The sequence below is a fragment of the Cibotium barometz genome, chromosome 35 (assembly GCF_041138505.1).
Source record: "Cibotium barometz isolate CiBa-2024 chromosome 35, ASM4113850v1, whole genome shotgun sequence".
Classification (NCBI taxonomy): Eukaryota; Viridiplantae; Streptophyta; class Polypodiopsida; order Cyatheales; family Cibotiaceae; genus Cibotium; species Cibotium barometz.
Genome location: NC_141080.1, coordinates 27951071 through 28023159, shown reverse-complemented (window position 1 = coordinate 28023159; position 72089 = coordinate 27951071). Strand labels below are relative to the sequence as shown.

At 40.4% G+C, this 72089-nt stretch overlaps 3 protein-coding genes across 7 annotated transcripts in view; 2 read left to right on the top strand and 1 right to left on the bottom strand.

The window, feature by feature from the left end:
* Positions 1–35998: 35998 nt before the first annotated feature.
* Positions 35999–38576, top strand: LOC147618296 (ubiquitin-NEDD8-like protein RUB2). Its single transcript, XM_086774765.1, has 3 exons — positions 35999–36156; positions 36849–37108; positions 38261–38576. The coding sequence occupies exons 1-3, from the start codon at positions 36064–36066 to the stop codon at positions 38376–38378; spliced, it is 471 nt and encodes a 156-aa protein (XP_086630891.1). The 5' UTR covers positions 35999–36063; the 3' UTR covers positions 38379–38576.
* Positions 38577–54796: 16220 nt separating this feature from the next.
* On the top strand, positions 54797–57056 carry LOC147618295 (small ribosomal subunit protein eS12-like). Of its 5 annotated transcripts, none has more exons than XM_086774762.1 (5): positions 54797–54953; positions 55611–55905; positions 55994–56059; positions 56326–56394; positions 56832–57056. In XM_086774762.1, exons 1-4 carry the CDS (start codon positions 54943–54945, stop codon positions 56383–56385), a joined length of 432 nt encoding a protein of 143 aa, XP_086630888.1. In that variant the 5' UTR covers positions 54797–54942; the 3' UTR covers positions 56386–56394; positions 56832–57056. The 5 variants fall into 5 exon arrangements, with proteins under 5 accessions (XP_086630888.1, XP_086630890.1, XP_086630889.1 ...); XM_086774764.1 differs by having other exon boundaries at positions 56729–57056; XM_086774763.1 differs by having other exon boundaries at positions 56725–57056.
* Positions 57057–70729: 13673 nt separating this feature from the next.
* LOC147618294 (transcription factor TGA2.1-like) overlaps positions 70730–72089 on the bottom strand; it is a 3421-nt gene continuing 2061 nt past the window's right edge. Inside the window, exon 3 of the mRNA XM_086774759.1 lies at positions 70730–71640. Within this exon, the coding sequence (XP_086630885.1) occupies positions 71092–71640 (549 nt within the window). The 3' untranslated portion in view covers positions 70730–71091. The remainder of the gene's footprint in view (positions 71641–72089) is intronic.

The window sequence follows — 72089 nt, the reverse complement described above, 5'->3', positions numbered from 1 at the left end:
ATACATTGTTGCCTCTTTTCAGTGGTGCACAGTCAAGTGCAATACCTCATGAGGCAGTTTTTCAGCCTATGCAGGTTTTAAATGATGGCACAGATCAGCCTATATCTGATGCAGATGTGCATGATGCACTTGAGGATGAGAGACAAGAGATTGAGGGCTCTAGGAATATGCCTAGATGGCTGGTGCAGACTTTGCGTGACAGCAAGTTGGATGCCCCTTTGTCTAGTCGCACTCGTTCTGGCTCTCATGGTGCCTCTTATGCGTCAGATTGTTATGCATTGGCTGTTTCTAGTATGTGCGATGAAAGTGAGCCTGTTTCATTTGATGAGGCACAAAGTTCAGAAAATTGGATGGCTGCTATGCAAGCAGAATACGATGCTATTATGAAGAATGGTACATGGTCTTTATGTGACTTGCCCCCTGGCAAGAAGGCCATTGGCACTAAGTGGGTATACAAATTGAAGCGTAAGCCTGATGGCACAGTGGATCGCCATAAGGCTAGGCTTGTTGCAAAAGGTTATGCTCAAGAGAAGGGCATTGATTTTGATGAGACTTTTGCTCCCACATGTCGTATGACCACTGTTCGTAGCATCTGTGCATTAGCAGCTCATAATGGTTGGAATGTACATCAGTTGGACATAAAGACTGCGTTCTTAAATGGAGATTTGCATGAGGAGGTGTATGTATCGCAGCCTCGTGGTTTTGTTCAAAGAGGGCAGGAAAACAAAGTGTGCAGGTTAAAAAAGGCTTTATATGGTTTAAAGCAAGCTCCACGAGCTTGGTATGAAAAAATACATGCATATTTGACTGCACATGGGTTTCAGAATAGTCCAACAGAAAGCACTTTGTATGTTAAACGTGTGGATGGTGTACATCTAATCATTGCTCTCTATGTCGATGACATGCTGCTCACAGGACCAAATGAGAGTCATATTGCTGATTTTAAGGCTGATTTGAATGCCTCTTTTGAGATGTCAGATTTGGGGCATTTGCATCATTATTTGGGGATACAATTTAAGCAGTGTGATGGAGGTATTGCTTTGTGTCAGACAAAGTATATTGAAACATTGTTGCGGAGATTTGGCCTTGAAGACTGCAAGCCTATTGCTACTCCAATGGAGACAGGTTTGAAGTTGAGTCTTCATGATGCTGGAGATCACTTTGATGTCACACTCTATCAGACAGCTGTTGGTTGCCTCATTTATGTATGCATTACAAGGCCAGACATTCAGTTTGCAGTCTCACAGGTGAGCAGATTTATGCATAGCCCAGGCATTAAGCATTGGCAGGCAGTGAAGCGTATCTTTCGCTATTTGAGTGGTACTCGGCATCTTGGGTTGTTTTATCCCAAGGGGGGATCATTGCCGCCAGATTTACATGCTTTTTCAGATTCTGACTGGGCTGGTTGTTATGACACACGCGTGTCCACGAGTGGTTTTTGCTTCATGCTTGGAAGCTCATGCATATCATGGTTGAGCAAGAAGCAGCCTACTGTGGCCACTTCTAGTTGTGAAGCTGAGTACAGGGCAGCTTTCACAGCTACGGTTGAGTGTGTGTGGCTCAGACGCCTTATGGCTGATTTGGGTGTTGGGCAGCCATCTGCCACCACCATCTTCACTGACAGTCAGAGCGCATTGCCAGTTGCGCGGAACCCAGTGTTCCATGCTCGTACGAAGCACATTGAGGTGCACTACCATTATGTCAGGGAGAGACTCTCTGCAGGAGAGATCAGTTTGGCTTATGTGCCAACACAGGATAACCTTGCAGACCTTTTCACAAAGGCTCTGCCTCGTGAGAAGTTCGAAGCTTTTCGCAAAGCTTTGGGCTTACTCCCTTTTGTGGATTCGTCCACATAGCTAGACACTTCCCTATACATGAGTGCTAGCTCTTGTTCACCGCATCACTCCAGGGGGGATTTGTTACCATATTATAGTAGTGATGTGTGTGAACACACTTAGGACCGCCGGGGCACTTTTTCCCTCACTAGGAGGTTTTTTCCCCCGTGCATTGTATATACGCCCATTATCTTCTAGGGCTGGTTATCTTTCATTTTTGGCACTCATAATACACTACTGTGTTGTGCTCAAGCTTCCTCATCTTCTTGAAGTTGTGTGTGCATTCCTGCAACCCTAATTCCAACAGTTCCTTAGCTCACATCTACATTTAATGGCTCATTTCGTCCTAAAGCTCCTCGATTGAGGAAGATCTCTTTCCTTCTTAATAGAAGAGCACTCTATTGAATGTTGGTGATTTGTTGGGACCAAATGCTAGGTGGATTTTATTGATCCATGTGGTTAATCCCTACCATAAGTGCCATTGGACTTCATAAGGGTCATCGGACTATCTCCTAAACCCTAATAGACTCCAATGGCATATTAGGGCCATGCATCCCCTACTTGCAACATTCTACAATGTAGTATTACTTGGCCTCTTAGTTGAATAGTCGAATTGGACTATATAAGCATCCGAGCTGATTGTAACAACTACTTATGGGGAGAACTTGCACACTAGGATCAACCATTCTTGAACACTAGTGTCCTCTTTAGCAATTAGGAATTCTTGTATACATCAAGTATAAGTTCATTTAATAGTAGCTGCATCCATTGCAAACTACGAGACATTGTAACTTTCTCAACATAATACAATTAAACTACATCTACCTATCTGTGTGTTCAAATCCTGTTGTACTTTGTTCTCTTCTAGCTCGATACATGTGTGTGTGTGTGTGTTGGACTTTGCATCCAACTAGCAATCCTCTTGTACTTCGTTCTCTTCTAGCTCGATACATGTGTGTGTGTGTGTGTGTGTGTGTGTGTGTTGGACTTTGCATCCAACTAGCAATCCTATATATGTGCTCTAGGAATTGATAGATTCATTTGGTCTAATGTTTGGCCTGAACCATCTCACCATATCAATATTGTGCCATCGATACTTTTGGTGATCTTGCTAGGGAAGTAACCGCTACTACAAGAGGATCATCTAACATCGTCGCTAAAGAAGAGTTGATATGGAACAAGAAGCTACAGCTTTACAACAATCATATGTAGCAATAGGAGGATAGAGAGGAAGCACTAGAGGAGCTTGAGCAATAGCTGTATCTAAAACAAGAACTAGTGCAAGATCAAGAACAGGCTCAAGAATAGGAATGAGATCAGGCATTGAACAAAGAAGAGTACCTAGGCTATTAGTCGCTTGCTATTTCAAGAAGTACAATCAAGACAGGAGTAGAAATTTTTTAAATGGCCAACAACTTCAGCATTAGACAAGTCCCAACCTACAAGGGGAAAATAAAAAAGGATCTAGACATCCATATTAAAAAGTTTAAATGTTAGTAGCCTAGAGGCTTAAAGTTGGAGGAGATAAAATGAGACTACTTTACAACTAACTTTAGAGATATATGGAGATGGAGTGGTTCACACAATTCCATGATGACCACTTTGACACCTATGAGGAACTCAAAGATGTGTTCTCAAAGAGGTTCACAAAAGTCAAGCCATCGGGGCAGCTAACAAACATGCACTAAAAGAGAACAACATGAGTGTCAAATCCTATGCGGCAAAGTTCAAGTCCCTCAAGCCCATCTATAGGATGGTCATGCGGACTCCTCATGTTGTGGGGATACCATCAGGTCAGCACTCAATTATCAAAAATTTATTTTCCCATCAGCACTCTACCAATTGTATAGCGATGACTATATGGATTCCTCATGCTTGGGGCAGTGTCCCATCAGCACTCTACCACTTGTATAGCGATGACCATATGGATTCCTCATGCTTGGGGCAGTGGCCCATCGGCGCTCTCTGTCAACGCTCTATTGTTTTTGCCAAACTAGTCCATTAGTGAAGGGGATCTAGCATCATCACTCCTTTGCATGAGCTTTGCCTCCTCACCACCCTAGACCATGAGTCATGACATCCCACCACTCACCCCCACGGCTTCGGATCGAGTACTACAACCTTTGCCAGTAGGGGGGAGGCCAGTCTGCCGGGACTTGCAGGGTTCATCAAGTTGAAAAGCAAAGCACGGTTAACAAGGAAGAGGTATCTTTAGAGAGACTCACTCGATTCGCCCCAAGAGACAAAGGACCAATCTTTTCAAAGAAGATGAGAAATAGGCCAAGAAGTCATCTCAGGAAGAGGAACACCCTTCTCAAAGAAGGTGAGAAACATGTTAAGAATTAATCTTGGGAAGAGGATTTATTGGAGGAAGTTGATGTGTCGAAAATTCCTAAATATTTCAAAAATTACAACATAGGAGAGCATACAACACATGGTGAGAAGGCCAAGAGCACCAAAGAGAAAAATTCAGTGCCATCCTATGAGGGTTATATTGAGGTGAAGTAAGTCAATCTTATGAAACCTAGATCTGTGTATATCAAAACAAATTTGAGTAGGCAAGAAGAAAAGGATCTCATCGATCACCTAAATGAGTTCTAGGGCATGCTTAGAAATACACGGACATGAAGGGAGTGCCTCCAAAGGTTTGTAAAGATATGATTCCCATCATGTCTAAGGCCAGACTAGTAAGACATCGATCAAGACATATGAACCCTAATTATACAAAAAGTGTGAGATAAAATTGATAAGATGATTAATGCCAAGTTTATTTTACAAAATTAAGCACAATGAATAGGTTTCACCTATTGTTGTAGTTCACGAAATTGAACACACTGAATCAGTTTCACCCTATTGCTGTTGTTAATTCATCTTCCATGTCCATATTGATGCTTTGCTTTTGCCATTGGGTGTGTGTTGGCACAACCTGGTGAACACAACATGGAATTTTCGATCAGATTTACTAGTAGACAACTCAATAATGCTAAAGTAGAATGCTGGAGGAGAAGTATACCACTACTAAAAGAGAAGGCCTTGTTATGGTTTACGTTATGAAAAAACTTAGGCACTATTTGTTGGCTAACAAATTCGTGTTCTTGTCGAGATCAAGCTCTTCTTTATTTGGTAAATAAACCAGCCTTGTACGAAAAGGCGGATCATTAGGTGGCTTTTGATTCTAACGTGCTATGCATATTTTTGAATAGAAGCTCTATCAATTACCTTTTCAAAAACTATAGACGTTGCACATAGTCATGCCATTTTCTTGAGATAAGCAGATTTCTATTATGTGTGCTTGTTGTGTTTTCATAATAACTATGATTGTTGGGATTTTTTGTCATGGTCATCTTGGGATAAACCCAGCTCAGGACTGATGCCAAAAGTTTGAAACATTATATTAGCTTGGTTTTACCACTTCTTATGAGAGAAAACCTTAAGGTTCCAAGTCTTGCTCCCACTCCTTCACTAGATAGGGTAGTTTTTCCCTAAGATATGGTAGTTTAATACCCTTTTCAAAAAATTTATAATGATGTGTACAAAGTTAGTTGGGTGAATATGGAGCTCAAAGGGAAAGGCAACAGCTCCCATTTCCAGGGAAGTTCCTTAGCTCACATCTACATTTAATGGCTCATTTCGTCCTAAAGCTCCTCGATTGAGGAAGATCTCTTTCCTTCTTAATAGAAGAGCACTCTATTGAATGTTGGTGATTTGTTGGGACCAAATGCTAGGTGGATTTTATTGATCCATGTGGTTAATCCCTACCATAAGTGCCATTGGACTTCATAAGGGTTATCGGACTATCTCCTAAACCCTAATAGACTCCAATGGCATATTAGGGCCATGCATCCCCTACTTGCAACATTCTACAATGTAGTATTACTTGGCCTCTTAGTTGAATAGTCGAATTGGACTATATAAGCATCCGAGCTGATTGTAACAACTACTTATGGGGAGAACTTGCACACTAGGATCAACCATTCTTGAACACTAGTGTCCTCTTAAGCAATTAGGAATTCTTGTATACATCAAGTATAAGTTCATTTAATAGTAGCTGCATCTATTGCAAACTACGAGACATTGTAACTTTCTCAACATAATACAATTAAACTACATCTACCTATCTGTGTGTTCAAATCCTGTTGTACTTTGTTCTCTTCTAGCTCGATACATGTGTGTGTGTGTGTGTTGGACTTTGCATCCAACTAGCAATCCTCTTGTACTTCGTTCTCTTCTAGCTCGATACATGTGTGTGTGTGTGTGTGTGTGTGTGTGTGTGTGTGTGTGTGTGTGTGTGTGTGTGTGTTGGACTTTGCATCCAACTAGCAATCCTATATATGTGCTCTAGGAATTGATAGATTCATTTGGTCTAATGTTTGGCCTGAACCATCTCACCGTATCAATATTGTGCCATCGATACTTTTGGTGATCTTGCTAGGGAAGTAACCGCTACTACAAGAGGATCATCTAACATCGTCGCTAAAGAAGAGTTGATATGGAACAAGAAGCTACAGCTCTACAACAATCATATGTAGCAATAGGAGGATAGAGAGGAAGCACTAGAGGAGCTTGAGCAATAGTTGTATCTAAGACAAGAACTAGTGCAAGATCAAGAACAGGCTCAAGAACAGGAATGAGATCAGGCATTGAACAAAGAAGAGTACCTAGGCTATTAGTCGCTTGCTATTTCAAGAAGTACAATCAAGACAGGAGTAGAAAATTTAAATGGCCAACAACTTCAGCATCAGACAAGTCCCAACCTACAAGGGGAAAATAAAAGAGGATCTAGACATCCATATTAAAAAGTTTAAATGTTAGTAGCCTAGAGGCTTAAAGTTGGAGGAGATAAAATGAGACTACTTTACAACTAACTTTAGAGATATATGGAGATGGAGTGGTTCACACAATTCCATGATGACCACTTTGACACCTATGAGGAACTCAAAGATGTGTTCTCAAAGAGGTTCACAAAAGTCAAGCCATCTTGGCAGCTAACAAACATGCACTAAAAGAGAACAACATGAGTGTCAAATCCTATGCGGCAAAGTTCAAGTCCCTCAAGCCCATCTATAGGATGGTCATGCGGACTCCTCATGTTGTGGGGATACCATCAGGTCAGCACTCAATTATCAAAAATTTATTTTCCCATCAGCACTCTACCAATTGTATAGCGATGACTATATGGATTCCTCATGCTTGGGGCAGTGTCCCATCAGCACTCTACCACTTGTATAGCGATGACCATATGGATTCCTCATGCTTGGGGCAGTGGCCCATCGGCGCTCTCTGTCAACGCTCTATTGTTTTTGCCAAACTAGTCCATTAGTGAAGGGGATCTAGCATCATCACTCCTTTGCATGAGCTTTGCCTCCTCACCACCCTAGACCATGAGTCATGACATCCCACCACTCACCCCCACGGCTTCGGATCGAGTACTACAACCTTTGCCAGTAGGGGGGAGGCCAGTCTGCCGGGACTTGCAGGGTTCATCAAGTTGAAAAGCAAAGCACGGTTAACAAGGAAGAGGTATCTTTAGAGAGACTCACTCGATTCGCCCCAAGAGACAAAGGACCAATCTTTTCAAAGAAGATGAGAAATAGGCCAAGAAGTCATCTCAGGAAGAGGAACACCCTTCTCAAAGAAGGTGAGAAACATGTTAAGAATTAATCTTGGGAAGAGGATTTATTGGAGGAAGTTGATGTGTCGAAAATTCCTAAATATTTCAAAAATTACAACATAGGAGAGCATACAACACATGGTGAGAAGGCCAAGAGCACCAAAGAGAAAAATTCAGTGCCATCCTATGAGGGTTATATTGAGGTGAAGTAAGTCAATCTTATGAAACCTAGATCTGTGTATATCAAAACAAATTTGAGTAGGCAAGAAGAAAAGGATCTCATCGATCACCTAAATGAGTTCTAGGGCATGCTTAGAAATACACGGACATGAAGGGAGTGCCTCCAAAGGTTTGTAAAGATATGATTCCCATCATGTCTAAGGCCAGACTAGTAAGACATCGATCAAGACATATGAACCCTAATTATACAAAAAGTGTGAGATAAAATTGATAAGATGATTAATGCCAAGTTTATTTTACAAAATTAAGCACAATGAATAGGTTTCACCTATTGTTGTAGTTCACGAAATTGAACACACTGAATCAGTTTCACCCTATTGCTGTTGTTAATTCATCTTCCATGTCCATATTGATGCTTTGCTTTTGCCATTGGGTGTGTGTTGGCACAACCTGGTGAACACAACATGGAATTTTCGATCAGATTTACTAGTAGACAACTCAATAATGCTAAAGTAGAATGCTGGAGGAGAAGTATACCACTACTAAGAGAGAAGGCCTTGTTATGGTTTACGTTATGAAAAAACTTAGGCACTATTTGTTGGCTAACAAATTCGTGTTCTTGTCGAGATCAAGCTCTTCTTTATTTGGTAAATAAACCAGCCTTGTACGAAAAGGCGGATCATTAGGTGGCTTTTGGTTCTAACGTGCTATGCATATTTTTGAATAGAAGCTCTATCAATTACCTTTTCAAAAACTATAGACGTTGCACACAGTCATGCCATTTTCTTGAGATAAGCAGATTTCTATTATGTGTGCTTGTTGTGTTTTCATAATAACTATGATTGTTGGGATTTTTTGTCATGGTCATCTTGGGATAAACCCAGCTCAGGACTGATGCCAAAAGTTTGAAACATTATATTAGCTTGGTTTTACCACTTCTTATGAGAGAAAACCTTAAGGTTCCAAGTCTTGCTCCCACTCCTTCACTAGATAGGGTAGCTTTTCCCTAACATATGGTAGTTTAATACCCTTTTCAAAAAATTTATAATGATGTGTACAAAGTTAGTTGGGTGAATATGGAGCTCAAAGGGAAAGGCACCAGCTCCCATTTCCAGGGAAGTTCTTAGCTCACATCTACATTTAATGGCTCATTTCGTCCTAAAGCTCCTCGATTGAGGAAGATCTCTTTCCTTCTTAATAGAAGAGCACTCTATTGAATGTTGGTGATTTGTTGGGACCAAATGCTAGGTGGATTTTATTGATCCATGTGGTTAATCCCTACCATAAGTGCCATTGGACTTCATAAGGGTCATCGGACTATCTCCTAAACCCTAATAGACTCCAATGGCATATTAGGGCCATACATCCCCTACTTGCAACATTCTACAATGTAGTATTACTTGGCCTCTTAGTTGAATAGTCGAATTGGACTATATAAGCATCCGAGCTGATTGTAACAACTACTTATGGGGAGAACTTGCACACTAGGATCAACCATTCTTGAACACTAGTGTCCTCTTAAGCAATTAGGAATTCTTGTATACATCAAGTATAAGTTCATTTAATAGTAGCTGCATCCATTGCAAACTACGAGACATTGTAACTTTCTCAACATAATACAATTAAACTACATCTACCTATCTGTGTGTTCAAATCTTGTTGTACTTTGTTCTCTTCTAGCTCGATACATGTGTGTGTGTGTGTGTTGGACTTTGCATCCAACTAGCAATCCTCTTGTACTTCGTTCTCTTCTAGCTCGATACATGTGTGTGTGTGTGTGTGTGTGTGTGTTGGACTTTGCATCCAACTAGCAATCCTATATATGTGCTCTAGGAATTGATAGATTCATTTGGTCTAATGTTTGGCCTGAACCATCTCACCATATCAATATTGTGCCATCGATACTTTTGGTGATCTTGCTAGGGAAGTAACCGCTACTACAAGAGGATCATCTAACATCGTCGCTAAAGAAGAGTTGATATGGAACAAGAAGCTACAGCTTTACAACAATCATATGTAGCAATAGGAGGATAGAGAGGAAGCACTAGAGGAGCTTGAGCAATAGCTGTATCTAAAACAAGAACTAGTGCAAGATCAAGAACAGGCTCAAGAACAGGAATGAGATCAGGCATTGAACAAAGAAGAGTAGCTAGGCTATTAGTCGCTTGCTATTTCAAGAAGTACAATCAAGACAGGAGTAGAAAATTTAAATGGCCAACAACTTCAGCATGAGATAAGTCCCAACCTACAAGGGGAAAATAAAAGAGGATCTAGACATCCATATTAAAAAGTTCAAGCAAGCATTGAATGTTAGTAGCCTAGAGGCTTAAAGTTGGAGGAGATAAAATGAGACTACTTTACAACTAACTTTAGAGATATATGGAGATGGAGTGGTTCACACAATTCCATGATGACCACTTTGACACCTATGAGGAACTCAAAGATGTGTTCTCAAAGAGGTTCACAAAAGTCAAGCCATCGGGGCAGCTAACAAACATGCACTAAAAGAGAACAACATGAGTGTCAAATCCTATGCGGCAAAGTTCAAGTCCCTCAAGCCCATCTATAGGATGGTCATGCGGACTCCTCATGTTGTGGGGATACCATCAGGTCAGCACTCAATTATCAAAAATTTATTTTCCCATCAGCACTCTACCAATTGTATAGCGATGACTATATGGATTCCTCATGCTTGGGGCAGTGTCCCATCAGCACTCTACCACTTGTATAGCGATGACCATATGGATTCCTCATGCTTGGGGCAGTGGCCCATCGGCGCTCTCTGTCAACGCTCTACTGTTTTTGCCAAACTAGTCCATTAGTGAAGGGGATCTAGCATCATCACTCCTTTGCATGAGCTTTGCCTCCTCACCACCCTAGACCATGAGTCATGACATCCCACCACTCACCCCCACGGCTTCGAATCGAGTACTACAACCTTTGCCAGTAGGGGGGAGGCCAGTCTGCCGGGACTTGCAGGGTTCATCAAGTTGAAAAGCAAAGCACGGTTAACAAGGAAGAGGTATCTTTAGAGAGACTCACTCGATTCGCCCCAAGAGACAAAGGACCAATCTTTTCAAAGAAGATGAGAAATAGGCCAAGAAGTCATCTCAGGAAGAGGAACACCCTTCTCAAAGAAGGTGAGAAACATGTTAAGAATTAATCTTGGGAAGAGGATTTATTGGAGGAAGTTGATGTGTCGAAAATTCCTAAATATTTCAAAAATTACAACATAGGAGAGCATACAACACATGGTGAGAAGGCCAAGAGCACCAAAGAGAAAAATTCAGTGCCATCCTATGAGGGTTATATTGAGGTGAAGTAAGTCAATCTTATGAAACCTAGATCTGTGTATATCAAAACAAATTTGAGTAGGCAAGAAGAAAAGGATCTCATCGATCACCTAAATGAGTTCTAGGGCATGCTTAGAAATACACGGACATGAAGGGAGTGCCTCCAAAGGTTTGTAAAGATATGATTCCCATCATGTCTAAGGCCAGACTAGTAAGACATCGATCAAGACATATGAACCCTAATTATACAAAAAGTGTGAGATAAAATTGATAAGATGATTAATGCCAAGTTTATTTTACAAAATTAAGCACAATGAATAGGTTTCACCTATTGTTGTAGTTCACGAAATTGAACACACTGAATCAGTTTCACCCTATTGCTGTTGTTAATTCATCTTCCATGTCCATATTGATGCTTTGCTTTTGCCATTGGGTGTGTGTTGGCACAACCTGGTGAACACAACATGGAATTTTCGATCAGATTTACTAGTAGACAACTCAATAATGCTAAAGTAGAATGCTGGAGGAGAAGTATACCACTACTAAGAGAGAAGGCCTTGTTATGGTTTACGTTATGAAAAAACTTAGGCACTATTTGTTGGCTAACAAATTCGTGTTCTTGTCGAGATCAAGCTCTTCTTTATTTGGTAAATAAACCAGCCTTGTACGAAAAGGCGGATCATTAGGTGGCTTTTGGTTCTAACGTGCTATGCATATTTTTGAATAGAAGCTCTATCAATTACCTTTTCAAAAACTATAGACGTTGCACACAGTCATGCCATTTTCTTGAGATAAGCAGATTTCTATTATGTGTGCTTGTTGTGTTTTCATAATAACTATGATTGTTGGGATTTTTTGTCATGGTCATCTTGGGATAAACCCAGCTCAGGACTGATGCCAAAAGTTTGAAACATTATATTAGCTTGGTTTTACCACTTCTTATGAGAGAAAACCTTAAGGTTCCAAGTCTTGCTCCCACTCCTTCACTAGATAGGGTAGCTTTTCCCTAAGATATGGTAGTTTAATACCCTTTTCAAAAAATTTATAATGATGTGTACAAAGTTAGTTGGGTGAATATGGAGCTCAAAGGGAAAGGCACCAGCTCCCATTTCCAGGGAAGTTCTTAGCTCACATCTACATTTAATGGCTCATTTCGTCCTAAAGCTCCTCGATTGAGGAAGATCTCTTTCCTTCTTAATAGAAGAGCACTCTATTGAATGTTGGTGATTTGTTGGGACCAAATGCTAGGTGGATTTTATTGATCCATGTGGTTAATCCCTACCATAAGTGCCAATGGACTTCATAAGGGTCATCGGACTATCTCCTAAACCCTAATAGACTCCAATGGCATATTAGGGCCATACATCCCCTACTTGCAACATTCTACAATGTAGTATTACTTGGCCTCTTAGTTGAATAGTCGAATTGGACTATATAAGCATCCGAGCTGATTGTAACAACTACTTATGGGGAGAACTTGCACACTAGGATCAACCATTCTTGAACACTAGTGTCCTCTTAAGCAATTAGGAATTCTTGTATACATCAAGTATAAGTTCATTTAATAGTAGCTGCATCCATTGCAAACTACGAGACATTGTAACTTTCTCAACATAATACAATTAAACTACATCTACCTATCTGTGTGTTCAAATCTTGTTGTACTTTGTTCTCTTCTAGCTCGATACATGTGTGTGTGTGTGTGTTGGACTTTGCATCCAACTAGCAATCCTCTTGTACTTCGTTCTCTTCTAGCTCGATACATGTGTGTGTGTGTGTGTGTGTGTGTGTTGGACTTTGCATCCAACTAGCAATCCTATATATGTGCTCTAGGAATTGATAGATTCATTTGGTCTAATGTTTGGCCTGAACCATCTCACCATATCAATATTGTGCCATCGATACTTTTGGTGATCTTGCTAGGGAAGTAACCGCTACTACAAGAGGATCATCTAACATCGTCGCTAAAGAAGAGTTGATATGGAACAAGAAGCTACAGCTTTACAACAATCATATGTAGCAATAGGAGGATAGAGAGGAAGCACTAGAGGAGCTTGAGCAATAGCTGTATCTAAAACAAGAACTAGTGCAAGATCAAGAACAGGCTCAAGAACAGGAATGAGATCAGGCATTGAACAAAGAAGAGTACCTAGGCTATTAGTCGCTTGCTATTTCAAGAAGTACAATCAAGACAGGAGTAGAAAATTTAAATGGCCAACAACTTCAGCATGAGACAAGTCCCAACCTACAAGGGGAAAATAAAAGAGGATCTAGACATCCATATTAAAAAGTTCAAGCAAGCATTGAATGTTAGTAGCCTAGAGGCTTAAAGTTGGAGGAGATAAAATGAGACTACTTTACAACTAACTTTAGAGATATATGGAGATGGAGTGGTTCACACAATTCCATGATGACCACTTTGACACCTATGAGGAACTCAAAGATGTGTTCTCAAAGAGGTTCACAAAAGTCAAGCCATCGGGGCAGCTAACAAACATGCACTAAAAGAGAACAACATGAGTGTCAAATCCTATGCGGCAAAGTTCAAGTCCCTCAAGCCCATCTATAGGATGGTCATGCGGACTCCTCATGTTGTGGGGATACCATCAGGTCAGCACTCAATTATCAAAAATTTATTTTCCCATCAGCACTCTACCAATTGTATAGCGATGACTATATGGATTCCTCATGCTTGGGGCAGTGTCCCATCAGCACTCTACCACTTGTATAGCGATGACCATATGGATTCCTCATGCTTGGGGCAGTGGCCCATCGGCGCTCTCTGTCAACGCTCTACTGTTTTTGCCAAACTAGTCCATTAGTGAAGGGGATCTAGCATCATCACTCCTTTGCATGAGCTTTGCCTCCTCACCACCCTAGACCATGAGTCATGACATCCCACCACTCACCCCCACGGCTTCGGATCGAGTACTACAACCTTTGCCAGTAGGGGGGAGGCCAGTCTGCCGGGACTTGCAGGGTTCATCAAGTTGAAAAGCAAAGCACGGTTAACAAGGAAGAGGTATCTTTAGAGAGACTCACTCGATTCGCCCCAAGAGACAAAGGACCAATCTTTTCAAAGAAGATGAGAAATAGGCCAAGAAGTCATCTCAGGAAGAGGAACACCCTTCTCAAAGAAGGTGAGAAACATGTTAAGAATTAATCTTGGGAAGAGGATTTATTGGAGGAAGTTGATGTGTCGAAAATTCCTAAATATTTCAAAAATTACAACATAGGAGAGCATACAACACATGGTGAGAAGGCCAAGAGCACCAAAGAGAAAAATTCAGTGCCATCCTATGAGGGTTATATTGAGGTGAAGTAAGTCAATCTTATGAAACCTAGATCTGTGTATATCAAAACAAATTTGAGTAGGCAAGAAGAAAAGGATCTCATCGATCACCTAAATGAGTTCTAGGGCATGCTTAGAAATACACGGACATGAAGGGAGTGCCTCCAAAGGTTTGTAAAGATATGATTCCCATCATGTCTAAGGCCAGACTAGTAAGACATCGATCAAGACATATGAACCCTAATTATACAAAAAGTGTGAGATAAAATTGATAAGATGATTAATGCCAAGTTTATTTTACAAAATTAAGCACAATGAATAGGTTTCACCTATTGTTGTAGTTCACGAAATTGAACACACTGAATCAGTTTCACCCTATTGCTGTTGTTAATTCATCTTCCATGTCCATATTGATGCTTTGCTTTTGCCATTGGGTGTGTGTTGGCACAACCTGGTGAACACAACATGGAATTTTCGATCAGATTTACTAGTAGACAACTCAATAATGCTAAAGTAGAATGCTGGAGGAGAAGTATACCACTACTAAGAGAGAAGGCCTTGTTATGGTTTACGTTATGAAAAAACTTAGGCACTATTTGTTGGCTAACAAATTCGTGTTCTTGTCGAGATCAAGCTCTTCTTTATTTGGTAAATAAACCAGCCTTGTACGAAAAGGCGGATCATTAGGTGGCTTTTGATTCTAACGTGCTATGCATATTTTTGAATAGAAGCTCTATCAATTACCTTTTCAAAAACTATAGACGTTGCACAAAGTCATGCCATTTTCTTGAGATAAGCAGATTTCTATTATGTGTGCTTGTTGTGTTTTCATAATAACTATGATTGTTGGGATTTTTTGTCATGGTCATCTTGGGATAAACCCAGCTCAGGACTGATGCCAAAAGTTTGAAACATTATATTAGCTTGGTTTTACCACTTCTTATGAGAGAAAACCTTAAGGTTCCAAGTCTTGCTCCCACTCCTTCACTAGATAGGGTAGCTTTTCCCTAAGATATGGTAGTTTAATACCCTTTTCAAAAAATTTATAATGATGTGTACAAAGTTAGTTGGGTGAATATGGAGCTCAAAGGGAAAGGCACCAGCTCCCATTTCCAGGGAAGTTCCTTAGCTCACATCTACATTTAATGGCTCATTTCGTCCTAAAGCTCCTCGATTGAGGAAGATCTCTTTCCTTCTTAATAGAAGAGCACTCTATTGAATGTTGGTGATTTGTTGGGACCAAATGCTAGGTGGATTTTATTGATCCATGTGGTTAATCCCTACCATAAGTGCCAATGGACTTCATAAGGGTCATCGGACTATCTCCTAAACCCTAATAGACTCCAATGGCATATTAGGGGCATGCATCCCCTACTTGCAACATTCTACAATGTAGTATTACTTGGCCTCTTAGTTGAATAGTCGAATTGGACTATATAAGCATCCGAGCTGATTGTAACAACTACTTATGGGGAGAACTTGCACACTAGGATCAACCATTCTTGAACACTAGTGTCCTCTTAAGCAATTAGGAATTCTTGTATACATCAAGTATAAGTTCATTTAATAGTAGCTGCATCCATTGCAAACTACGAGACATTGTAACTTTCTCAACATAATACAATTAAACTACATCTACCTATCTGTGTGTTCAAATCCTTTTGTACTTTGTTCTCTTCTAGCTCGATACATGTGTGTGTGTGTGTGTTGGACTTTGCATCCAACTAGCAATCCTCTTGTACTTCATTCTCTTCTAGCTCGATACATGTGTGTGTGTGTGTGTGTGTGTGTGTGTGTGTGTGTGTGTGTGTTGGACTTTGCATCCAACTAGCAATCCTATATATGTGCTCTAGGAATTGATAGATTCATTTGGTCTAATGTTTGGCCTGAACCATCTCACCGTATCAATATTGTGCCATCGATACTTTTGGTGATCTTGCTAGGGAAGTAACCGCTACTACAAGAGGATCATCTAACATCGTCGCTAAAGAAGAGTTGATATGGAACAAGAAGCTACAGCTTTACAACAATCATATGTAGCAATAGGAGGATAGAGAGGAAGCACTAGAGGAGCTTGAGCAATAGTTGTATCTAAAACAAGAACTAGTGCAAGATCAAGAACAGGCTCAAGAACAGGAATGAGATCAGGCATTGAACAAAGAAGAGTACCTAGGCTATTAGTCGCTTGCTATTTCAAGAAGTACAATCAAGACAGGAGTAGAAAATTTAAATGGCCAACAACTTCAGCATGAGACAAGTCCCAACCTACAAGGGGAAAATAAAAGAGGATCTAGACATCCATATTAAAAAGTTTGAATGTTAGTAGCCTAGAGGCTTAAAGTTGGAGGAGATAAAATGAGACTACTTTACAACTAACTTTAGAGATATATGGAGATGGAGTGGTTCACACAATTCCATGATGACCACTTTGACACCTATGAGGAACTCAAAGATGTGTTCTCAAAGAGGTTCACAAAAGTCAAGCCATCGGGGCAGCTAACAAACATGCACTAAAAGAGAACAACATGAGTGTCAAATCCTATGCGGCAAAGTTCAAGTCCCTCAAGCCCATCTATAGGATGGTCATGCGGACTCCTCATGTTGTGGGGATACCATCAGGTCAGCACTCAATTATCAAAAATTTATTTTCCCATCAGCACTCTACCAATTGTATAGCGATGACTATATGGATTCCTCATGCTTGGGGCAGTGTCCCATCAGCACTCTACCACTTGTATAGCGATGACCATATGGATTCCTCATGCTTGGGGCAGTGGCCCATCGGCGCTCTCTGTCAACGCTCTACTGTTTTTGCCAAACTAGTCCATTAGTGAAGGGGATCTAGCATCATCACTCCTTTGCATGAGCTTTGCCTCCTCACCACCCTAGACCATGAGTCATGACATCCCACCACTCACCCCCACGGCTTCGGATCGAGTACTACAACCTTTGCCAGTAGGGGGGAGGCCAGTCTGCCGGGACTTGCAGGGTTCATCAAGTTGAAAAGCAAAGCACGGTTAACAAGGAAGAGGTATCTTTAGAGAGACTCACTCGATTCGCCCCAAGAGACAAAGGACCAATCTTTTCAAAGAAGATGAGAAATAGGCCAAGAAGTCATCTCAGGAAGAGGAACACCCTTCTCAAAGAAGGTGAGAAACATGTTAAGAATTAATCTTGGGAAGAGGATTTATTGGAGGAAGTTGATGTGTCGAAAATTCCTAAATATTTCAAAAATTACAACATAGGAGAGCATACAACACATGGTGAGAAGGCCAAGAGCACCAAAGAGAAAAATTCAGTGCCATCCTATGAGGGTTATATTGAGGTGAAGTAAGTCAATCTTATGAAACCTAGATCTGTGTATATCAAAACAAATTTGAGTAGGCAAGAAGAAAAGGATCTCATCGATCACCTAAATGAGTTCTAGGGCATGCTTAGAAATACACGGACATGAAGGGAGTGCCTCCAAAGGTTTGTAAAGATATGATTCCCATCATGTCTAAGGCCAGACTAGTAAGACATCGATCAAGATATATGAACCCTAATTATACAAAAAGTGTGAGATAAAATTGATAAGATGATTAATGCCAAGTTTATTTTACAAAATTAAGCACAATGAATAGGTTTCACCTATTGTTGTAGTTCACGAAATTGAACACACTGAATCAGTTTCACCCTATTGCTGTTGTTAATTCATCTTCCATGTCCATATTGATGCTTTGCTTTTGCCATTGGGTGTGTGTTGGCACAACCTGGTGAACACAACATGGAATTTTCGATCAGATTTACTAGTAGACAACTCAATAATGCTAAAGTAGAATGCTGGAGGAGAAGTATACCACTACTAAGAGGGAAGGCCTTGTTATGGTTTACGTTATGAAAAAACTTAGGCACTATTTGTTGGCTAACAAATTCGTGTTCTTGTCGAGATCAAGCTCTTCTTTATTTGGTAAATAAACCAGCCTTGTACGAAAAGGCGAATCATTAGGTGGCTTTTGATTCTAACGTGCTATGCATATTTTTGAATAGAAGCTCTATCAATTACCTTTTCAAAAACTATAGACGTTGCACACAGTCATGCCATTTTCTTGAGATAAGCAGATTTCTATTATGTGTGCTTGTTGTGTTTTCATAATAACTATGATTGTTGGGATTTTTTGTCATGGTCATCTTGGGATAAACCCAGCTCAGGACTGATGCCAAAAGTTTGAAACATTATATTAGCTTGGTTTTACCACTTCTTATGAGAGAAAACCTTAAGGTTCCAAGTCTTGCTCCCACTCCTTCACTAGATAGGGTAGCTTTTCCCTAAGATATGGTAGTTTAATACCCTTTTCAAAAAATTTATAATGATGTGTACAAAGTTAGTTGGGTGAATATGGAGCTCAAAGGGAAAGGCACCAGCTCCCATTTCCAAGGAAGTTCCTTAGCTCACATCTACATTTAATGGCTCATTTCGTCCTAAAGCTCCTCGATTGAGGAAGATCTCTTTCCTTCTTAATAGAAGAGCACTCTATTGAATGTTGGTGATTTGTTGGGACCAAATGCTAGGTGGATTTTATTGATCCATGTGGTTAATCCCTACCATAAGTGCCATTGGACTTCATAAGGGTTATCGGACTATCTCCTAAACCCTAATAGACTCCAATGGCATATTAGGGCCATGCATCCCCTACTTGCAACATTCTACAATGTAGTATTACTTGGCCTCTTAGTTGAATAGTCGAATTGGACTATATAAGCATCCGAGCTGATTGTAACAACTACTTATGGGGAGAACTTGCACACTAGGATCAACCATTCTTGAACACTAGTGTCCTCTTAAGCAATTAGGAATTCTTGTATACATCAAGTATAAGTTCATTTAATAGTAGCTGCATCCATTGCAAACTACGAGACATTGTAACTTTCTCAACATAATACAATTAAACTACATCTACCTATCTGTGTGTTCAAATCCTGTTGTACTTTGTTCTCTTCTAGCTCGATACATGTGTGTGTGTGTGTGTGTTGGACTTTGCATCCAACTAGCAATCCTCTTGTACTTCGTTCTCTTCTAGCTCGATACATGTGTGTGTGTGTGTGTGTGTGTGTGTTGGACTTTGCATCCAACTAGCAATCCTATATATGTGCTCTAGGAATTGATAGATTCATTTGGTCTAATGTTTGGCCTGAACCATCTCACCATATCAATATTGTGCCATCGATACTTTTGGTGATCTTGCTAGGGAAGTAACCGCTACTACAAGAGGATCATCTAACATCGTCGCTAAAGAAGAGTTGATATGGAACAAGAAGCTACAGCTTTACAACAATCATATGTAGCAATAGGAGGATAGAGAGGAAGCACTAGAGGAGCTTGAGCAATAGCTGTATCTAAAACAAGAACTAGTGCAAGATCAAGAACAGGCTCAAGAACAGGAATGAGATCAGGCATTGAACAAAGAAGAGTACCTAGGCTATTAGTCGCTTGCTATTTCAAGAAGTACAATCAAGACAGGAGTAGAAAATTTAAATGGCCAACAACTTCAGCATCAGACAAGTCCCAACCTACAAGGGGAAAATAAAAGAGGATCTAGACATCCATATTAAAAAGTTTAAATGTTAGTAGCCTAGAGGCTTAAAGTTGGAGGAGATAAAATGAGACTACTTTACAACTAACTTTAGAGATATATGGAGATGGAGTGGTTCACACAATTCCATGATGACCACTTTGACACCTATGAGGAACTCAAAGATGTGTTCTCAAAGAGGTTCACAAAAGTCAAGCCATCGGGGCAGCTAACAAACATGCACTAAAAGAGAACAACATGAGTGTCAAATCCTATGCGGCAAAGTTCAAGTCCCTCAAGCCCATCTATAGGATGGTCATGCGGACTCCTCATGTTGTGGGGATACCATCAGGTCAGCACTCAATTATCAAAAATTTATTTTCCCATCAGCACTCTACCAATTGTATAGCGATGACTATATGGATTCCTCATGCTTGGGGCAGTGTCCCATCAGCACTCTACCACTTGTATAGCGATGACCATATGGATTCCTCATGCTTGGGGCAGTGGCCCATCGGCGCTCTCTGTCAACGCTCTATTGTTTTTGCCAAACTAGTCCATTAGTGAAGGGGATCTAGCATCATCACTCCTTTGCATGAGCTTTGCCTCCTCACCACCCTAGACCATGAGTCATGACATCCCACCACTCACCCCCACGGCTTCGGATCGAGTACTACAACCTTTGCCAGTAGGGGGGAGGCCAGTCTGCCGGGACTTGCAGGGTTCATCAAGTTGAAAAGCAAAGCACGGTTAACAAGGAAGAGGTATCTTTAGAGAGACTCACTCGATTCGCCCCAAGAGACAAAGGACCAATCTTTTCAAAGAAGATGAGAAATAGGCCAAGAAGTCATCTCAGGAAGAGGAACACCCTTCTCAAAGAAGGTGAGAAACATGTTAAGAATTAATCTTGGGAAGAGGATTTATTGGAGGAAGTTGATGTGTCGAAAATTCCTAAATATTTCAAAAATTACAACATAGGAGAGCATACAACACATGGTGAGAAGGCCAAGAGCACCAAAGAGAAAAATTCAGTGCCATCCTATGAGGGTTATATTGAGGTGAAGTAAGTCAATCTTATGAAACCTAGATCTGTGTATATCAAAACAAATTTGAGTAGGCAAGAAGAAAAGGATCTCATCGATCACCTAAATGAGTGTGCGCTTTTGCCGCACAGGTCGTAGCTGGGGACTTGTCGGACACCGTATGCGAGCCACGAATGGCTGCAAGCATACAACCAGGGAAGGAAGCTCAAACAGAATGCCAAAGGGTGTGTCACTCACCGCTCACCCGCCGCCTTGAAGGATTCCCGCGTCGCAGCCGTGAAGGAGGAGCCGCCGTCGCCGCTCTACCGCCTCTCCGCCGCCGCCGTGCCGCTACACAGTGCTCGATCGCTCTCTCACTCTCTCTCTCTCTCTCACACAAACGCAGGAGAAGGAAACCAAGAGATAAGGCAAGAGCACTCTTGTATTCACAACACATGAGAATGAGGATTTTAGGGTTACATTTGACTCTTATAGGTGACTTGGCCGTTCACACTTGGGCGCCCATACATGGCCGGCCGACCCTAACCCTTATCCTACTGATATCCAAGGTGTGCCTCTCATCGGCGATCACCCAATCCCTTTATCCTTAACATATGGTGCCGACAAGCCCGGCCCATGACTCAGAATATTTAAATTAATGACGTAAAACATAGTGCGTCCGCCATGGGTTAACATGCCCCCCTTCCTGATGTAGATTCCGTCCTCGGAAGCTATGGTATGGTAAGCTCGAGAGGGTTGTTGTGGTAGACCGTCTGCAAAATAGGGAAGTAGAGTGAAAGTATGCTAGAATTCAAAAGATATAAAGTGTAGAAATTCGAGCATGCTAGACCACAATGGATGATGAGAACTTAGTTTAAGGGTTACATGAATGAGCTAGTGTAGTAAATTAACAGGAGTTTAAAATTATTGAAAGTAAATCAAGAGTTAGCAAGGTGTCAAAGGTTAATCAAGGTTTATAACTGGCCTAAGTCAAGGAAAAGAACCAAGCTTAATAAATAAACAGATGACCACACTGTGTTTACTCTAAGAACAAGTTTATACCACGAGCCTTGGGACACAAGAAACATTAGAGGTACAGGAGCCTTTTGCCTTTATTTCTTCACGCACGTGACAATTTTTATACACAATGGCGACCTTCCTAAGGCAAAACTAACATCGATCCTGGTACCATGTTTAACACAAGGCATTATCCAGGAATCTATTAGCTCACTTTAGGCAAGGCTACCCCCTACCAACCAAGGCATCGGTCTGGAGTAGAATACTCCTCGCCTACCAAGTATCAATAAGGCGATAGGCCAACATTAAAGCACATCATAGACTTGTATTGCCATTTATTGTAGGCTTGTTTTTTTTTTTTTTATAAAGTTTCTTTTGATCTTCGCTCCTGAACTAAAATGTGTTCTTACATCCTTTGGACAAGGGGTAAAAGCTATGTTCTAGAGGTCAACACACACACAGCCAGGTGTTCAAACATTAAGATGGTTTGACCTTAGACCTAAGACAATCGTATTCCAAGGTTAACTAAAGACGTCATGTTGCCTAGGAATATTTCCAATAAAGTTAAGCTCATTAATGATTTACACTAGTATGCAAGCAACTTCAAAAACCAAGTAGTACATTGACAATTTCCATGTGGTCATGCCTTATAGTTTATGAAATTAATTGAACAGTAAAAACGAAAGAGAGTGGGTATGGAAGAATTACACCTGTTATTGGAGATCTCCTTGATTTGACGAGACAGCTTGCAATTTGATGTAGATATATTTTGATGAACGTTGCGGCAGTCTCAAGACTTGAAAGCGAACCCACCTCAAACCTTTTAACCTGTACAATCAACTAACAAGCACTATACCTCGAGAGGCACATCAGTGTGGAAAATTTCAAGACTCGTTTAAGGAATCTAAACTAGAAAAAACTTGAAAACACTAACCTACCTACCAGTCACCACACTACTACTGAGGATACGGTAAGAGGATGTTGTAGAGTCCTGGCTCTAGCCCTAAGGCTAAGCCTCTATCCGCATCATCCAAATAAATAAAATCAACCTCAGTAGTGCCATGAGTTTCATCCGTCCATTCATCATTGTCAGATATTTCCTTTTCATTTTCCCATCCACATAGACTCATCAAGAATGTAACCATGCAAGGATAGTCGTCTTGTGGAAAAGGAAAGCATTGGGCTATCGGGGATATGTCCTCTACAGAGTAGGGGTCAGTCATGGTCAATAGGCGAATTAGCCATTCTAATTCCTCAACATTTTCCTCATTGGCTAGTACATCTATATGATCCCATTCAGTTTCAATTACAGGATAGCACATGTGGAATATCTGAGAAAGGTACAGATGATACCTCTCACCAAAGGTAGGAGTGGATGAAGTGTATGATGATCGTGCATCTGCCATATCTGCAAACACAGATATAGCATCAGTAGGTTTGTGACAGGTCAATCTAGTTCTTGATTGTATACGGATATCTCTGCTCTTAACGTGCTCTTGCTCTTTTTACTATTTTTTTAATTTTGTTTTCTTTGTTTTGTTTATGTATGAAGCTATATATATACATCCCCTTGAATTTGGCAATTACATGGTCAGGGGAGAAGGTTAAGGAGGAAGCATTAGAATGTCGAGCGTGAGTACATGCTCCCCCTTTCCTTGGGTAGATCATATTATTTGCAATGATGTTGCAGCCTCTTGGAACCAATTTGTCCAGCGGGTCATAGGTTGTGATGTGGGCAGATAGCTTTTTATGACCCTTGTGGCCACATCCAATTGTAGAGATGGTAGTGTACGTTCCCACTGACGAATGGAGGAAGTGGTTTCCGACGATACTATTACAAGGGGAGACGTAGGCTCATCGGTTTTTTGTTGGGTGTTGGCAAGAGTAGGTGTAGAGCATGTAGAAACTTCTATATCAGCGTGTGCCTAGCATGAGGAGCTAGAAGCTTCATGTGGCTCCCCCCTTCCTGAGCTAGGTGGTAATGATCGATATCGTTTGGGAATCCAAACTAACTCTGGAAGAAGTGGTGTGGAGCACTCTGTTACCTTTCCCTTACCACGATCTTGAATTATCGTTGGGGTGGCAACAATTGGTTTGCAAGGTTTTACAAGTGATGTAGAGGGATTCAGCTTATGTTTAGGGACCCAAATCTGGTCATTTCCCTCGTAGTACCCTTGGGCTACTAATAATTTTTTTGGGATCCATCATGATGTTACATTGCCCTTTTTCGGGTGGGTAGCTGCTTTCCTTTTACGAGGCTTCTTGGTGGCTGAAGGAGATTGAGCAGGGGAAGTAGCTGTTAGCGAAGCTTTGGGGACCCATTTGTATGTACTCTTTGGCATAGTAAGCAAAGCTTTAGGGACCACCTTGCCTGTTTCCACTCTTGGCATTGAAGCGTTAGAGGGGTGGCCAACAATCGAAGATGGTTTTGCCACTGGACTTTGTGATTTTTCATTATCTAATATTTGAGTGGATGACTTAGGTGCGGGATTTTGAGCGGTCAGACCTAGTGTTGGTTCTTGCGTTGTGACTTGTCTGGTTGCCCAATCGATATTGCACTTGGTGGCCATCATCCATTTGCGCCCTAAGATTACAGTCCCTTCCATGGTACCAGCAGGCATAACCAAAAAGCTTTGAATTATGGTTCCCTTGTCATAAGCAACCGGAGTGTGCAGAATTCTTGAGACAGGGGTTTTCTTCTTGTTGATTCCTTGAACTTGGATAGAACTCTTGGTTAAAGGTGGTTTTCCCAGTTGACACCACACGCCATATGATAGCAAATTGTGTTGAGCTCCTGTATCCAATAATGCATTATACAGTACCTCCCCGTAAGGACTCTCTAACTCAATTGGGTATCTTAGAGGTGGGTCAGATTCCAGTGCATCCTCTTCTGCTTCCTCGAAAAATACTTGCGTAATTCCCAAGTTGGCTTCTCGTTGTCTCCTAGCACGCTGTTGACGTTCTTTGGCTTCGACTCTTGCTTGTATCTTTTTAAGCTCAGCCTGTTCTTTAGCTGCCTTCTTTTGATGGATTGCGTGTAACTCCTCCTGGCTCAGGGGGTCATAGTATCTTTTGAATTTACTTCCATTAAGGAATCCAATGGTTTCAACTCCGTCGAGAGTCTCCACTCTGATGGTACCTTGCGGTGTAATTTCACATACTCTATACGGTCCCTTACCAGCATATTTGAGCTTCTTCTTTTCGTTTCGCACTCCATACATCAAGACTTTATCCCCAACCTTGATGTCCTTGTCCTTTAGATGGCGATCAAACCATTTTTTCCTTCTATCCTTCTCCACAAGGGCATTGTATACAGCCAATTGTCTTTCTTCATTTAGCCGCTCAAGGATATACAGACGTTCTGCTAAGGGATTACCATCCCAACCCTCTTGAGTAGCAACACGAAGACTTGGAATGACAAATTCCCACGGCATGACTGCTTCTTGGCCATATACCATTTTGAATGGTGTGCAATTAATAGCCACTTTGTACGCAGTACGATAGGCCCATAAAGCTGTCGTGAGCTTTAGATCCCAATCCGTGCGATGAGCTTCAACTGTCTTTGTCAAAACAGAGATTAAGGTCTTGTTGGTACTCTCGGCTTGGCCATTCGCTTGCGGATAATAAGGAGTAGATTTATGATGGGATATCATGAAATTTGTTGTGAGCTCCTTAATCACTTCATTTATAAAATGCGTACCATTGTCGCTCACAAGTTCAAAAGGACAACCGAAGCGTGTGATTATATTTTCAAAGAGGAACTTGGCTGTTGTCCTTGCATCTGCCTTACGTGTCGCTTTCGCTTCAGCCCATTTGGTCATATAGTCAGTGGCCACAATAATATAGCGAGATTGTGTGTTTCGGGCCGCTGGACTAATTGGACCTACAAAGTCTAAACCCCACTTTTCAAATGGTTGGTTTACTTTGATCGGATGTAGGGGCATCTGGTCTTTCCTCTGGGGTTTCTTGTATCATTGGCATTCATCGCAACCCTTCACAAAGAGTGATGCATCTTGGAACATAGTGGGCCACCAATACCCTGATTGTAAGATCTTTCGCGCAGTTAAGTCTCCAGAGAAGTGACCACCGGCTACGCCCATATGTGCCTCTTGCAAAATGTATAGATACTCATCCTCTCGGGCACAACGCCTAAGAACGTCATCCTTTCCTCTTTTATAAAGAGTCCCGGCTATCAGGCAATAGGGTTCGCATTCTTTGATCAGCTTCCGAGCTAGATCTTTACGAAGCTCCTTGGGTGGAAAGCCATTAACCAAAAAGTTAACAATTTTCTCACTCCATTCAGGCATTGTCTCCACCATGAACAGGGAAGTGTCAGGTAAGTCATCATCAACCCCCGTAGGAGCCTCACCATTAGGTATGCAAGACAAATGATCAGCCATAACATGTTTCTTGCCAGGTCTCACAACAACCGTGAAATCAAACTCAAGGAGAATCAATAGCCATCGTGTGATTCTTCCTGTGGAGCATGGTTTGTTTACCAGATACAATAATGCTTGATGATCCACATAGAAAACAAACTTGGTGGCAAGGAGGTAATAACGAAATTTCCTTACTGCATATATCATTGCCAACCCTTCTCGCTCCGTAGTGGTGTAGTTCGTCTCAGCATCGTTCAACTGGCGACTGGCAAAGCTAATGGGGTAGTCTAGCTTATGTTCTCCAGGTTGAGTTAACACACACCCAATAGCAAAGTTTGATGCATCAATATGCACATGGAAGAGTAAATCCCAGTTAGGCATTCTCAAGATTGGAGCACTCGCCAAGGCCTTCTTTAATAGCTCATAGGCACGGTCACATTCTTCGGTCCAAATAAACTCGATGAGAAGCTTATACAATGGTCGAGCTATCTCGGCGAAGAAGAGAATAAACCTTCGATAATAACCAACGTGACCCATAAAGCGTTGGACTCCCTTGTAGTTGGTGGGTGGGGGTAATTCCAGAATGACCTTGATTTTACTCTCGTCCGTGGAAATCCCATTTTTGGACACTATATGCCCTAAGATAACTCCGTGTTTAACCCAGAATTGGCATTTGAAAGGATTCAATGAGATGCGATATAATCTACACCTTTCAAATATTTTTCGTAAACACAAGTGCTCATCCCAAGAGGAATGAACACAAAGATCGTCTAAGAAAGCTTCACAGAAGTCCCTTAGATATTCCTTAAAGGCCGTGTTTATCAATCGTTGGAATGTTGCAGGTGCATTGGTCAAACCAAAAGCCATGACGCGGAAGGCAAACACTCCAAACTCCGTGATAAATGCTGTTTTAGCTTGGTCCTCGACTGCAATTGTGATCTGATTGTAACCCGAGTACCCATCTAAAAAGCTATATGCCTCCTTGCCTGCCACTCTTTCAAGCACATGTTCAGAATATGGCAAGGGGTAATGATCCCTTCTGGTGGCTGCATTAACCTTTTTGAGATCAACGCACACTCTGAGTTTCCCATTTTTCTTTGGCACGATGACTATCGGAGAAACCCATTCTGAGTGCTCAATTGGGTATATGAATCCACATTTTACCAGCTTTTCAATTTCCTCTTGTACAATCTTTGCGTACTTAGGATTCATTGGGTAGGGACGTTGCTGGACTGGTTTAGCAGTGCTAATCATTGGAATCGTGTGTTGCACCACCGAGGGTGGAACACCCTTCATATCATGATATGTCCAAGCAAATATGTCCTTGAATTCTTTAAGAAGCTTCGTAAGTGCAGCTTCTTCCGCCTTGGTGAGGTCTTGAGCAATAAAGACTGGTTTAGACTCCTCACCCGGATCTGCTAAGTCTATCTCCTTAACTACCGCAGGGCCATCGTAGACACCGCTACTCCCATTGGTAGGCGTTCGTTGGGCTTTTGTGTAGACTACTTTACGTTCCCCTGTGGTGAATGATTTGAAATGCTCGGGTGCGGGGTGTAAGTCTACTGGTTCTTGTTGTGCCAGACTTTTTTCTTTCAATTCCGCTTCCTTTTGTTGTTGAGCCAACTCTTGGTTTTGCCGCCTTCTTGCAGTACGACTTAGTTTTGGCTTCTCTTCGATTTCTAATTGGGCGACGTCATGAGGTTGCGGAATACACCACATGACACTTTGGAGGTATTGTCCCCAATTATCCGCTATCTTTCGATGAGCGTCAATGGCTCCTACATAACTAAGCCATTCTGCAGTGGATCTTTCCTTGTTTATTGCAGTGCGTACATTAGCTCGATAGCGTTGGCGCTTATGTCTCGTTTTCTTTTTACCAAGTTTTTGATTTTTGTTTCTATCAGATTCGGACTCACTTGGTCGATCTTCACTTTCGGATGAACTGCAGGAGGCCAATGTCCCAGGCCTTGAGCACCTTGCTTCTACATTTGGGTGAATATTTGATTCATTTTCCCCATCAGGCTCAGGGTCAGTTTCTTCTTGAGATTCATACTCAGAGTTGCATTGGTCAGAGTCTTCGCTACTTTCAGTGTCGGTGGAGTTTGCCACTTTCTCGCCATCAGGGGTCAAGTGCATAACACCTATCATGTTTATTGGCACTAACGGTGGCATATCTTGCCCCTCAGGTGTTACCCAGCTTGTGCCTCTATTCCCCCATGTGTCTATGGTTGCCGCTAGGTGTACCCAATCCACGTTATCCGACTCAGTCATACCCGGTAGGACATCCATGTAAGGAGAATCTTTCCCATCATCAGTCTCTTTTTTGCATGTATAGCAATACCTTAATGGGGCGGAATGAACAGTGGTATCCGATCGATTATCGATGATAACCTTGCTTCCTAAAGGATGTGCACGACCATTCTCAAGATCAACTCGAATGACAAAGTCCTGGAATTGTAGGTAGACATGGTTTTTCGACCAGTCATGTACCATTTGTGCTTCCCTCATGAAAGGACGTCCTAAGATCATTTGATATGACATAGGATGCTTGGAGAAATCCATTACAATGAAGGTATGTTTTACCTTGTATCCCAGGACCTTGATCTTAAGGTCCCTTAACATTCCAATAGGTTTAGCTATAGTTCCATTTGCCATCTTAACCACTATGTTTGTGACTTCGAGGTGAGGCCTTCCCATAGATTCCCAACAGTTTTTAGTCACAATGCTCACTCCAGCACCACCATCAAGGATTCCCTTTAGAGTTAATCCCTTGGTAGTAATGGGGAGGGTTGCATTAGATTCGTCACCTTCAAAGTACTGTCCCAACTTGTTCACAGGTATTTCAACGACCGAGTCTTCATCTAGGTTGGGTTGTAGATCCCAATGTTCCCCTTCATCTTGAAGCATGTCGGGTCTATCCATATTTGCAAATTGTGGTAGCCCCGCCTTTAGTTCTCCATTGAGAAATGCCCGAAGAGCTAAGAATAGCTCAGGATCTCCGTATAATTTGGATATGATCGTGGTTCTGATCTCAGAGGACATGAAATCCATTAGCTTAGACACATTCAACGGTACTTTTCGAGACATCGCCCCTTGACTAGGGACTGGTGAAGATGGAATCACTTCCTCTTTGATGGGGTCAGGCATTCCCTCACTAAACATTCTTTCCAGCAAGAAGGGTGTTTACCCACTTCCGGATGTCCTATCCTCACTTTCTTCCCGAATGATACTAGGTATAGCTAACGGTTTATGGTTCCGGTGAGGCTGAACTTGCCTAGGAAACACTGTGTCTGGAATTTTGATTTTTCTCGAGTTGGGCTCCAGTTCCCTTTGTGTTTCTTCCACCAAACCCCTTAAGTGTTGCACTTGTTCAATCTCCTCAACTGGGTTTGGGTAAGTTCCAATCTTTTTCTTGAGGGTTTTTGGCCCACGTGGCTTGTCTTGGGGAGTCTCAGTCAGTTTGGGTGGTCGAGAGGGCATTAACTGACTTGGTTGTGAGGCCGAGGAAGTTTCCTTCTGTTTTCCCTTATTTTTGTACTCGCTTGATTCTCCTTCATTGAGCTCCCGAGTGGGTTCCTCCCTTAAGGTAGTGGCTTTGGTCCCCATGGTTTCTATTGAATCAGAATCATCTTCAGGATCATTCATATACACGGGGTCGTCTCCTGTCCCTATGTTGGTCTTTGAACTGGGCTTGGAGCTCGTGGCATTAAGCGATCTCTTTCGTCGTGTTTTCTTTTTCTTTGCCTGAGCGATTGATGCAGTATCCCTCTCTTCAAGAATGTAGTTTTGATTTTGAAGCATTGACCGTGTAACTACATTCGCGGGTACAATGGGTGTGGTTCCTCGTGCTTGGTTGGTGACCTCAACCAAATTCAATGGCATAATCTTGGGTACATTAGGATTATGTGGACATTGAGCGATCAAATGATCTATGCCACAACGATTACATGTAAGTACCGGCATTCCCGATGTGCTCCCTTGATTTGGTTGCATTTGAGTGGCGATCTTCTGTAGCCTATTAGGGCACTCCGCTACACGATGCGGTCCACCACACTCATAGCATTGAAGAGGTGGTCTCCTCGCCAAGGTATTAAGGTTTTGCCCTCTTGTGGCGAGAGCAGCCGCTTGATATACAGGCTTAACTTGCCCGAAATGATCCTCCATGTAGTACTGGGGAATCATTTCAAACGTATCAATCCCGTATGGAGCAGTAGGGTCTATCTCCTCTTCATAATCCCCACATGCACTATGTGACTCACAACCCATCTGGTTTATTGGGGTAATCCTTGGATGTGGAGGTTGTGGTCCTAGCACTGGCGGTGGTAACGGCACAGACTGGACTACATTCGGATTCCTTGGAACTATGTGCTGTGTGACGGTTGCTCGATAGGTTGTGCAGGCATTAGCGCGGGTACTTGAGGTGTGTTTGACCAAGCTAGTGGTGCGTGGTTTGCCAACATTCGCTTAAGTGTTAGGCAATCTTTAGATTGATGGCCATACTTACCACATGCATTGCAATTCCCATTGAATTTGACTCTAAATGTGGGACATTCACTCGTGCTATGTGGTCCTAAGCACACCGAACACCATTGTTGCTCTCTTCTTGGGTACATATGGCTATTCTGAGGAGCTCGATTACCCCTAAAGTATTCTTGGAGAGCCTTAGTAAGGTCGGTCACAGACATTTCAGATATCTTGGGCTCCTTGGCAATTGGTTTTACCGTCATTGGCTCGTGCCCAGATACTTGCGAACTAACGGATTTTGTTTCTGAAGACACCTTTTTACCTGCAATCATCAAGTTGTCTTCTAACTGGATTGCATTGGCAGTGACTGCTTCCCACGTTGTAAGACCTCTAATGACTAGGCCATTGTAAATGTCCTCGTGGCGCAATCCTCGGATGAATCTATCGAGGAGTTGGTTGTTATTGAAGCGTTCATCGGGAGTGCAGCGAGAATTTAGATGCTTCAATCGACTTATAAAGTCTCTCACTGACTCCCCTTCCTCGCGTTCAGCTTTTTGGAGTTGAGATGCTACCCCCCAAAGCACACCCTCGCGTATGTATTCTTTCAAGAACAATCTCTTGAGAGTGGGGTAGTGAGTGCGCTCTTCAACCCTTAAGGTTCGATACCAATCTCCGGCCTTCCCACTCAAGGTTAAGCCTAAGGCTTTACACTTGTGCAGCTCATTGTGCTCTTCCAAGGAATCACACACGTGTTCAAAGACTTCAATGTGCTTCCTAACATCCTCGTTACCGCTGAAGTTTTGAGTGAGCTTAGCCACTTGTACTGCCTTGCTTCTAGGTTCTCTCTCAGGCATACCCCGCATGTTTTCTGCAATGGATCGTCCGATCGTCTGAGCAAATGCTGCGAGATCACCTAAGTGAGCAGGCATAGTTGGTGGAGGCACTTCTGGGATAGCCTGGCTGATAGGAGTTGGCGTTGGTCTGAGTAAGTTGGCAAATGACGTAGGATATGATATGTGACTAGGCCTAGCTCCCCTTGGATAATGGTTATGATAAGGCGGTCGTGGAGCATATGCCATTGGCATACTAAGAGGCGTAGGAGCTACCTGAGCATGAGTAGCGATAGGTACATAGGGTCGATAGGCACTGGCACGCACTGTTGTAGGTACTGTTCCACTAGGTAGTGGTGTCGTACTAACTACAGCGGTAACAGGTGCACCTTCAGCTATGCTCATCATTGGGGTAGGCATTGCGGATTCCCTAATGGAAAGTTGAGCCAAGGTTGGAAAGCTAAAGTTACTACTCGTGGGCTCAACCTGCATTGAGACTCCAGGCGAAACAACATATGAAGGGTCTATGGGACTCACCGAGGGAGTCTCCAATTGTGATAGGGTTGGTTGTTTGGCCTTGCCCGTATCCAAAAACCTCATAGGGCCAGTGGAAACTAGGTCCACTCCCCTATTTTGCCTCTCAATTTGGATAATTCTATGAATAACCTCACATATCATGTGTTGTTGCTCCTCTAGATTAGTGGCGCTAGATGTAGATCGTAGGACTTCTAACCAACCTACATGGTATGTGTAACCCGTGTATAGGTCCGTTAGAGTCTCTGTGTGTAGATCATATTCCCAATTTTCATTGAGAAATATCCCATCTAGACTTGGTGTGCCAAACGGTTCTCTTGAAGTGGACGCAATGTCACTTCTTATGGATTGGCTTCTAGGGACCTCTACTTTAGGAAGAGCATCGGAATGTGGTAGCTCAGTAGGGCCCTCATTAAACGAAGTGGGTAGAATATCCACATGGACACTCTTTGGGAGGGTAGGGTCCACATAAGATGTGAATGGCGAATCTACTACCCCTCCTTCCTCATTTACTTCACTTGTCGCATGCTCAGAGCGTGTAGCTCTACTAAAGGTCTCTATTAAACGACTAAACATGCTAGATCCGGGCTGTGGGACCCACACTGGCATGTTTTGGCTTGTCTCCTCAGGGTTCTTGGTAGGGTGCCCTTCCATGGCTTCTGAGCCGGAGGATGAGTCACTATCCACTATTCGTGGATCTTGGGTTGCACTCCCTTGGGTTCCAGCCGAAGGCCAAGATGCCAACGTGGAGGGATGGTGTGAGCCTACGTAGACTGAAACGCTTTCTAGTGGTTCAGGCTCTAGCACCCGACCAGAACGTAGATACATGTGACGTGGGTACCCTACGTGCATTGGTAACTACCCTTGAAACTCACACAAGTGGTTTCTTAGGTGTTTCGCACCCCGTTTTTACTTGTTTTTGTGTTGTTTTTAACCCGTTTTTGACCCCCTTACTTACGGTCGAACTTGGACTAGGGCGTGTGATAGCTCGAAACGAGCGTATCGTTTAAAGGGTCCTAGTGTGCTTTACTGCACCGTGTTCGCCTATCTAGAGCTCCTGTAATCCTCAAAATAGTCCGTTTCCTTTGGGGGGAAAGGGCAAAAGCCTATTTGCTTGTGGAGGAAAGGGTGAGGGCTTTATCCCACATGCTCACTTTACTCCTTGGGGAGTGGGCTACATATAGGGCACAACTTCCCATAAGCTCTCACTTGAGAGAAAGCTATGGAGGCTCACTCTCCTATATATATATATCAAAAGACCGAGACCGAGGCCGGGGTCGCGGGGGTTCTTTCTTTTCAAATTTTTTTTTCAATTAGAAAATCTTTCCTCTCCACATGTTTGGTTCTTTCTTTGAAAATAAAATTTAATTTTTTCTTTTTTATTTTTTTATAATTTTTTTATTTTTTATTTTCTGTTTTTTTTTGTGAGAGAAGTTTTCTAGGGTTTCCTTAGGGTTCAGCCTTGGCCGCGGTGCAGTTCGCACACACAGCACAGATCTGGGGATTCAGAAATCCCTCTCACACGCAGAAACCAGATAACAGAACGTACGCCCACACGCGGAGCAAAAATATAACAAAAAAAACAGGAATACAGAAGACAAATTGCAGAAACAGAGATTGAAAACCACAGAAACACCTCAACAGCAACACAGACGCCTTTCCTACAGTGTAGATTAAACTTCACGCAGTAGCCGAGCTGCAAACTGGAGCTTGGTGCAGGGCAACTCCCCGGCAGCGACGCCAAAAATGTGCGCTTTTGCCGCACAGGTCGTAGCTGGGGACTTGCCGGACACCGTATGCGAGCCACGAATGGCTGCAAGCATACAACCAGGGAAGGAAGCTCAAACAGAATGCCAAAGGGTGTGTCACTCACCGCTCACCCGCCGCCTTGAAGGATTCCCGCGTCGCAGCCGTGAAGGAGGAGCCGCCGTCGCCGCTCTACCGCCTCTCCGCCGCCGCCGTGCCGCTACACAGTGCTCGATCGCTCTCTCACTCTCTCTCTCTCTCTCTCACAAACGCAGGAGAAGGAAACCAAGAGATAAGGCAAGAGCACTCTTGTATTCACAACACATGAGAATGAGGATTTTAGGGTTACATTTGACTCTTATAGGTGACTTGGCCGTTCACACTTGGGCGCCCATACATGGCCGGCCGACCCTAACCCTTATCCTACTGATATCCAAGGTGTGCCTCTCATCGGCGATCACCCAATCCCTTTATCCTTAACATATGGTGCCGACAAGCCCGGCCCATGACTCAGAATATTTAAATTAATGACGTAAAACATAGTGCGTCCGCCATGGGTTAACAATGAGTTCTAGGGCATGCTTAGAAATACACGGACATGAAGGGAGTGCCTCCAAAGGTTTGTAAAGATATGATTCCCATCATGTCTAAGGCCAGACTAGTAAGACATCGATCAAGACATATGAACCCTAATTATACAAAAAGTGTGAGATAAAATTGATAAGATGATTAATGCCAAGTTTATTTTACAAAATTAAGCACAATGAATAAGTTTCACCTATTGTTGTAGTTCACGAAATTGAACACACTGAATCAGTTTCACCCTATTGCTGTTGTTAATTCATCTTCCATGTCCATATTGATGCTTTGCTTTTGCCATTGGGTGTGTGTTGGCACAACCTGGTGAACACAACATGGAATTTTCGATCAGATTTACTAGTAGACAACTCAATAATGCTAAAGTAGAATGCTGGAGGAGAAGTATACCACTACTAAGAGAGAAGGCCTTGTTATGGTTTACGTTATGAAAAAACTTAGGCACTATTTGTTGGCTAACAAATTCGTGTTCTTGTCGAGATCAAGCTCTTCTTTATTTGGTAAATAAACCAGCCTTGTACGAAAAGGCGGATCATTAGGTGGCTTTTGATTCTAACGTGCTATGCATATTTTTGAAGAGAAGCTCTATCAATTACCTTTTCAAAAACTATAGACGTTGCACACAGTCATGCCATTTTCTTGAGATAAGCAGATTTCTATTATCAAACATCCAATTCCTAGAGATGAAGAGATCATTTGAAGAAAGACATTTGGTTGCTTGCACCAAAAAATAGTCAAGAGAAAAAGAGCTTTGCACACTTCGTATAAATGTCGGTAAATCATTCAAGACAATTTTAAAGAGTGGAGTTCCTTGTGCGCAAATCTCATTGTGAAGTTACAATAATACACTGTGGTGCTATCGAGTTTTGTATTGGTGATTTTAATTATTAAGCACTCATCAAGCACTAGCACATCGGGCTCTTAAGCCCAACATATAACTTGTCTAAACCTTTCATCAACTTGTATGTAGAGGCCTATTGTGATAACATTGTAGATTGGATGTGCAACGCTTGCATTCATTCTTCATTCAAAATTAAGTATGCAACACTTGCATTCATTCTGCATTCAAAATTAAGTATGCAATGCCCTATAATCACGATTACGTGTAGAAAGTATTGCAAATAGACATTTTCCAACATGTTATCGATCATTGATGTCTCCTTAAATGTATATAGAGCAATCGGATTAGTAGCTATGCACCTACTTGAGCGTAGGTTTATACACTGATCAAAAAAGCACACCTATGTAGCAATGTAGAAGAGTTGTTGTGTCAAAAGCTATAGATGTGCTTGCTTACACAGCCTTCGAAATCCAACAGTGCAAAGGTACCTAGACATGTACGAGCACCCGCACCCAGTAAGTATCCTTTCTGTAGATAATATAATTAGCATCCTTGAAAAACATTGGGCAGACTCACCATTTGATCTCCTCAGAGTTGCACATGAAATTATAGTAGCTATGCATATTATAACAAATACACATGAAATTATAGTATCCATACATATTATAACAAATACAATAATTTGTTTACAAGGAAATATCAAATTCCAAAATACAAATTTATGGAGAGGTCAATAAATACAATTTCGTGAAAATAGAAAATACAAAAAAAAAGCGCACACAAATATAGAGTGACCGTTTTTACTTGCGATAATAAAAGCATATCAAATGGTGCCCTCTCTTTCCACGGCTAGGGTTTCTCACTGCGAAGATGCAGATTTTTGTGAAAACCCTCACCGGCAAGACGATCACTCTCGAGGTCGAGAGCAGCGACACCATCGACAACGTGAAGACCAAGATCCAGGTGCTCTCATTAGCCTAATCACCCCTGTTTAATCTCCGCTGCCATTGATTAAGGCTTCGTTAGGGTTTTGATGGCAGCCTAAACTGGTAATCAACGTTCTTTTTTATCATGGTTTTGTTGATCAGGGTCCTAATCATTAGGGTTAGCTTGTGTCGCGCGGGATGCAGTCAAAGTCGCGCCTGTTCATTATTTAAGAGTTTTGATGGAGCTCATCAGAGCTTGGATAATGATAACATCGATGACGGGATGCCCACAGTCAACGCTTAATGGATAGGTTTAATGTGGATTAAGGCAATGAACGGCCTGGTTGTCTGTTTACCAGGGTGTAAGCCTGGATTGGCAGCTGTGTAATGACTAGGATGAGGGTAGTCTGTTTACCAGTTTGTCTTATTTTGGTTTCAGTAGTCAGTTGGATGCCTTGCATCCATGTCTCCTGGCTTCAGATAAGGTTTTGATGGGGCTAGTTGCCTTTATATGCCTTGAAATAAGGGTTCAAAACTAAAGATTGATTGTGGGTTTTCTGCTTGCATGTATGGTCCCTTCTTTGCTTTGTCACATGCATCAATGTCTACTCTGAGATGATTTGTTAAAGGAGGGTCAAATTTCTTTGTGAGAGATGTCTTCTCCCCTTCAGAGGCTATAACTTGCTTTGTACATCTTGACCCCCCTTTTTTTGTAAATATCTTATTCAGGATAAAGAGGGTATTCCTCCAGATCAGCAGCGGCTGATTTTCGCTGGAAAGCAGCTGGAAGATGGCCGCACTCTTGCAGATTACAACATTCAGAAAGAGTCCACACTGCATCTTGTGCTCAGATTGCGGGGTGGCACCATGATAAAAGTTAAAACTTTAACGGGAAAGGAAATTGAGATCGACATTGAACCCACAGATTCAGTCGAGAGAATTAAAGAGCGTGTGGAAGAAAAGGAAGGCATACCACCCGTGCAACAAAGGTTAACCACTACTTGTGAATAAGGACACATGTTTCACACACACACACACACACACACACACACACACACACACTCTCTCGCACGCACGCACTCATACTTGCATATATTCACATTTATTTACATGCCTCATATGTAAGAACACATGATGCATACGTGTTGTACACACTTCTGTAGATATAACAACATATATATGAATCATGTTGCGATTCATACGCACTCGTGCATGATGCATGAAATATGTATATGCATATTTATATACATGCACATAGGTATGCATGTATACTTCTTTACTAACACGTGTATGTACATACATGTATAATCAGTAGCGCACACTGCATATACTCGTGTAAGTTTGTTCTTTCCATGCGGTTAGTCATGGCATGTAAGTATGGGAGGTGTGTATGTGAATATGTGTGATTCTTTACAGACAGGAGATCAACTTTTTTGAACATTTTGTAAGGACGGTAAATTTATTTGTCAAGATATCGATTCTAGTCCACGAGCTTGTGACCCGATTGTTACTTGCAGACATTTAGAATAGGGGCTGAAATATGCCTTTGCTTGTGAACATTGAAGTGATGGCACTAGGGCTAGAGACAGTTTTTCTCTGTGCCTGTGTAATGTAGGGGGATGCTACTGCATGCTCCTGGTAAGGGCACAGGAATAGTTTTGTCAAGCTATCGTTTCAAGTGCTCAGTTTTTATGAGTATCTCGATTGTTGCTTGCACATATGGAAATTATGTTATTTGATTAGCTTGCTGCTGATGTGAGTCTGCATACAAAAGTCACTGCAATGGAATAGTTTTGTCAAGATATCTTTTCGAATCCTCGAGCTTTATGGGTGACTCCATTTTTTCTTGCAGACATTTAGAATAAGGGCTGTGTTATGCCTCATTGAAGTGATGGTACTAGGGCTAGAGGCAGTTTTTCTGTGCCTGCGTAATGTAGGGGGATGCCACTGCATGTTCCTGGTAAGGGCACAGGAATAGTTTTGTCAAGCTATCGTTTCGAGTGCTCGGTTTTTATGAGAAACTCGATTGTTGCTTGCGTAAATGGAAACTACGTTATCTGACTAGCTTGTTGCTGATGTGAGTCTGCATACAAAAGTCACTGCTTAGGAGTTGATTTCTGATACATAACTTCTATGTGCAGGCTTATTTTTGCTGGCAAGCAAATGAACGATGAAAGGACTGCAAAGGATTATAACATTGAGGGTGGTTCCGTTCTTCACCTTGTTCTTGCATTGCGAGGTGGAGGAGGCAGTGTATAAGCAGCCTGGTTTCCATATAATTTGCACACACTTTTTTACTGGGTGAAGGTGAGGTGTATTTTGGATTTGTACAGTAAACAACATTTATATGACTTGAGCAAACTTGTTATTGGTAGGAACAGGACCCATGTTGGAAATTCTCACTGGACAAATGCTTCTGCATTGTTTTTTTATAGCCAATCTTTACTTGTATTGAAATCCTGATATACTGTTTAGGATTCTTCTTGTGTGCACATTATGTGTGCAAGGCTCTTGGGAGCTGGGAAGAATGCTGGCTGGAGGTGTTGGCTCTCCGCCACCTGGGGCGGTAGTACGTCCCAAGGGTTGGGCTGTTCACCCATTAAAGCGGCACGTGAGCTTGGTTCTGAATGTCGTGAGACAGTTCGGTCCATGTCCGGTGCGGGTGTTAGAGCATTGAGTTCTCTATGTACTTTAGTCTGGAGAAGGGTCGTCTTTCCTCTTAATTCTTTGCAAACTCTCTGCTACTAGTAGTGCACGATGTGTGAAGATTCAGTTCCTTAAAGTCTGTTTTTAAGATGATACATCAAGTTCACATTATATCACTAATGGGACTAAGATAAAAGAGTGGAAAATAGAAAACTAAGTGTACTTCTAGACCCCACTTATCCTTTTGTCAAGATCTTTTGCAATGGGAAACTATTTGAAGTATGAAGTATGAAGCCTGCTCAGATTTTTGCCAAGCTCTCTCTCTCTCTCTCTCTCTCTCTCTCTCTCAGACACACGCACCACCACCACCACCTGTTATTTTTAAATGGCTCTCTTGTAGTGTTGTGTCATGTCACCTTACATGGTTTGCATTTGGATAGACCTTCTTCCATACATGCATGCCTTTCAAGCTGGGGAGTGTGGCCAGCGCAATGCTAAACTAAAGGTTAGATGTGTGCCAAATTGCACAATGCTTTCCAGGTTAGGTATGTGGTCAGAAAATCAGGCATAAAATTTTGACTTATATTTACTTTTCTTTGGTCCCTAACGCTCTATAAAGGTGTTCTTGAAGTGGATATTCAATTATCCTTCAAATTACTTCAAATTTCTCATGATGATTAGATGTCAAAATAATGGACACTTACAAAATTTTCAACAACGGTACCCTTTTGGTTTATCCTTTACCAATTTCACATATAAATGTTATCTACAAGTAATTGTATTAAGGGTCTCTAGTGGGAGAGGGTGCCATTTCATCTTGTATCTTCTCTCTTTGACTACACTTTGCTTGTGTTATAAATAAATGTGCCCCCATAGTGAGTTGTGCTCTCACAAGCCATGGTGGCTCAATAATCTTGTGTCGGATGATATATGTTGTCGATTGTCACTTTTATATTCTTTTTTACTACACTTTGCTTGTGTTATTCCATAACGATCTTGTTTTGTTCATTTTTTTGCTATCTAAGTTCCATTATGATCCTTTTTTTTAATTTTCTATATGAGCTTCGTTTAGAGATGGTGGTTGATCCTATTCTCTACATGAATTTGAGGTTTACTTTTTGTCCAATGTCAAGGATTCTCTTTGTTTCGCAATCTTTGATTTTTTGTTTTCTATATATGAGTATCATATGTATTTGCAAGATGCCTTAGGGTTTGGGTGTGTTCCCATGAACAAGGTTGATCACAAGGCTTGTATCTATGAGTGGTGGGCTACCCAACTTAATCCTTGGTAATTATGCTAATACCAGCACACCATCCAAGATGGCGGAGAGCATACGGCACTTGTACATGATAGCCCAAAATAGTACCCCAACTAGTGAAATATGGAAAACTTCCAAAAAAAAAGCCGGTGGGTAGGGAGATAGACGAGGAGGCTTTGCATCCACGAAATTGGGCAAAGCAAATTAGTCTACAAATTTAGGATACATTTAAAAAAAATGTAGCGTTTCTTTACATTTCACCCCAAGTGGGGTAAAACTATAAAGGATGCATGTGAGGGAGGCTTTAGTTTTAGTTATTGAGGGAGGATGGTTAATGGGTCATGGCATCCTCCTCCTCCTTAGGTTCAGGTTCAATTATGCAAGCTCTTAAATTCCCATTCATCCAGTCATATAAGTCTCTCCAGAGTTGTGAATTTCCTTATAGAAGATAACTTATCGGAACTAAACTTCCAAGGAGAAGAAGGTTGTGAGGCCTACTTTGTCCTTTGGGTGATACTTGCACTCATGGATTCATACTTCATGGATTCATACTCACTCTCTGAGGTGGGCTCTAGGACCTACCAATGTGTGAGGTGTATGCATTGATCCTTCCCTACTAGTGCCCCATTTTTCATTGTTTTTTGTCTTACCCTCACACTTTTTCTTTCCCTTGTCCTTTATATTGACTCTAGAATGACAATTATAAAGACCATAAAATATTGTGTTTGCCCCATGTTTTACATCCATACATACATTTTAAAGTCTTCAAGTCACATGCCAACTACTACTTAATAGTAAATGATTCAGTGCCATCCACCTCTAAAGTACAAATTTCTCTCTAATCACATGAAGCCTTAAGGCTTCATGTGATTCTTTTCTTTTTTTTAAATTTTAGAATTATTTTAAACCCTTGGAACTTTATTTAATGTATATTGTAATCCTTCGAATGACTTCCCCTATTGTGTCTTTAATGTGGTGTCTCAAGTAGTTCCTTTGTGATGTCTCTTTTCCCTTTACTTCTCTATTCATTAGTGTTAAACTTGCCCTCTCTAGATTATTACCATTCATAACTTTACATTCCTTTAACTTCGATATGAAGATTTTTTAAAAAAAAAAACCAAGTATTTTATAAATATATTTAGCATTACAACATCCAAAATACATAGAATTACAACTTTACAAGTTGTAATTCTATGCATTTACAAGTTTAAAGTATATTTATAACCCTCCAATAATGTTATGTCATAGTATTTTATCATTTCTCATTGCACTATAACTAGATCTAGGTAGAGGTTGTTAAACTTGTCATAGTGAGCCATGGAGTATTCTACGTATTGATAACCTCCTAGCAAAGATGTTGGGAACATGGGTCTCAAGATACCTTTTCTCTTATGTGCATTTGTAAAATCTTTTTACATTGTTGCACATTCCGTAGCTTATTTCAGCGTATCCTAAGACCCAACAGGATCCTTGAGTTCCTTTTTAATAAACCTATTATGTACCTAGTTCAGCACTATAGCATGTATGTAACACATCTTGAGACCCAACAAGACCCTTAAGTTCTTTGTTAATAAACCTATTGTGCACCCTGTCATATGCAAAGCAATGTTATTGGGATTATCCAATATTTTAGTAATATTTTCTTTTCTGAACACATGCCTCAAATAAAATAAACAATGTTTGCTTAGGTCTAATACCATACCCCATCATATCATCCATATAAGTTCTCCTAAATTTCATAACAATATACTAATGTCTCAATCTCTATAAACATTCCATAAGAACTTTTTACAAAAAATAAATGATGGGAGTTTAACTTCTCTTTTAAGAACCACTGCAGTAACCCTAATTAATTTTGCTTCTCTTTCCTTTTATAAATCCCAAGGTCATTTTTGATATTGGTAAGGTGTTTTCTAAGATTTTGAATTGACTTCTTAGCATCATAAATACTATTACTTAATTAATTAATTAATTTTTTGCTTCTACTTACATATTTTTTTCCATCTCAATTTGTTGTGCTTTTAATGATTTGACCTTGGCATTTATCTCCTTAACTTGCTTTCTCATAGCCTCAATTCTTCATCATGACGTTGTTGTGCTTCTAATGATTTCACCTTGGCATTTATCTCCTCAACTTGCTCTCTCATAGCCTCAATTCTTCATCATGCCTTTAATTGTTCTTTCTAAGTATAATAATTTTTTTTTTCTTGTAGCATTCTTTAAGCCTCAACAAGGGTAAGAGAATGTAGCCCATCATTAAAAAATGTAGAAATGTAGTTACCTTTCAAAACATGTGTGATAAACTTTGAAGAGAGGATAGAAGAAATGTAGAAACATAATTACCTTTCAAAACATGTGTGCTAAACTTGAGAGTGGATAGATTGATAGGATAAGGAGAAATACCATAAGACATGAAATAGAGATGGATCCAAAGGAAGGTTTGCAACATTAAAATGAAAAAGGAGCCAGAGGGAAGGAGGTAGAGCTCAGTACGGGTGTTCTACAGACCAAAGAGATCTTTCGCCCACGTCGTTGATTTTGCTTGGTTTCCAATTTTGAAGCTTTTACAATTTTGAGAAGAGGAAAATGATGTTCACTACCTACTAAATGCATCCATGGCTTCATATCTTTGAGAGATAGAGGGAAAAGAAAGGTGGTTTTGATGAAGATGATGAAGAAAGGCTTTACCCAATGGTCCAAAACCCCTTTGCTTTTGTCCAAGAGTCCCCAAAATCATGTAATTTAACCTTTCCAATTCACATGTACCTTTGATAGCGCCTTGTAACCTTTTGCCTCATCCCTTGTAATTATCTCTTGATTTGTTGAGGCTTTAAAAGTCTCTAGAATTAATTTCCATGGCCTCCTTTGCTCCAAAAGCTTCTATAAAAATTTTGTTTTGAAATTTTCTCCTTGAGTGGTCCCATGAAGCCTTGATACCACTGTCAGGACCTTTATGACACTTGGAGAAAAGTTCGTTTTTTTAAACACAAAAATTAGAACAATTCATAGACTTGAAACAAATTAAAAGCATGAACCTTACATAAACAAATTTCTATCAAGTAAATAATCATGAAAGCTTGAAAATAAGAGAGAGATCACCATCGACACAAGATTGGATTTAATCTCCCTTGGATGAGTGTGGCCCATCGTATAACCCATCCATATTTAAATATATTAAAGCTTGCTTTTCAAAAAGAAAACTCCAAAAATAAAACTTAAGAGCTTTTTGAGTTCTTGAGCATACAAGCTCTTCCAAAAATATAGCAAGCTAAAAAAACAAGTCTTGGGCCTACCAAAAGTATAATACTAATTGGTAAAATAAATCTTAAGAGCTTTTTGAGTTCTTCAGTGCACAAGCTCTTTCAAAAATATAGACCCACCAAAAGTATAAATACTGATTGGTATGTACAAAGGTTTGTGGCTTGCCAAAATATGTAACCATAATAGGTGTTCACATGTCTTCCAAGATATCTCATTCAGGTCCAATAAATATTCCACCCCGTGTGACTAACAACTAGTTTGCCACTCAATCATTGCCTATATCAAAATAATATTAGTCATAGTCATCACTCCACAAAGCTGATTAAACACATTAATCCTAAAAATATATATAAATAAAAAACACATCCCCCCACACATAAAATATCCCCAATAAATATACATCATATATGAAATTAAATAACCCACATTTCCATGTGTAAGTAATGATCATATACGCATCCCCACCTGACCATAGAGGTTATGATTAACAAAAATCAACAATACAAGAGCTCACATGAGAGCTATAACACTTATATGTACCATGAAAGGTAGAAATTCCAAGATAGCACCACATAAGTAACGAGAAGCACACATAAAAAGAAAAGAGGCAAGAGAGCTCCCAAAGTTGAAATGGACATGTAAAAAGTGTGTTGAGCTTTGAGATATTGACTTATGTAAAACTTAAGTTATGGGCACTTACACTTGTCCATTATCAAAAATTCCTTGTCTAGTCTAAATTCCTTATTCTCCTAACTTTGAATTTAGGACTCATAGCTAGGGACATCCTTGGGCATACCCAAGTGCTATCACAACATTACAGTTACACATTAGAATAAGCTTTAAGCTAGAAATAGCTTTCCATCATGCCATTGGGTTCCAATCTTTAGGCATTGGGAATCCATCTTAGGTCAATGTATACCATTAATACACCTTGATTGACCATATTTGACCATGGTATTGGCATCTTTCACCATGTGTACCCATCCCACGAACCCCTCTATAGATGCTTCCCGTGTGCTTATTCTTCTTTGGAAAGTTTAGTAGAGGCAAATTGAGCTAGTTAAACAAACGAATGATGCTATATCTATATATTAAATTACCAAGTCTAGATATAAATTGTGCTAGTTAGATAAATGAAAGATGCTATATCTATATATTCAATTACTAAGTCCAAATATAAATTGAGCTACTTAGACATACCAGAGATGCTATATCTATATATACAATTACCAAGGCTAAAGATAAATTGAGCTACTTTGACAAACCAGAGGGGAAGAGAAAACCCCTCAACCAAATATTATCCTTAAAAAAACTTGAACCAGTCTTCCATTAATAATTCCAAGAAGCATTAAATCCCATTTTCTAAAAATGAGTGAGCCACCTTAAGACCAAGAGAGTCACGTTGTGACTTATAAGTAAGAATCACTCCTCCTACTAGATTATGCCACATGTTCACATAGAGCTGCTTTCAATTATCTACATCTTCGAGTGCACTACAATGGGTGGTTAGAGATAGTACAAGAGCACATAAATCACTATCTTTTCTATCAAAATAGTAAAAGATATTAACATACCTAATAATAATGTGGACCAAGGCATAAAGCAATGATCGCTTCAGAGTTCACTCCTTGAGTATCTATGTCCCCAAAAATCAATGAATTCTTATCCTTCCAAAGATCACAAAGACATATATCTTGAAAAATCAAACAAGGCATTAGCCTTAGGAAAAGGACGTAGAGGCAAAGGGACCATGAAACTATGTAGTCAAAGACTCTTAAGGCCCATCTGCCCAATTTAGCCCACATGGGCCTCAAAGCAAGACATCCCCAAAATGAGTGCCACAATGATTTCATTATTAAACTTGCACCTACTAGGGCGTCTATCGGAATCCATACATCTTTCCACATTAAGCAACTTTATACACTACGTTTTGGATTAGTGCACAACCCTCTGCCAATCCAATAGCCCCTTTTAAAAGAAGCATTGATGTTGAGGCCTTGTAATTTCTCCAAAACCTAATCAATCAACCTCAAATCACCACGAGCCACGTGAAACATAATCTTGATCTATTGGGGACATCCCTTTAACCAAGGATGGGGACATCCCAAAAGTCCTCAATATGGGATATGATTTTGTTGTTAAGCCTTCTAGACTACCCTCCAAAGCTAGAGGAGGAGTGAATAATTGAGACTGCCACACATGCAGGCTCATAAGGGAGTTATCAATTACCTTGTAGTCTAGACCCACACAATTCTGGTAGGTGAAGAACATTCTTTCAAGCTTGAATAAAAAATTTACAAAATGAAAACCCTTTACATTTAAGAGGGGCAAGAGTAACACTTTATCAATCTAGCATAACCCTTTCCATTTACCTTTTAACATCACATTGTAATGATTAACCATATGTTTCAATAGCATAGCCTAACGCTGATTTTGCTCAACCATCTTACCCATTGTAGAAGCAATCCGTCTAGAGAGTGGATCTACAAGTCTAAAATACCAAGACCACCATAAACTTTGGGGGAGCACACCTTCTATGAGACTTGTTCTTCCAAAGGAAGGTTTTAATAGGGGAGAGGATCTTAATCCACTCTGACTTCTTAAAGTTTACTAGAGGACATTACAAATGAATATTGGCAACATGATATGGTTACTCATAATTACTCTAGCATGGAAGGGAAGAAGTACACAATCCCATTTCTTCATCTTACTGTGGATCCTAGAAACCACCAAGTCAACACCCCACTCCTATAGGACAACCCAAATGTTTGAAAATAGAGCCTTGTTCACCACTTTTCACCCCCATCTAGATAGGTCACAATCATCTTTAATGAGACTAATAATCCTAGATTTGGCAAGATTGCCATCTACAACTAGAAGCATTAGGTTGAACAATTGCCAAAGTTCTCCTAAGATTCTCACCATCAACTTGGAGAAACAAAATGGATTCATCAACAAATTGGATCTTACCCCCCCCAAACCAACAATTTTACCCTTCTAGACTCCCTAGTGTACTTTGGACCTTGCTATGTACATTAGGGACTCTAAAGGGTTTAAGGTCCTAAATGTGGTCAACATTAGGCATTATCCATATGTGAAAGGATAAGCTTGGGGGAACACTTGGAGATCGACCATACTACCATATATTTAGCTTTATTGATTACCACCGTTCTATGTGGTGGCACACACGTAGGGATGCAAGATCTTTCAGAGGACACAATGTGGGATATACATAAGAAAGCACTCTATGTTTTCTCGTAGTGTGTTACAATTATTCAGATACTCAATAATTGTGTGGTTCTTTAGAGGTCTTTCTCAACGATTCAGAATTGTTTTGAGAACATGTGGTGAAGTCATCTGGAGCTACTAAATTGTCCCCCTCATGTAACCACTTCTTCAGTCTACTTGAGATGAGCTATGAGAGTTTCAGTTGATATGCATTGATTGCCTTTGTCTTTACCTTTGTAGCCTTTCTCTTTTTTCTTCATTTCTTTTTTTCTTTTTATAAAGCGCGGCTATATTAAAGGATAAAGAGAAAATTTACAAAAAAATGCTTTTTCAAGAAGCATAACTTATATCAAAATGTCAGAGTTTCATGCAAACATATTTCTCACTTCCGTGAGATGCACAATGTAATTCTATAGTTCTAAGTCCTTGAAAAGCAAGTCGATAGCTTGATTGTCTTCTTCCAGGCGTTCCTTATGGATTTTGCTGATCCTATCTTGAAATTCCTCTTGAGCCCTGTTCATTTGAATGAGCTCTTCCATGGCATTCTTTGTGTATTGAGCTTTGACTGCTTGTATGCTAGCTTTGTGAAGAGTTTTCATCTGCAAATTTAGACCAACCCTCAAACCCGGCATCAAATTGAGAAGTTTATAATTAAAAATACATTCATTTTGATTTATCTTGACAATCCACCGGTAAAATACATTGATTCAAAATTTTCAGAGCGTCTACATTGCATGCACAACTAATGAAGAGATGGGCAATTGTTTCCGGCTCCTTTTTATATCTTGGGCGTAGTCAGTCCCCATATTTAAATCTATTTGCACGGGCATTTGTCCAGAGTGCTTTGTGCATGATCAACCACAACAAACAAGATTTATTTGGTGGGATAATGGGTGACCAGATTTTTGAGAACTTAAATCCCCATTGTTTCCTGTCCCAAAGCAGGTTCCATTTATTGTTGAGTTTGTAATGTAATGGAGGACCTTGAGAGGGGAGAGAGGGAAAAGGTAGCAGGTTCTGTTTGGACTTCCAGGAGAAAGACTTATAAGACAACAAGTCTTTGTGTTGGAGAAATCCAATTCTCTCACCAGGCTATAAAAGTATTCTGTCTTTAATTAAAAGCAGATCCACTGCAGAGAGTCTGAATACTGTACATAGATCTCGATTTGATTTCCATCTACCCTCTGTATTGCACCACAAGTCACCCCAGGTTCGTATCCCTTTTTGTGAAGTTTGTATGCATGTTTTGTTATGGGAATATATTTTAAGCCCTCTTAAAAATATTATTCTACCCTCTTAGATAATTAGGGGATACTTGGATTATCTTTGTGTCATGCCAAATTATGTTAACCATCATGGGTGATACCATTATAAATATTAATACGTTTGGTGGATATTAACGTATGCTTGGGGTCTCCAATGTTTGTTTCAGCTGGTTCATATGTAGGGGTGATTCCCAGGTTACTTACGCCTACTAGCAAACATGTGTGTGATGATGGTTTGTATGCTTATGGAATATTTATTTTACCAATTTATTGTTGGTTATTTTATAGGTGAAGAGGATTCCGAGGATTGAAGAGAGTCGCATAAATTTATTACTTGGCACACCATTTTTTGTAAACAAGCTTTGTATATACACGGCACATTTTGATTTATTTTGAAAAAGCCATAGTTTATCAAGCATAGACTTGATCTTTAATATTTGGGAAAGTGTGATATGCTTTAAACCCAAGCCTCAATTTATGGGCACTTTATTTTTGAAGATAAGAGAGTGTCCTGCAAGAAAAGCACCCTTTTTGTATTTTTGGAGTCTATGGCCTAAATTGGAATAAAGTATCATGTAAATACTCATGTGTGGTGGAAAATAGGCCATATACACATGAGGGGGGATGATTGCATCCGATCTTGGAGTTGAACCTTTGTGAGCTAAGTATTTTTATTTATTTTTGAATATATTGATCATGATCATGTGTGTTTGAGTAATTGTTTGAATTAAAATCAATCCTTGCAATTTATTTAAATTCTATCTCCCTAGAAATTTAGATCCGTGTTAGTGTCAGTGGTATTAGAGCTAGACCTAGGGAGAAGGGGATAAGAATTATTTAAATTCTATCTCCCTAGAAATTTAGATCCGTGTTAGTGTCAGTGGTATTAGAGCTAGACCTAGGGAGAAGGGGATAAGAATTGAGCCATAAAAAGCTAAATTCAAAGGTTTTTGAAGGATTGCTTCTATTAACTAAAGGGCAAAAACCAAAGGTTAAGAGAAGGGTGGTAAACCATTTTTAGAAAACCATGAAACCACTTTATATTTGAAAAGAGATTTTTCTAGATTCTTACAGTCATCCTGATCCATTTATGTATGGATGAAATCTATAATTGAGAGCAAATCCGACTTAGCTTTTGGATTGCTAAACCACTCCTGAAGGGAGAAACCTATAAAGGACGGTGTGTGTCTCTCCATAAGTTAATTTGTGAGAATACACAGGCTGAAAGATTTTAGAAAAAGAGACGCAGTTAATTAAATTTCTATTTTTTATTCCTTTCCTTTCTATCCACAGCGACCGAATTGGCTTTAACCTCTCCAAGAAAAAAAAAATCTCTTCAATTAGACCTCCATTAGTCTGTGCTGCGCGGATTATTCCAGGGAGGAGGAGGGGGGATGCGCTGCGCCGATTAGTCGGCGGACCAAAGCTTTGCTAAGCTTTTAACAAGCTTTATATATATATTATAGATATATATATATATATTATATATATATATATATATAGATATATCTATATATATCTATATATAGATAGATATAGATATATCTATATCTATAGATATATCTATAGATATAGATATATGATATAGATATATCTATAGATATATCTATAGATATATATGATATAGATATATCTATAGATATATCTATAGATATAGATATATCTATATCTATCTATATATAGATATATATAGATATATCTATATATATATATATATATATATATATATATATATATATCTATATATATATATATCCCCTTTACTTTTCTTGTAGCATCCGATGGCTAAATCCAAGAGAGAAACTCCATTGTTTCTCTTAAAGCAAGTTTTGAAATTAAACCTTGCCAATAGGCTTTAAAAAAAATAATTAAAAAAATCTATAAAGCTTATCTAAAAAAATACAAATTCAAGAAAAACTCATTACTCCCCCACAAAAAGGCAACAAATTCAAAAAAAAAAATCAAATCTTTTAGAGGATGGAATCGAGCCAATCATTTCGTGACTAATTCAAAGGCTAATTCTCCTTCTTAATTTAGTTGTAATGGCTACTTTACCCATTCCACCCACGGTACAAGAATAAATCTTAGCACTTCAAGACCAAATTACTAGTGAACGAGAACTTAGACGTAAATTAGAGCATCAAGTCAAGCGTACCAAACATAAATGCGATGCTTCTAATTCTTCCAACTTGATGAGGAGGAAAGTGATCATGTTAGACGCACTACATTGCGTGCTTAAAATTCTAAGAAAGACTCACGAATCAGTCGAAAGGCATTCACTTTCCAAAATTTGATGGCAAGAAGGATGCATGAGTCCTCATTGCTTGGATTAGCCAACTAGATGACTATTTCTCTGGCGAGACGTTCTCAGAAAAGGATAAAATTAAATGTTCTTGTAATCATTTGATCAAAAGTGCAGCTTTATGGGGTGGAACGTGATTAAGCAAGGTAAACATCGACCTTCAACATGGAAAGAGTTTCAAAAACTCTTAAAGAAACATTTTCTACCATTGCAATACAAAGCTAAACAAACGTCACAACGTCAATGATGGGACACTCTATGCCAGATTGATAAAGAGAATGTTTAAGCTTATATTGACAAATTTTAGGATATTCTTTTACAAGTTCAAGTAATTGAAAAAGTCAAGGGAAAAGAGCAATGTAGAAAATTCATTGCAGGACTTAAGTCTACCATTAGGGCTGACGTTAACATGTTTCATCCATATGACCTTAGCACTGCTATGGACCTTGCCCTAAATTTAGAATGTAAAACAACTATATCTAGAGATTTCAAGATGCAAGATAAATCTTTTGCAAAATCTACTAAATCTTCTTTCCCTTCTAGTACTTTTGATAAATCCAGGATGCAAAAGGGTAAAGATATGGCTAAAGGAGGTATTCGAAAGGACAACAACAACAAACCTTCAAATAGACAACCAAAGAATCGAATCTTCAAATGCTACAATTGTCATAAGGAAGGACACCTCGTGCAGGATTGCCCTGACAAAAAGAAGAATTCCATATCGATGGCTTGACTCAATGTTATTGAAGAAGACGACGAAGGTTCTTTCAAGAAGCAAGAGGGTAACTCTGATCCCGACTATTCAGATCAAGGTAAGTTTTCAATTCATGCTTTATTAAAAATTCAAGGGAAAATAAAAGAAAAATCAATTTCTATATTGCATGATGATGGTAGTTCGCATGATTTTATTTCTGAGAAAGCATTGAAAGCACTTAACCTAGATGCATCGTACCCTAGTTACAAAGTAAAAGCTGCATTTCAAGGTACTAAGTACAACTGCACCAAGGAGGTTAAAGATTTAGAATTACAAATGGGTTCACTAAAAGAAAAGAGAACATTCCTAGTGGCACCTTTCGAAGGTGTAGATGTCATCTTAGGTATGCCATGGAGACATGAGCATAACCCCCATATTGACTATGACACCTATACCATATGGTTAATAAAAGATGACCAAGAAATCTATCTTCAATGCCAAAGCAAAGATGAATTAGGCCCATTTTTTACTCATACTCAAGAAAAAAGAGTTGTACGGAAAAAGGAGAAGACATTTTTGATTTTTGTCAACCAGCTTACTGCCCAGGATGACTCCAAATCAAATATATCTCAAGACCCTTTCGTTTCTAAATTCTCTAATTGCTTCATAGACGATTTAGCTCCTAGCTTACCAAGACCTCGTCCAGAAGACCATAAAATTGAAATAATTCCTGGTAGCTCACCGCCATGTAAAGCTTCTTATAGAGTTAACAAGCTTGAGCAAAAGGAGATTCAAAGGCAAGTCGAAGAACTATTAGATAAAGAATTGATTCGACCCAGTAGTTCTCCGTTTGGTGCTCCAGTTCTTCTCGTTAAAAAGAAGAATGGTACATATTGATTGTGTATCGATTATTATTCACTAAACAAAATTACTGTTAAGAATCGATATCCAATACCTCGAGCCAATGACTTGCTAGATAAACTTAAAGGAGCCCGAGTCTTTAGCAAGATCGACCTAAAGTCTGGTTATCATCAAATTTGAATTAACGAAGGAGATATCTACAAAACTGCCTTCAGGACCCAAACTGGCCATTAGGAGTTTTTAGTTATGCCATTCGGTTTGACCAATGCTCCAGCTACCTTCAACAGAATGATGAATAGGATATTCTTGGAATATCAAAATTTTGTTGTAGTGTTTTTCGATGATATCTTAGTTTTCAGTAAGAATCGTTAAGAGCATGAACAACATTTAGAAAAAGTATTCTCACTTCTTCAAGAGAATCAACTCAATCTCAATCCTGAAAAGAGCAAATTCTTCCAAGAAGAAATTGAATATCTAGGACACATTGTCTATACTGATGGTATTATAGTAGATCCTAAAAAGATCGAAAGCATTACTAATTGGCCTAGACCACGTGATATTCACGAACTCCAATCTTTTCTTGGATTATGTAGCTACTACAAGAAGTTCATTAGAAATTTTGCATATATTGCACATCCTTTGACTGAACTTCTTAAGAAAGCTAGACATTTTGATTGGACTAGTCGACATGATCATTCCTTCGCTAAACTTAAGAAAGCATTGACCCATGCACCAGTTCTTACATTTCCAAATTTTCAATGACCGTTCTTTAATGCTAGTGGACAAGGCTTTGGTGCTGTTCTTATGCAAGATGGACATCCAATTGCTTATGAAAGTTGTAAGCTTAAACCATCAGAAAGAAATTATAGTACATATAACAAAGAATTAGCTGCCGTTGTCCATGCTTTAAGACTTCGGAATCATTATTTAATGGGATCTGAATTCTTAATTAAGACAGACCAACAAAGCATTCGTCATTTGTTAAGTCAACCCCATTGATCTCTGATTGATATATCAAATGGGCTTCATTTATACAAAGTTTCCAATCCATGATTCAATATCAACTAGGCAAAAAAAAAGTTGTGGCCGATGCTTTAAGTAGACATCCTAGTATTCATAACATTCCTATTATTCAAAGTCAACCATTAAGCCCTATGAAAGAGGCATATGATACAGACCCATAATTTTCTGAAATCTGGACTAAGCTTAGAGACAATAATTAGAACCCTATTGGTGATTACTCATGCCATGATGGTTATCTTTTCTTCCAAAAAAGATTGTGTATTACATAACCTTTCAAACAATTTATACTGGAAGAAATGCAGTAGCCACCCACCATACATGGGTCATCGAGGTGTTTCAGCTACCTTACAATTAGTATCGAGAGAATTCTTTTGGCCTCATCTCAAACAAGATATAGCAAAATTCATGGCTGAATGTTCTGTTGGTCAGAAAATTAAAAGCTACAAAGGTAAAACCCAAGGACTTCTTACCCCCTACCAATTCCTAATGATACTTGGGAATAAATATCCATGGACTTCATCACAGGTTTGCCTACTACATCGAGTCATAACGATATAATTTGGACAATAATTGACTTCTTACCTTGTAAGAAAACTTTGACTTCTCAATAAGCCACAAATATGTTTATCAAACAAATCTTTGTACATCACGGATTGCCAAAAGTCATTATTTTTTATAGAGATTCAAGATTTTGTAGTAGCTTTTGGATCACATTATTCTCCAACTTAGGCATTAAAGTAGATTTCTCAACAGCTTTCCATCCAGAAACAAATGGACAAATTGAGGTTACTAATAACACTATCTTAGATCTGCTCAGAGCCTATGTTGCCCAACAACCTAACTCATGGGATAAGTACATTCATCTTCTCCAATTTGCTTACAATAATACTCCTACACTGGTCGCTCTAAGTACATTCATCTTCTCCAATTTGCTTACAATAATACTCCTACAAATGGACAAATTGAGGTTACTAATAACACTATCTTAGATCTGCTCAGAGCCTATGTTGCCCAACAACCTAACTCATGGGATAAGTACATTCATCTTCTCCAATTTGCTTACAATAAACTCCTACACTGGTCGAGCACCTTTCGAAACTGTATATGGAAAACTTTTGCCTATCCCGGCAACTAGAATTTCTCACAAAATCAAAGCTGCTAATCAATTCACTATTGATTTTACTACCATTCTGAATGACGTAAAACATTCCATTGCTCATCCTCAAGAAAAGTATGTTAAGCAAACAAATCGTAAACGTAAAGCTATATCTTTTGAACTTAGAGACCATGTACTTTTGAAAATTAAAAAACGTCGACTTAAAAGTGTTAAAAATTTCCCAGCTGTGAAGCTTGTACTAAGATTTTATGAACCTTTTAAAGTGATCCACAAAATTAATGATGTTGCATATAAACTTGAATTACCTTCTCATTGGCAGATTCATAATTCATTTCATGTTAGCTTATTAAAACCTTTCAAAGGACAACTTCCCACTCATCCAGTATATGAAGAACCACCTCTTATTGAAGGAGACTATTATTGACCACCTCTTGCAAGAAGTTTTACTCCCAGATACTATCATTGACCATCAAATTACACCAACTCGTACTGGAAACCAATATAGCAAATATTTAATAACCTTTAAAAATTATTCTCGTGAAGATGCAAGATGGATGCCTGAGAAATATTTTCGTGCTTTCCCTGAAATCCTCCGTTCTTTTATTATGTAGCTGCAAATCTTGTTTACATCTGGTCCATGCTTTCCACATTTCTTGGATCAGGGGGCTGCCATGTGGTTTTATTTTGACCGTGCTGAAGAAAACCGTCAGCTCTGGGAGTTTTTTCCATTTGGGGAAGTCTGCAATCTAGCAAGATGGCCCAGTCTTCATGGGGCAATAGGAAACTTCAGATGATCCATTTAGCTGCCATTCGATCCGCAAAAAGAAGGGAGGTCTCGGAATTCCCAATTTTGTAGCCTTTCTCACCAGGCCTTCCATCCCAAGGGCACTTGGGATGCAAAGGCCTATACATTGGAATATTCAATTATATAAAATCCTTTAACATTGGGCTATGATGATCTTGGTGAAGGGTCCAGTGTGAAAGCAATATAGAAAGGGCTGAGCTATAAACCCTAAATTTGCTCTCTACACAAGGTCTTTCTTCTAACCCTACAGCTCTCTTGGGTCTTCTTCTCCACACACCGATTTTGAACTTTTGTCGTCTCGATCTGCGTGCTGTTTCGCAGGTTTCCTCTCTTGGGTTGTCTTCTCCACCCTTTCTACAGCAATGGCTGACGGGTACTCCACTGTTACTTAATTCTCTTTGTCTGCCCAAATCTTGAAGTATTGAGGGTAAAGTTGGAAGGAAATAACATGGAAGCTCTGGCAAGCTTTTAGAAAACACGCCATAGGTTTTGAAAGTTTTGACTCAGGGTTTTGATGGATCCTCCAACGCGGTCCAGTTAACCGGAGTTTTAGGTTTTACAGTATACCCAGGATAGTGAGATTTTTGCGTTTATAATGCGCCTAGAAAAGACGAACTTTTTGGTCTCGACAGAGTGCTCTTAGGGTTAGCGCTTGTTGAGCTCTTAGGGTTTGAAGGCTGATTTTTCAGGGCTTGCAGACTGAAAACTTAGCATGGGTTTGTCGACAGATGGGCTGTGGAAGTACAGTGTTCTTAGGGTTTTGTGCAGTTTCTAGTGAACCTTTGTGTTTTGTTTTGGTATGATAAGTTTCAGTTTTGATTGTTCTGCACTGAACCCTACACCTGTTTCGTTGCGGCACCTGCGTGTGACCTGCTTGCCCTCTCCCGGGGAGGGAGCTGGAAATCCGTACAAACAATCGACAGTGACTTCAGAAAGCTCATATTTTTAGAGGAGTTACACCATGTTTCAGCGTGCATGGCGGATGTGGGAGGTCGTAACTCTTCTCTAATGCCCTTCAATTATTTTGCAGAGGGGAAGATGTCTTGGCTGAGCAGCCCTCTTCTTCAGTCCCTGCACTCGGAGAGCCCATGGATATTCTGACAGGGCTGCAGCTTGTGCTTAAGAAGTCGCTCGCCCATGACGGTCTAGCGCGTGGACTTCATGAGTCAGCCAAAGCAATTGAAAAGCATGCAGCGCAGCTGTGTGTACTGGCTGAAGACTGCAACCAGCCTGACTACAGCAAGCTCGTGCAGGCTCTGTGTTCTGAGCACAATGTCAACTTGATCTCTGTGCCGAGTGCCAAGAAGCTTGGAGAATGGGCAGGGGTAAGGTTGAAGCACTCAACTCATAATCATTTGAGATGTGGCATTGTGTTCTAGCCTGTACTGAAAGAACAGGTTCTTTTCCGTGCAGCTTTGTAAGATTGACACCGAGGGAAAAGCACGGAAGGTTGTTGGGTGCTCATGTGTGGTTGTGAAGGTATGTGGTTGTTTTTCTTTGCTTTTTCCTGCAGTGCTTTCTGTCCAAATAGGGGCTTCATGCCTGTAGATGCCTTACACAAAATGATATATGGTATTGATGTGTAAAGGCCCTTGCTCTATGTAGATGCTCGTGTTCTATCCCTCTGCCTGCTTAAGTGTGAGGATCCATAATATGTTTTGTTGGATGTAGAATCTCCTGTCCATCTCTGTCAAGAACAGCTTTAGTGTGAAGATCCGTAAATGATGAAACCTTTTGTGATGCAGGATTATGGCGAGGAGACGGAGGGTTTAAATGTTGTTCAGGAGTACTTGAAAAGTCAGTGAGCTGTGAAGGTGGCTTCTGATTTTCTTTGAGTATTTTAGTTACCCTTTTTGTAGCCCTTGGGCTCCAAGTTCTGGAGCTGGTTTTAACTGCTACGGCAACTATTTAATGAAATGAGGTGTTGGAAACATTCATGAGGATCTTGCCAGTCTGAAAACTTTCAGGATTGGCCAATGCTGTTTTGAATTGATTGGTAGTAGTTCAAAATTAATAAATCATTTCTCTCCTGATGAGGTTGTTGGCCAGTCTGGCCAAGTTCGGCATGCACTCTGATGGTTTTTCTTTTGTGTCTTGTTGCTGTGGAAGTGTACGTGGTTGATCATCTTCATGTTCTACTATAGCAAGACAATGGTGATATTTCCGGGAATGTTGAATAGGCGGGGACTTGGACAGGCAAATTAATGGCTCTACATTTATGTGATGATGCTCTTCTTGCTGTTGGTCTCAGGGAAGTATGTCTGGCATATAAACTTTGTAGCTGTTTGAGTAATTCCAAGATCTAGTGAGAGTATCATGAAAGAAAAGCTCTGTAAAGGAAGAGAGGAACGTCGCTCAGCATGCTTTTGGACCATTTTATTAAATCATAGTGATATGCCTATTGATTATAATGAAAACTAATTTGGTCCTAGTCCATGCTTATGCATGATGGAATTGATGATATCTTTGAGTTAAAGTTCGCACTTTTTGTATTCTTGTCGTTGCCTTTTGTTTTAGTGAATTAGTCATTTAAAGTTTGTTTTGTTGTTGCTAATTATTCATTCAAAATTTGTTTAGCGTGTTTGTTTTAAATTCTTTTGTTGTGGTTAAATATAGAATGTGTATGTGGGCATGTGATTTAGTTATGTATTTGTCTAGTTTTGAAAGTATTATTATTTTATCTTCTTGGGTGTCTATATTAAGCTTTCTTATTTTTGATTTGTTTGCTCTTAGTGTTTCTCTTCTTTCTTTTAAAATTGCGCGTAAGTTCAGAATCATTTGACCATGTGATGGTTTATCATTTTGGCCCTATTGATGTGCCACTTCTGGTCTTGACCTGTGAGGCAGTTAATCAGCCCTTGCGGTAAAGTGGTGCACCATCCAAAATGATGCACACCATAAAGTGGTGCACATTGTAGAGTGCACTGTACAAACCATGCCTTTGTGAGGGACAGGAACCTGTGGTTTTACTTCAGTGAGTACATCGGCAACAAGCATTGTTGATATATTACTTCATGTTCTAGGGGTTTTGATATAGCTAAGATTTGCAGGATCTGGAGATAATTTTTTGTCCATATATGTATGTAAAGATATCGAGTGGTAGATTAGATAGTCCTGCTTGTTGGAACTTACCCCTGCATTCCTAATCCTGTGTTTCCTAATTGGATCTTGCATTTCATCTGTGTTATGAAATTGTAAATAATCATCTTGGCATCAGATTTTGCCATTTACATTGAATTGATCGCCTTTTTCTGATGATCTGAGTTTGAGTACCATGATGTCCACTTACCACTAGACACCCGACGAAGTTAATTCTGGGTGTAAGCTGGTCATCCATTATATTCATATCAACCAGCCAACAAAATCGAGAATAACTAGGCATCTCGTGATATCAGCCATTTGTTAAAAGAGGGCAGGGTGGAAGCAAAGAGAATGCTTGTCAACCTTTAAGAGTATCTTGCTTGATGTAAACCCCAAGAAGCCTTCGGAGTTCTGAGCATTTGCCATATGGAAGTTTGCCAAGGGCAAGGAGAGAGATGGAACGTTAGATCTAACTTGGTGCCACTTGACTATAATTTAGGCTATAGTTCTTTAGAGCATTTTGAACCCACTTGAACATCTCATGAACTTAGAAGCATGAAGTAAATGGTTTAGTTAGTATCAGGGTTACATTAGGAGAAGAGTCACTCAAACACCATTTAGTTTTCTAGGTTGTATGATTATGCAATGGATTCACTCTTAAGCCAAGGTTGAGCCTAGTACCAATTTCAAGGTATGATTACCTTTGTCAAGGGTATGATAGTGGGTCTACCAATAATTAGTGACATCATCCTAGTTATTGACAAATTTGTTGAGGCAAATTTTAAAGCATACTGAAATTATCATTAGCCAAAGGAGGGGAAAATAGGCGGGATGAACATATAGAACTACCTATTTATGTCAAGCTCCCATTGCTTCTCTCCCAAGCTTTGAGCACCTTGACAAGCATTCATTAAGACCATGTAAAGAATAAGGAGTAAACATTCTGTTCAAAGCTATTAAGCACTTTTTGAGGAGAAATTCTCTAGTAGGATCAATTGAAATGAGAGGGAAACCATGCCAAACTAAGAACTTCAAAAGGAAACAAGGATAGCTTCAATTTCAACCCTCCTTGCATGCGAATGTAAGCTAGAGAAAGACCATTGAACCAACTTAATGTTGATCTTATTATGTAACAAAGTAAAATGTCTAAAATTTTACTTCCACAAAATGCCCATAAACAAGCTAGAGCATTACCATGAAGGTGACAAAACAAATGCTCTCTTGTCCTTAGAGCATGGAAATTAAAAATTGAGAAGTCTTTGTGATCTTAGCATCCTCATGTAGTATTGTTGGAAATGATGCGTAAAATCGCCACTTAATACTATGGTTAACATGCCTTGTATTTTTGTAAGTGTGATGGTGTTTTCTTATTTTTTCGCACTATGTGCCATATGTTAATCACTCCGTAGGTTAACATGGTTTCACCTGTCTGACCTACCGTAAGGAGCTACCATCTTAACGTTTGAAGGAGCACTTAATTTTTGTAAGATGAGACATTTAAAGCAGCCTTACCATGTGCTTAATGTCAGATAGGGAAAGTCTATAGACTTAGTGTACATAGTTACTTAAGACTAGTAATAGAGGCCATACCATTTTTAGGTTTGGTTGGCCTAGTGTGAAAACAAGTAATTTGAATATAACTCATTTTTGACAATAAGCAATATATAATAATTTCCTTGCAATAGTTTTCTTATGAGTTCTCCTCTTCCCCTATCTTGTTTCTTGTATGTCATTAGAATCTTGCTTGCTTGATGGATGCATGCTAGATAGGTTTGATTGTAGGTTTTCTTCTTCCATTAGCTTCTTCTTTTTTCTGTCCTTCCTGCCTTTTGTGTAACTATTAACTAGGATTATGATTCTTACTCACCCCTCATCAAAACTCAAAATATCAAGCCAAACAAACTCTTGGCTTAGGAGACATATAAGCCCACAGTCTCGCAAAAAAAATGTGTGTCAACAAACACATGAACCTAGACATGTGAGCCGTGAGTTTTGGACACATGAGTTGTGTACTTGGAGATATGCATCAACGGATGTGAGTCTAGAGGTAGGTATAGCTAACATTTTACCAACTAATTATTACTACCTTAAAGACTTGTACAGATACACCTACTGATGTCCTTTAAGCATTTCTAATGCACACCAACTTTGTCACAGGCCTAATATATAAAATTTCCTACCCAAGATAAGCCAATTTCATAAAAATAAAGCACGTGAGCCTAGTTCATTTTAAAAAAGGAGTGAACCTATAGATGTGAGCCTACAGACATGAGTCTAGAGGCGTAAACCTAGACACGTGAGCCTAGAGATGTGAACTTGGACCCGTGAGCCTAGAGGCATAAGTCAACCACGTGAACCTACAAAAAAATTAAAACAAAAATAAAAGCAAAAAATCTTTTAAAAAAAACATATTTTTGTAGCTTAAGCAGAAGAGAGGTGTTTGAAAATCGGTTTCAAACCTACTTGCCCTAAAGACCATTTCACCAGAGTGAAATCCTTGATGGAAACCTGATCTAGACTAATTGTTGGAAATGATAATATAGTTGACTATAGTGCATCAAACATACTTTCTCAAACCCACCCAACCTTCGATCCCAACACACAACTAGCACTCAATAGACCACTCCCCAGTTAAGAAGATAAACTCCCTTTCGGATCCACCTTAAGCGAGGAGTTTTGGGAGAAAATGAGCCAACTAAACACAACTGTGAGTGTAAGAACAACATAACACCTAGAAATAGAAGCCAATGGTCCCCTTCAAGCCCCAAATTCTCCAATTGGCTCTATAAACAACATCATAAACTTTATGAAAAGGGCACTAAAGCACCCTATCTTTGGGTGAAGCAGGAGAGAAAGCAGGACTAAGAATCTCAAGGCTCTCTCCCTCATGAAGTGGTCAAACCATGTTTGACACCACAATGTTTCTATTTCGAACATTTGTGTCAATCCCGAGCTAGGTTTATCTCAAGTAGACCATGGCTACTAGGCAGCCCAACAACCATAGTTTGACGGCAACAATCTGGACATGTCTCTTTTGTTGTACCACTAGGGACAAGAGTTCCTTCGTACACTCAACATCCACAAGCATACACAGTGCAAGTAGGAGTTCTCCTCTCCATAAGAGCTCATTATAGAAGTACCATTTCTACAAAACTAAGTTCCAGTTCTTCTTCATTTAGACGAGGAACAGGGGAACATGAGGAAGGGTAAAGAGCCCATGTGAGGTACTACTTCATAGCAAAGGGATCCACAAGGGCATTCACATAATGTGTCCTTGATTGCACAATGAGCGTGCACCCTCAAAACTAGGTTAGCAGCATATAGGACAAGCTCTATTGGAAATTGCATAGCCCAACCCCATGCGGCAAGAAATCCTAAACCCTAAAATAGAGGGTTTTGTGCAACTACTCCCTTACTGTTATGTGCACATTATATGTGCATATACTAGGAGGCTAGCCCACCCTAGGCATGTGAGCATGGGAGCATGGGAACATGCTCTAGTGGGGCAAGGGTTACGTCTAACCTTGGGTTGAGGTTAGGGTCAAGCAACCAAGGGTACACAAATCAATACAAGGAAGTACCACATACCTAACCCTGGTTTATGCATGTTTATGCATAGTGATTAACTAGAGAGATCTTTAGGGTTTTAACACTTACGTTCCACCGCCGCCACGAATATACATGATGGCATTTAAAATGGGAAGGAGGGTTGTCATAAACATAATACCTAGAGGCTCAGAGTGAGGTTAAAACAAAGCCAATCCATATATGACCAAATGTGATGGAATTGGAGATCCCATTCAGTGCCTAGAAAAGTTTGATCAAATTTGTGAGGCCATAGGACGGATTGATGATCCCACCAAGATTCGCTCATTTGGACTTTGCCTTGAAGGCAAAGTAGGCTAGTGGTTTAGACTTGTAAACCCTCTACTAGGTCTTGAGATACACGTTCATTGTGGGGTTTCTAGTGGAGCTAAATGGAGCCACATTGCAAATATTTAAAACCTCAAGCAAGAGGAGGGTGAAATAATGTGGGACCATATTGCTACAACCAAGTATCTCCATATGAGACGACGCAACCCACAAGGGACTAGATGACTTATTGCTCATTGATCGATTTATGATCGATCTCAAAAGTGAGGCTTTATGACCATCTCTAGAGATCTAAACACTACATCTTTGATGAGTGTTGCCGCATGAGACAAAAGACCTACTAGGCAATCTCTAAGACAAGGATGTAGAATTCATCCACCCAAACCAAGAAATAGGCCGGAACTAGAGGTCCAAAAGAAGAAAACCTCGAAGAGAACGTGGAAACACAAGGCACGATCAATTATCAAGGGCAATGACATCGTGACATTGAAAGTGCTTCAAACCATAGCTTTGAAGTTGCTTCTCTCTCACAGAGACAACAAGTGTTCTCCCATTTAAACCAGCTCTCCCAAAGAGAAGAAACCCCTTCACTATGAAACCTTCCCAAAGAAACTTAAAGAGTACCCTAACCTTGTGTTGGAGAAAGAGCGAATGAAACAAGCCCAAGAGCTTGTATAAGGAAGGTGTAGGAGGTTGAACTAGAGTCAATACGTGAGCATGTGGTCGAGTATAAACTACTCACCCTGCATGAGATGATCCCATTCCTCCAGAGCTAATCTTAGAACCAATGATGGAATCACAGTGCCATCCAAATACCTTGATTGAAATCGTAACCATTCTTAAGAGGTCAAGAGTCAGTTTCGGAGCCTCTACCACTAGATCTAGTCTGACCAGTTGTCACATTGCTAGATGCAGTGAAGGAGGACTTAGTGGGAGGTAAAAGTTTGCCTTCCATGGGTCATCATAGTCATCACAATATTTTCTTTGATGTGATAGTAGGTGTGACGACTTCACTTCGACCCCATGAGAGGAACCGCCACCTAGGGAAGGATAAGTACACATCTCGTACACATTGGCATGTCCAAGCCCACCTCTGAGTAAGTACGAGCTAAGTGAGCATGAATATTACATGAGGGAAATAACAAGGCTCATAGCTTTCTTATCCTCAGAAGTCCAAGTACAAGGAATTCTCAACTTTGGAGAGACTTATCTGATTAGATGACTACGAAATTAAGAGCCCACACTCTTGAACTTGCAGAGGAGGAGGATGAGCCATGCCATAGTTGAGCACTCTCCTTCCATACTCAAGATAAAAGGACAACTAAAAGTGCCCATGAACAAGATGGGGCACTATTTCAAAGTGATGAAATAGCCTTGTGGTCAAGCTTGTAGACGAGAACATAACTAAACCTTTGGGCATCCTTTAGGATGCAAAGACTAAGACCTTTGGGCTAAGCTTCCACCACACATTTGTGGTGATGGACTTTTAGAGAGGAGGGTCATTCATTATGATCCTCGGAAGGCCTTACATGAGAAATGCAAAGCTAGTTCACGATTGGGAAACCAATCACATATGTATATACAAGGGAACTTGAAAACAATTGGTTGACATCAAGGCTAGCCACAAGGTGTAATCTTGGGAGACATGGACCTCATCAACCTACCCATCCCCTTGCACCATCCAACTGAAACCTTTCCGCAATAAACCATTTATTAATTATGACCACGCTTGTTTTTTTGAAGTTGAATTTATATTGGAGGTAAACATGAGAGTTGCAAGTTTTATGTGACCCCCCCCAAGTACAATGAAAGAGAGTATCATCCTTGGGAGAGGATGGATTACAACCACCACTGATTGTGTAGTCAATTGGCAAAAAAGAATTGTAACACTCGAGTTCCCCCATGGAATGGTTACCGTACCCTTGGTGGATGAGCAAACCCCGCACGTATCAATATCCCAAGCCTCGTCCTCCACTTATAAACCATCACATCAGGTAAATTTGCCAACAAGCAGGGGCCCCAAGCAATAGAGTTTTATCGACACCTCGAGCCTCATTATTTGCATTAAGATGTTAGAAGCTCAAGGCAGAAACCCTTCTTTTTGGGTCTCCCAAAAGCCCTAATTTCCAAAGTCAAAGAGAGTTAGGCATAACTATTTCGGACCCCAGCCTAAGCCCAATAATAAACCAACATTCCATTGGGTCATCCGACCAGGCTGTTAGAAGCACAAGTCTTCTACCAAGGGAACCCCTATATTTAGGTTCCAAAGTCAAGAAAACTTACACCACGAGCCTCTACAACCATGCCATAAAATGCCATATCAAAGATGGAGTGGAGACCAAAATCCATGCCTCTCTGATGCCAACCCCAAAGCTTAAGCAATAATGGAGAACAATGGGTTCCACCTTGAATTATGTGCCAACACCACCTTTAGAGAAGTTAGAGGAGTCCATGGATGTAATACCTTGCCCATGTGCAATGGCCTTCCCCAATGTTTATTCCTATTAATGAAGAGCCACCCATGGTGTCAAACCCCAAAGAGTGCCATCACACACTTTCATGGCACCGTCAAGTAATCCCAAGGCCCAAAAAGATCACCATGACTCCACAACATCCTCCATGTGTGCCACATCACAACACCAACTCGCTAGCAATTGAAACTGGAAAGATAAAGCTTAATCAAGCATGCCTCCAACAAACACCAGTATCCAATGACGTCTAGGATTTAGTCATGGATGGGCAAGCAACTCTCCGCCTTTGCTCAATGAGGCCATACGTTAACCCAAAACCTTAAAACCCCATTATACATATGTAACATAGAACTTCCTATTTATTATACATACACATATACCTAGGAATGATAAAAAAACTTGAAACCCATTGTACATATGTAACGTAGAACTTCCTATTTATTATACATACACATATACCTAGGAATGATGAAAAACTTGAAACCCAAAACAAAGCCGCAGAATGACCAAAAATTAAAAACATGCACATGCACCTATGAGCATATAGAACATACACACCCACACGTACACACATGCACACTCAACCCCCCCATAACCCCTCCCATACTCACCCACATATGTACCCACACATACGCATGCACACTCAAAACCCCCCACATTCACCCACGTGTACCCACACATACACGCACACTCTCGCCCCCTGATGCCACAAAAAAAAAAACTACATCTCCTTAAGCCCTTTTCTTCCCCTTAGACTCTTTAAAATTCTTTCCCTAAAATTTTGAAACACCCTCCCTAGGAAAAAATTCCTACACCCACCACACATGCACATCCTCCCTAGGAGAAAATTCCTACACACACATGCACACCCTCCATGGGATAAAATTTCTATACACACACACTTGAGACAAAAAAAAAACTTCAAAAAAAGTAACACGTCATCACATAGGCTCATGTGTGCCACATCATCAAGTTTATCACATTTTTTTTAAAAATGTGCCATGTCATCACGTAGGCTCACGTTGCCACATTATCATATAGGTTCACTTGTGCACATCATCATGTACATCATCACATAGGTTCATGTCACCATGTCATTACATAGGCTTATGTTGCCACATCATCACCCAAAAAAGCTTTTAAAAGGCAAAAATCTTGAAATTAAAAATCTTAAAAAGTGCTACGTTATCACATATAGGATCACATCGCCATGTCATCATGTAAGCTTACATTATCACTTCATCATCCTAAAAAACATTAAAAAAAAACTTGAGAAAATGTACCACATCATTACACAAGCATCGTCACATAGGCTCACATCACCACGTCATGTAGGCTCACATTGTCACGTCATCAAAAATAAATAAAAAAATTCAAAAAAATAAAAGTGCCATGCCATCATGTAGGCTCACGTGTACCACATCATCTCACCCAAAAAAATATTGAAAACATGAGTCACATAGGTTCACGTGTGCCATGCCATCACGTAGACTCATGTTGCCACATCGTTAAAAAAAACTTAAAAATAAAGTATCTAAAAATATTTTTTTCTTAAAAAGAATACTAATAATATGAGAAAGAGAGTAATAGAAAAGAAGAAAGAAAAAGGAAGAAAGACAAAGAAAGAAAGAGAGCAAGTGACAAGAAGAGAAGACGAGAGAGAGAGAGAGAGAGAGAGAGAGAGAGAGAGAGAGAGAGAGAGAGAGAGAGAGCAAGTGACAAGAAGAGAAGAAGAGAAGGAGAGAGAGAGAGAGAGAGAGAGGGCATGAAAACCTTCCTCAAGAAAAGAACCTAACCGAGGTGAAGATCCAACAATGCAACCAAAGCCGACAAAAGCCCAAGAATCAAACGGGCTCCACATCTTGCTCCAAGGTGCAAAACATGCCCACATGCTAATCAAGCGAGGTAGAGATGCCTAAAATGTCAAAGCAATGCCCAAGGTTGGCATTTTCTGGCAATCCAAAATTTCACCCCGTTCCCTCCCTTCCCACCAACATCGCCATGCTTCAAGCAAGCAAATCGAATAGCCACCAACATTTCAAAAAGAGGCTCAAGCAAGCAAATCAAATAGCCACCAACATTTCAAAAAGAGGCTCAAGAAGCACCTTGATCCATTTGGCAATGTCTAGCAAGCCACCATAGTTCACGGTTTATGAATGTATCTACGATACTGGGTGTCCTAAATTCTACCATTCTTGTGGTGGACAACCCAACCTCATTCACACCTTCCTTATTGGCCATCTTGGTTATACATCAACCACTAATTCCCTATCTCAAACCATGTGTCATAGTCAAAGAAATCATACAAATAACTGTCGAAGAAATCAGAGTGTTCGAGTTTTCATCGAAAGAGGCTTCTACATGGGTCCAACTTTTGCCCAATGCACATGCACACCACCTGTAATATATCCACATGCTCTACATGTAATAGACACATAGGCACTATTCTTTCACAAACCTGTATTGAACCTCTTCAATGCTAACCTTCTAGGTACATTTTGGATAGGAGGACCATGGTGGTAGGCATAAGTCTAGCCCATGGTAGAACCCATCGCTCGGACCCTCCTTAAATCAATAGGAACCTTCCATGACCTCATCTTCAACCACACCACCCATTTGATCTACACTACCTCTATCCCAAGTGCTCGTCAATGCCAGATCCCTCGAGCCACAGAGACCGCCAGCTCCGGATGGACACTACCATTATCCCAAGTGCTCACCAATGCCAAATCCCTCAAGCCACAGATATCGCCAACTCCATTGTCGTTGTGGGCACAACCATGCACAAGTTCTCTGCCCCGTGAATCAAAATGTAATAGTCTTGACTCCCCAAGAAAAGGGGGGTCAAGTAAATGTTGAAGAATGCAACAAAGAGAGTCAAAGAAAGTAGTTAAGCTGGAGAAGCCTTCGTGTTGGAGAAGTGCACCCACAGGGGCACACACAATGCCAACCCTCCAGGTATATCTCTAGATGGGGGGACCATGGAAGATGGTTCTCTAGATGGGGGGACCATGGAAGATGGTATAACCCTCGCCTCTAGAGAACCCTCAATCTTGCAAGTACCTACAAAAAGTACTTTAATAATCCACTTCAACACCAATAGAACCTTACCTTAGCCCAACATTTTCACCATGCAGAAGCCTTACCCCTGAGCATGACACTGTGAGAGTGAGACATACTCTCATATCCTGCCATGAAGATATATGGACCATAATCTACCCATGCAAATCATTCCATGGTGGTTTGGGTGCTCATTCCCCAATCACACAGTGCGGACCACTTATACTAACTACCTCTTGTGATGAAGGGCCCATGCCACTTCCACAACTAGCATGCCGAACCTCTATATTGCCTATCACTTTCCATGCCGCCTCGACATGCTTCCTACCCATCAAGGTTACCCAAAGCTTCCCACCACTTTTCCCTGCACCTGGTTGTGAACAGCCCCAAACCATACCACTTAACCTTAGGTTACCACTTGCCTTGCACTCGGATTCCAACTTCATGGTATATCTTGGACCATCCACACCATCCCACCCTGGGAGCAGCCTCACCACCAACTTGGGCATGAGGATGTAGTCAAACCAAGTCCCATTAGGAAGGAGGGTATGTTAATTAGACAACCCTTACCTCTCAATAGCAATATAGCTCACGTTGAGCTGTTGACTAGAAAAACACATAGAGTAGTCTAACTTGTACTCCCTAGCTATGCTAGCATGCATCCACCACCAATAACAAAGTTTGACGCATCTATGTGTATATGGAAGATCAAGTCCCAATTGGGTGGTCTCAAGGATGGTGCACAACAAGTGTCCTTTGAGTTCAGTTAATCATATTCTTGTTAACATTCATCAGTCCACTTAAAGACTTTAAGTAGTTCATATAATGGTCTAGCTATTTTTGCATAGAATACAATGAACCTTCGGTAGTACCCCACATGGCCCATGAATGGCAGTAGTTCCAGAAAGCCAAGCCAAGTACTCTTTCCATTTGGTATGAGCACACAAGTCATCAATAAAACTATCCCTTGACTATTAAAAATTAGAACACAAACCTAATCGCTAATGGCAATGGTTCGCTCAAGGGATGAATAAAACCAATACTCTCACTAGAGTGTGTATTCTTGATATGTATGATGAACTAAATTAGAAACTATTCAAATGAAGCATGAAGATATAACATAATCACAATGATAAGCATTAATACTCAATCGACATAATTAAGAAGTAAACACATGTGCAAGAGCTTGTTTCACAAAGTAACATCAAGATTTGTATTAGGCACAAAGTGGTAACAACTCACATACTAGAATGAGTGTGGTGAGGCCATTATAAAAGCTCTACGTGAGGAGGCACCTAGATTCAAGAATGTCTCCCATTCCCTATATTCCCTCCACCTCCCCTACATTAGTAGAGTAGGGTGAGGAATCAACCTACGAGGTGATAATTAGAGAATTACCAAGGTTACTAGTAATTACAACTCTAGGAACCTTTGGCCTACACCATGTATTCATACCATGCATAGGGTGTGCTTAATCAAGGACTCACACAAAGATAATGCCCATTGCCTACAATAAGTGTTTTCAACACGCATAGGGAATCACAAAAGTGATGGTCACCAAAAGCATATCACCAAGTAGCTTTTAAAAAAAGCTTTGCAAAGTTGGCCGCATGAGTGGCCGTATCCTTGTGTCATACACTATGTATATCTTCAGTCTCTCCACTTCAACAAGTGTGACAACTTCCCCACTTCCCTCAACCAACTTCTTCAACCACTCATGAGTGAGGACACAGTCGACATTCAGAAGAGGAGTCTGTTAACCACTTCTGGTTAACATTAATTTTCATCGATAACGTATGCACACTTTGTAATGAGCGTCTTTACTTGTTTTGGAATTCTCGTCAATTGACATTGTAAGTTCTCTTAAGAGGCTCCCAAGTCATGTGGGTCAAGGTCATAACATGAGGAACCCAGCTAAAAAGGCCAGACAAAGTCTCTAGAGTGGCCTAGTGAGAAAGACCTAGTGAGAAACGGCTTATGAAGTATAAAAGCCAATTTCTCATGTTTGTAACCATTCTTCCTAGTCATGGAATAGAGTTTAGTGCTCTCTCTCTCTCTCTCTCTCTCTCTCTCTCTCTCTCTCTCTCAACCCTAATCTAGAATGTGTGGATGTGATTAGGATTAGGGTTTGATGCTTCTTCTTCCTTTTCTGTTCCCTCATCCTTGAGTAGTTAGGCATGGCATATCGATTGCTTTACACGAGGATTGCCGCTTGGACCATCGCGAGCGACGAGCAGCTACATTACACATCGAAAGAAGATCCACATCGGTGTGATGAGTGCAAGAGAAGCTCGACAATGAGAGCAACCTTATACACGGCGCAAGGGTGAAGCTCTTGAGCTCGGCTTGAGAATGGTGATTTGGTAAGTTCCCCACATGACCCTTGCACTAACAAGGCTTAACAATAAGGATGACATTATGCTATAAAGATGATGTATGCACGTTGCGGCATGTGTGCTAAGTCATCCTGAGGTGTGAGTCACAATTACATTGATATATTGAGGTGTACATACAAGCATGATGTGGCTTAGTGAGGGTGACATTGTGCTACAAGGATGGTGCAAGTGACAAGTCATCACACAAGGTCAGGGTCGCGATTACGTGAGATTTACAATTGTCACAATAAGAATTTAAGCTTGTGATATGTTTAAACCCACATGACTCGAGGAAATATTTATGAATGTGGGATTTTCCTTTAGGCGAGAGGGAAAGCTCCTTGCAGAAGTAACTAGAAAAAACCTATATATTTGTGTAGTCCAATTGACTAAATTCTTAGGTTTAAAAGTACACTTTTTACTTTTCCTTGGGTTGAGAGAGATGTTCCTTGAAAAAGTAAATTGAAGAAACCTCAACATTTGTGATTTCAAACTAGAAGAAACCTCAATGTGCAAAAATGTTGTTTGTGCCTTCTATTTAATTAATTAAGTGAATGAATTCCTTTCATTCACTTAATTAATTAAGTAGAAGGTTGCTTTGAAGGAAGGATGCGGTTTGCTTGTGTGAAGAGACGTGCATGTCTTCTTTACACGTCACGAGCAGTTGTTGCATGTTCTTCACACGTGTCTTGAGGCAGACGTCTTGCATTGATATGTGCATTAATATTGCACATGACGACAGAGGTTGTGTACAGCTTGTTGTGGTCATTGGGTTTTACCTTGTCGATGTTGGCTTTCCTCCTTCGAGGATGCATGTGGTCTTTGGTGTGGAGTCTCTGGATAACATGGCGTGCGTGGTCGATGCTGCGGAAGGGCCTCGTCGTACTCCATCCACATCTCAACAAAATTAACAAATTATGTGGAGTGTGCAATATATATAGTGTGTTTCAAATTTTAACTAAGTTCTAAGGTACGTAAAACTCATATTTTTAAAGTTCAAAACTAGAACTACGATTTTCTAAGGCTTGTAAAACACGTTTTTTATTACACCCAACAATATTATAAATAATTTATTATCTTGTTATTTGAGAGAATGCAATCTTATTTTCATTAATTTAAACTCACCTATTGATAGCATATGGTACAAAAATAATAAGTAATAAAAGAAAATGATAGGAATTATTTTTCTCCAAAAAAAAATGATTCCTATCATTTTCTTTTATTACTTATTATTTTTTGGCTTGGTTGGAAATTTGAAAGGACACTACAAGTTTTATAATGAGATAGTATTTATCAAAATAAATTAAACATTGTCCATTTGTGAAATTGAGAGGATTAATTTTAAAACAAAAATTTTACAAGGCTATTGTATAGTGTTAAGGGAAATGTTCCTCTGGCTGGAAGCAAACAAACTCTCAGAAATTTACACCACGAACTAAGGCTTCTTCTGCGCATCACCATTCCCACAGGTGGGCGAAGCAGCAGAAGCAGAAGCAGAAGCAGCAGCAGCAGCAGCAGCAGCAGCAGAGCCCTCCATAGCATCGCTCCAGCTGCTTCTGTGAGCCCTAACATCATATGACATTGCATTTTTCTCACAAATAACTTCCTCCTGCAGCGTCATCAGAGCTAGGGTTTCACGTTTCCCCCCCTTTTAATGCGTGGTTCTTCCCACAGATTGCATCCCTGTGGCAAAGGTTTGGTGATCAGATTTCAAATTGGATGTTGACATTGTCGGCATCTCTGTGGCTATGGTTTCCTGATAAGGCTTCATTTCCGAAGTGGACATGGGCAGCATCTCCAAATTGCGGGTTTGATGTTGAAGATTCATCTTGGATGTGGACATGGGTGGCACCGCCACATCCTGGGTTTGATTCACCTTCATCTTGGATATGGCTATAGGCGCCATGGATAACACATGATGATGAGGTAACATCTTGATTGTGGACACAGTCCCCAGCATTCTTACAGCGAACACAAGCTCAAATGCTGCTGCTGCGCATTGCGCCGCCTGTGACGGAGTCAGCAGATTCTGGAGCTCCTGCAATGTCTGCAGCCTCAACCCATTCGACTGCATATACAAGGTGTGTAGAGTTGCTAACTTGGTGTCCATCAGGCGTTGCCCTCTCACTATGTTCTTAGGTTTAGAGGATGGACCCCCTATCCCAAAGGCTTCTGTCATGTTCTGATCAGCAACAAGCATCTGCATAAATAAATTTCAAAAACAAACTATTCACATTCAATGACGGAACAAAAGCATGATGCATATAATTGAAATGAGATGTCAAAACCGTCTCACAGGCATTGCTGCAAATTCATCAATGCATCTATGCACACTCAATTTTACGCCGGTTATGGACTAAAGGGATGCCCATCCATTCCTGCCTACTGTCACTTGGACTGGTGTTGCCAAGTGATAGGAGGAAGATGGATCCAACATCCAAATCCTTTTACACAGCCTGCAGATGCTCACAACAACCGGCTCGGCGGTTCAATTCTCTCTTTTGTCTTTATGTTAGGTGATGTTAGGCGTTACCAGGGAAGTTATATGTTGATTGGCCAATGGAGAGCGTCCGTCACGACCAACTCTCGAAGTGTATTAAGTCAGATTTATCTCACAATAATAGATAGATCTCTACCTTGTATCCTTGG

Coding starts and splice junctions, on each gene's coding strand:
- LOC147618296 (XM_086774765.1), top strand. CDS start 36,064: ATGCAGATTTTTGTGAAAACCCTCACCGGCAAGACGATCACTCTCGAG. Junction 36,157..36,848: donor ACGTGAAGACCAAGATCCAG/GTGCTCTCATTA, acceptor TATCTTATTCAG/GATAAAGAGGGTATTCCTCC. Junction 37,109..38,260: donor ATACCACCCGTGCAACAAAG/GTTAACCACTAC, acceptor TTCTATGTGCAG/GCTTATTTTTGCTGGCAAGC.
- LOC147618295 (XM_086774762.1), top strand. Junction 55,906..55,993: donor AGCTTGGAGAATGGGCAGGG/GTAAGGTTGAAG, acceptor TTTTCCGTGCAG/CTTTGTAAGATTGACACCGA. Junction 56,060..56,325: donor GCTCATGTGTGGTTGTGAAG/GTATGTGGTTGT, acceptor TTTGTGATGCAG/GATTATGGCGAGGAGACGGA.